Genomic DNA, 69,049 nt, shown 5'->3' with positions numbered 1-69,049 from the left:
GTCTAAATGTGTATATATATTTACCTACACGATATGACGCTATTACTTTTATGTACATATTATACCTATATGATATGACACTATTAACTTTAATTACACATTATTACACGATTGACATGATAAAAACACCATAAACGGATGGTTTGTATAAACAAATTTAGATAATTTTAGTGTACTTTCTTCTATAAATTGATACAATATGTGAAACAAATTTATTAACAAGGTAACACATAATATAAACGTGTCTAACCGTGTCTAAACGGATTATAAAGGTTGAACCCGTTTAAACACGATTATTTATCGTGTCTAAACGAGTTTGACATATTTAAACACGAAATAAATTTAGTCTTAATCCAAACCCACTTAACTCCGTGTCGTATTCATGTCGTGTTATCGTGCCGTGTTAAATACTGTCGATCCTAACTCCAAATATGTTAGTAGGGGCAAAGATGTAATTAAAGAGAAGGTGGAGGACATTTTATAAACGAGATACAATTGCAGGATTTCGGAGGCAAAGAGATATTGAGGAAACATCATTTTCCTTTTACTTTTCGGGTAAATTACACTGATGGTCCAAAAAGTTTTAATAATGTATCATGTTAGTCCAAAAAGTTTTATTTGCTACTTGATGGTACAAAATGTTTCAAAGTTGTAACATGATAGTATAAACCGTTATATCACCATTAACGTCGTCAAGCGAAGCTGCATGGCCGAAACGTGACTGACACGTGACTCTGATATGTTTTTAAGAGTTGGTGAAACGTTACATGATGATTCAAACTCTTTTGAAATTGTCACTTAATGATCCAAAATGTTTTACAGATGTAACATCGTGGCACAAAATGTTTACTTAAAGGTCCACCCATGTCAATGGCGAGACGACGGCGTCAATGGCGAGATAACGGTTTGTACTATCATGTTATAACTTTGAAACATTTTATACCATCAAATTGCAAATTTTTTTTAATTAATATGATATATTATTAAAATTTTTTAGATCACCGATGTAATCTACTATTTACTTTTCTTCTTTTTCTAGCAAGAAAGGGAAAGAATAACAAAAGAAGAAAGAAAAGAAATGTACTTTCTTCTCGTTCAAAAACAATCCTCTGCTTTGCAAATGTCTTTTTTCACGTGATTAATCTTTTTACGACCTTTTATTTGTCGAATCCGAATGAAATGAGATTTTCAGGGGTAGTGGTCGTATGAGAATGGGACGAATATTAATTTTCTCTCTCTTTTTTAAAAAAAAAAGAAAATTGCAAACTATTTATATAAATTCATTACTTAATATTTTTATGAGCAAATTCATTATTTATTTGTGTGTGTATATATATATATATATATATATATGTAAAGTACGGGAACTCAATTAGAGTAAGCGATTGGTTCCTCTGCTTCAACGACGGATAACAATGGCGGATCCTTCCTCTCCTCCTCCGTCGTCTCCCTTCCCTCTTCTCTTATCCTCCGTCACGCCATTCCTTCTCCATGCAAGAGCTTCCGCCAACTCCTTCCTCTCTCAGTACGAGCCCCTGGCTCTGCTCGTCGGACCTCTGCTCGCTCTCATCGTGGCCCGGACTCTCCGGTCGCTTATCGGCGTTGTGCAGGAGCAAGGACTCAAAGCCACTCTCCTTGGCATCTTCATGAGCTGTATCAAGTAAACCTACTGCTCACACACTGATCATTTCTTGTTAATCTGCTTATTCCTCCACTTGCTCCGATTTCATCGGTCGTAAATTTGATTGGATTGGTCCGCTGTTGGATTTCATTTACTGTTGGTACCAGGTTGGTGCCTGCCGTGAAGCGTCACATCGATGCAGAGAAACAGAAGGTGAGCCGTCTTTGCTTCCGATTAGGTGGCATTTCAGTATGGTTCTTGCATTTAATGCCTTCTTCGCTGCAACTGGTCCCCTGACTATATTAAGCCAAAGAACGATTGCTTCTTGTGGTTGTTGTTGAATCAGGCCGTTGACGTCTTAGTTAAAGAAGTTAGGACTTCGTTCAATACTACGGCGAAGGGAGCTATTCGATAGTAGGAAATTACGAATCGACTAGACTGATCAAATGGGACTCTCTGTGGTGTTAAATGTTTAGGGTCCGTTTGTTTTGGGAGTTAAAATGACTTTGATTTTTAAACTTTTAACTCAACACACTGCACAACCAAAAAACACTTTCCCAAGTCAAATTTATAATCCCAAATCATTTGTCATTTTCCACAATCAAAATCAAAATTACTTTAACTCTTAATCCAAACGCACCGTAATACTTTATAAGAAATGAGATAACATACAACATAGCAGCTCTTGTCAGTAGCATTGTTCCGTCCATCTCGTTTCTGTCTCGCTTTTCCCCTCAATAACGTTCATTTTGTTAGGAAACTTTACTCTGAAAGTTATGCGGATGGTTCCTTGTAGGTGGTGGATAAGATGCAATCTGGCGGTAAATCTAAGAGAGAAGGCTGGCGAACCATGTTGCCCGCGCTAGGCTTAGGAAACGGCGTCATTGACTTATTGAAAGAAGAGAAAAGAAATGATGTGGCATGGCAAGGCAAATGTTCTGGTACAGTGTATGTTTACTGTTAATAAACAACATGGGTTGATTTTCTTCATCATAATATTTGGCTGAGCTTTATTGACTCGGGAATTTTTGGCAGGTACATCGGAGGAAATGAATGTGAAGGACACTTTTCATTGATAAATGAGGCATGCTCAATGTTAGTGACATCTAAGCTTTATCTTCCCTCCAAAGATTCTTCTGCCCATTGTTTCTTTGCAATGTCAACGTCTAGTGACTTGCTGGGAGCATTATTGCTATAGAATGTAGTGACTTGCTGCTTCGCTCACCCTATTAGTACAGTTGACATTGCTGGGAGCATTATTGCTATAAAGCGATATTTTTGCAGTCTGTTGTCTATGTGTGCAACCTGGTCGTACATATGAGACCAAAGTGTCATTCCATTGACTTCTTCATTTAATAGATCCCAGCTCCATCTTACCCCAGTCTTTCTTTTGAAATCTTCTCCATGGAGTAGCTGAAGATACTCTAATTTAAAATTTGCCTCGATATGTAGTTAGCGGGAAGTTCCTCTCTGCTTCAACTCTTAATATCAGCTGTGTCTCCAGGTTTTCACACACCAACCCCTTGCATTTGGATGTCTTCCAGAGTGTTGTTAGATTTGAGGCAGAGGTTGTTGCAATGACTGCCGCTTTATTGGGCAGCCAAGAAAAAGCTTCGGGAGGACAGGTTTGTGGGAACATGACATCTGGAGGAACAGAGAGTATATTATTAGCAGTAAAAACATCACGTGATTATATGAAAGCTACAAAGGGGATTACCTCACCCGAAATGTAAGCTAGGTGTAATTTTGCCTTTGCCAGGACTTCCGTGCTTCCTTTTTTTTTTTTTTTTAAATATTAATATTCTAAATACATGTCTCCAATTCTCCAAGTGCAGGATAATACCAGTCTCTGCACATTCAGCATATGATAAAGCTGCACAGTATTTTAACATAAAGCTATGGCGTGTTCCTGTGAATAAAGATTTCCAAGCCGATGTAAAAGCAATCAGACGGCATATTAACAGAAACACTATTCTGGTAAAGATGACATATCATGTCCACTTACTCATTTTTTGTGTGTGGGTTTTTGTTTTTGTTTTTTAAGGATCCTGTATATTGAGGTTGTACGGGCATTTGAAGCAAATCTTCTTTTGGCTAAATTCTCATAACGAGATCCTTATGAGATATGTGTTTTAGTTGAAGGAGCTGACCCTTAAATTTTATACAGATTGTTGGATCTGCACCTGGTTTTCCTCATGGAATTATTGATCCCATCGAGGTGCGTGCCCTTCTAGATATGCATCATTAGAGGCTCATGACCACTAGTTATTTTGTGGTTAATCTTGACAATTTTAACTCGGTGGTCATGCAGGAGCTTGGTGCATTGGCTTCTAGTTACAACATCTGTTTTCATGTTGACCTTTGCCTTGGTGGATTCGTATTACCTTTTGCTTGTAAACTTGGGTATGTTTGAATTGATTCTTATAGCAACTGTTGATTCAAATGTAATTTTCTCATGCTGCTTGGGTTTTTGCTATTGCATGCTACTTCAAAGCTGTCTCTTAGGTACTGCATCTCTGTCACAATTACCGAATGCATTCTTTTCTCAGATAAGAAGAAAAAAAACAAAAGGAAGGATTTGTTGTGTGGTGGACTGTTTGTATTCCAAGGCCAAGAACTTGGTTCAAATCACTTTGATTACACTTGCCTCCTTATTTTCTTTTTAGAAGCAAATTTATCTTCTCATATGTTTCATATTTTTACCCTCAAATATTTCTTTGTGATAATATTATTTCCTTACTTATTATTTCATAATAAATAAAACATGTGCTTTAAATATAAAATAACTTTTTTTGGCTCTGTGTATTTATGCTCAATTATGCCATTGTAGGCATCTGTTTCAATTGATTATGTTCTTTTGGAAGTTAACAGGACCTTTTTTGTTTTTCCAGGTATCCGATTCCTACTTTTGATTTTTCTGTCAAAGGAGTAACCTCCATATCAGTAGATGTGCATAAATATGGATTGGCTCCTAAAGGAACCAGTATAGTCCTGTACAGGAATCATGATATTAGGAAGGTAATTTTCCATGTTGCTCATATGCTGCTTGGCTATCTTTCTGCTTTAGTTCCAAGCAAGTTTCTTCTGCAATAATGCCAATTCAATTCATGCTTTCTAATTCATATTTCATGCGATTCTTGTCTGTGCAATCTAACTACTTGCATGCTGGAACGTTGGGTGCTCTCCGACAGCATCAATTTGTTGCTGGTAAGTGATCCTTATATGGATATTCGCTACTATGTCTGCCATTCTTGAAACTTACTAGATTCCTTGTATGAAGAGTTAATTACCCGTTCAATTTTGTAGACTTCTCATCCTGGGTTCAATGATTTGAACGTGTATGGGAATCCTGATATCTCTGTTGTTTCAAATCAGTGTTTGCTCTCTGAGCATCTGACTTTGACATAGAAAGAGAATGAAAGGAGGATTAGACAGTCATTTCTAGAGTAAAAAAGTTATGTTGGGTTCTTATCAGGGAAATGATAGAGAATGTGTTCACAAAGAACTTTTCAACGCTGATTAGTTTTCTTGAATTTTTGAGGAGTACGTCAAACACATTAAATAATATGCCAAATGGTGCAAAATTTACATGTACTACTCCAAACAACCTTTTATTATGTACAAATACAACTCTTGTCAATATACGGAGTTTGAGATTGCCTGCATATGGTTGCAGTCACTGAGTGGTCTGGAGGGCTATATGTTTCTCCCACTGTAGCTGGGAGCAGACCCGGAGGTCTGATTGCTGGGGCATGGGCAGCAATGATGTCTCTAGGGCAAGAAGGTGATGCCACAGGCTTGTCAAATTTTTGAATGTAAACTGTACTTTTCATTTTTTCTGATGGTGACAGTCTCGTGAATCTTTGGGTTTTTGACTCTCTTTACTGCCCGTCTCTGGCAACTTCACAGGGTACTTGCAGAACACAAAAGAGATAATGGAAGCATCAAAGAAAATCCAGAGAGGGTATTTGTTAATTCATGAAATGAGGTTCTTTAAATTCCTTGAAAGTCTTTCGACTGACTGTGAGATTGAATTTCCTGTCCAGAGTCGAAGAAATTCAAGAGTTATTCGTGGTGGGGAAGCCAGACATGACGCTTGTAGCCTTCGGATCTGATTTTCTTGACATATTTGAAGTTAATGATGTCATGTCATCCAAAGGCTGGCATTTGAATGCATTGCAGAGACCCAACAGGTGAGGTTTACTTTTCTGAGTTGCAATTACATACAATAGAGAAATGACTATTCTTGCAAATGATCAAAATTCCAACTTATTTACAAAAAGTTTCTCCTTTGTGTAGTTACTTGTTCTCCAAGTCCCGATAAAAAATGAGTATTCAAGCGAACAATCAAAGTAATTTCTAGTATAAAAACTTAATTGTTTCTCAAATTTCTTATTCTCCAAGCCCTCTGAAGTGAGCACTGATCAAGGACATAACGGAACTGACCTAATTTCTCGACCATGTTTCCTTGATACAGCATTCATATTTGTGTGACCCTGCAACACGTTCCAGTCGTTGACAACTTCATCAAGGATTTATGGGAATCAGTACAGACTGTAAGATGGCTCATTTATCTAAACCTTGCCCTGTTTTAGCAAGTAACTCTGTTTGGCACCAAAGAAAACGATTTGTTCTTTAGTTACCTTGGAGCCTGAGTGTCTTAGATGAAGGGGATCTTCTCCCAAGGACGTCCCACCATCTGAATATTTAACGAATATAGGTCAGAATTTTACTACTAAAGAGTGCTATTGTAGTTACATTAACGATGGTTGATATTTCAGGTAAAAGCAAACCCGGGTCCAATAAGCGGAGGGCTTGCTCCCATCTATGGGGCTGCGGGAAGGATGCCAGACAGGGGCATGGTCAATGAACTGCTCGTGAGTTACATGGACAGTGCTTGCTAGAGGCTCTAAGCTTGGGGCAGTGCCCTAACTATCTGTGAATTCATATTTATGTCTGACTTGATGAATTGATTTGTGACGAGAAGAACTATCTAAAATAATTAACTTAATCGCTAGATGTGCTTCAGCTCGTAATGATGTTCTTCTGCCGAAAATAACTGTATACTGTTCCGTACAAGCCAAGGTATGGCTCCAGAGATCTGCTTGTTTCTCACAATAAGATTTAACTTGATGATATACATTTCATATCTCAGAATACTAATTTGAAATTTCAGAAATTCATCGTAACCACCATGCACGTACATGAATTTGTATAACTGCGTGATAAGCTGAAAGTTGTGACAACATACCTTTGATCTGATTAATACAGCCATGGACTCCCTCCTTTATTTTGTTGTAATTATAATACGATAATATGATATTTTTAAAAGAAATATTGATAAGGGGTTTTACTTAAAATGATCTATAGTTTAACCGTTTTGTCAAATCTATCCTATATTTTTTTGTTGTCAAATCTATCTCATGGTTTATTTTTTGCATTAAATCTATTCCGACGTTATCTTTTTCGTCGACATCTAACGACCGTGTTAATGTGGCAAGTGGAGGGATAGTGGGCCACACTTGACATGTGGGCGCCACGTCAACTTGGCCGTTCGCCCACATCAACTTGGCCGTTAGATGTCGACAGAAAAGATAACGCCGGGATAGAATTGATACAAAAAGTAAACCATGGGATATATTTGACCAAAAAAAAAGCATATAATAAATTTGACAAAACGGTTAAATTATGAGTCATTTTAGGTAAATTCTCCGATCGATAATAATACGATGAGGTTGTGGAAACGTAGTTGTGCTGCTTCCTGGGCTTTCACAGCTCCAATACCAGATCTGCAGTAAACCCAATAAATCCCAATCAGTTACATGTGATGGTTTTTTCGAAGTTACATCAATGCTTTGCGCGTATCATGAAGTAACAAGACATCGCAGATACCGGCAATCATCAATCCTCCGTTCTATCAGGTTTCCGAGTCAAATGCTTGATTAGTATTATTAGTTACTACTACTCTTTGGCAAAGAAGCCATGTTCAATCCCAGTTTCTGGTGTATTCGATAGATACTTACAGTCGGCGTCAGTCTTGATCCAACACTCACGGTTCCCGCTCGGCCCACTCTCTGCAGAGTTCAGTCGGCTGGGTTTCTGCTGGTTCCTAGAGCGTCGCGACTGTTCCATTGGAAGGTCTCCTCCTTGAGGATACATCATGATGTCCTGATCGGGAGGCAGCTGGTTTCCGCTATTGTTGCAGCTTCCACTCTTTACTGGTTTACTTTTGCTACCATTTTTCCGTCGCTTAACCGACTTCTTTGCGGTGTTTGAATTCTCAGGGTGGACTTTCTTGTGGAACATATGAAGGATCTATGACCGAAATATGACCTTGTGAAAACCTCATCGTCCGATTAGCTATATTCATATCGAGATCGAAACAGACAAGATTCGGGTTGGGAAATGGAGTTTACCTTGTGCAATGTAGTCGCTTCTGAGTTTGGATCAGTCTTCACTCCAGCAGTTACATTGGAGCCCTTGAGGAGCTTTTTCTTTAGCTTGTTCTTCACGAGACTCACCGTGGACTTGTCGACTTCCTTCTCTATTTGGTTCTCCTCGGGCTCGCATTTCATTGCACAGCAATCCTCGGCTGTCTTGCTCCTCTGAAACAACTCCCCGAGCGACGTCCTATGTTCCTTTTTTGCTACTGCTGTCGTTTCCGGCAGTTCTATGGCTGACCCGAACAGGAACTCCTGGAGTGGACACACATTAGTGCTCCCCCTCGCGCTGCTCTCTTGGCCTTCCATCGGTTTCCCGCTGAGTGTTATGGTGCTTCCGTGGCTGCTTCTTCCATTGCTGACATGGCTGTTCCTCCCCGACGAAGTGTTGCACCAGTCTTCATTAGCTTCAGCCACGAGGACCTTCTCCAGCTCATCATTGATCATCTTCAGTTCATTCTCTGTAACTTCAGCGTCCTTGTCAGTAATATTCTCGACATAGTTAGGGAATGTCGGGGTTGCTGGGTCAGAAAACCCGGGTTCCGAGCCCAGGGTACCGATAGCGAGAAAGCCATGGAAGGGCTCGGATGCTCCAGCTGGTGGGACTTCTTCAGCTTCTCCTGTTGCTGCTTGTAAACCTGCAAATGACTTTCGAAGGTGGTGGTCTGCCTGCCCTTGCTTAAAGACTTTGCTTCCACAGCTCAGGTTCTGGTGGTTGCATTGGTCATCAAGCATCGGCTGGCCCGAAAGGCAATTACACGCATGCCCTGACATAGGGTGGTAAAGCAAATGGGGGAAACAAAGGGTCACCTTTTTCCAATATTGATAGTTTCGAGAAGTTCATGCGCTTTATTGAGGCTAAAAGCCAGTGTCTCGTATTTACTCGGAATGGTGAAGCTAACAAAGTAGATCTCTTTCAACGAGGTGTAGATAGAAGTTACATGACTTGCAAGAAATGGAAAACACCAGAACTTCATGCAATCATAGATCCATATTTGAGGTAACAAAGACAAACAAGGAACGTGCCAATGAGAATAATCTCACCTATGACAAAATCCTTGAGTTGTTCATTACTACCTTGGCGGAACTTCCGGTGCATCCAACCCAGTAACTGCTGCAGGGATCAAGCTTTAGAAGCTGCAAACGTTTTATGTTTAATTTCATACAAGTTCGACAATCTACAGCAGGCTGTACCTTCATTTTGCTTCTACTGACTGCGTCGCCAGGACAAGGTAACACAGGAACTTCTTTCCTGGGTTGCGTCTCACCGTTATAAGATCACAAGATATAGATGGCCCAAGAGAGAAATTTGTGAGAAGCAAGACAAGCAGATGTTCACAAATTTGGGTTGCCTTTTCTTTATCGAACCAAATGATATGATCTGATAGATGGGTCCAAGAAAAGACCCAATTGCCGATTCTGTTAGATTCATCTATCTGCTTCAACGACGATTTAATCTATATCATGTCCTTTTTTGTGTGTTTCTCTGTTGGTTTGGTTTGAGGTCACTTCTATTAGATGTAACTACTGCAGCATCAGTTGTATCTCGTCTACAAATCTCTTGATCGATGACGTGATTATAACACGGGGCTATTTTGTGACAGAACGCTTTATGAAGCATAGTCGTTTCGTTTGGATAATATATGCCAACCATATGTCTCCTTGTTGACAGAACTAGGTAGACCGACAGTTTTTGTCTAGATACGTTAGTGTTCAACCGAGGATTACGAGTTTTTGCTGAATGCTGATAACATCGCTGCAAGATTTTAGCCAACGAAACGAAGATAACCCATATAGGATTTCCTCAGATTATATTCTACATCGGATTCCTGTGATTTGGACATTGGGTTTGGTAGAGTAAGATAAATGGTTAATGGTTTTGGCGAGAAATTCTGTTATAAATTCTCGATCGCATGATTAGATAGCAGTGAGCCTTGTGAACTTACATCTCCAATACGAACGAGTTACGTATAGATTGGCATGTCTCTTCTGAAGCAGTCATATGCAAAAGAAATATCAAGTGTCGTAGGGCCAGTGAGTGCTGGTCCGGCCATCGATCAGAATCCAACCAGAAACTAAGGTACAAGCAGATCGAGGGGTTCCCCGCTACTGACACTTGAATTAGCATCTTAGCAAAGGGTAGTTCCTTCTCGATGAATCCTTTTCATCATTCTGTCCCATGCCTTTTACAGTGCAGTTTCCTCGACTTGACATTTTATAGAAGACGGGGCCAGTTGTCTTCACTTTTAGTCGATTAAAGGACTGGCAACTGACCCTACGATAACGAGACAAAGAAGAATGGCTAACAGATTAGTTTTCATAAGCAATCACAGATCAAAAGTGACAGTATAATTATTGGAACATACGAGTTTTCACTAGCAGTGTCGTTTTCGTTTGATTGCTTAGATTGTGAGTCGAAATGAAAATTAGATTTTCACTGCATCGCAACATGCAAGCATCGTATATCTTTTCGAAATTTCGCGAGGTGAAGTGAGCCTGGAGTTACGCAATTACGTATGGACAGCTCGAGATAAATTCAAGCAGTTCAAACCAATAATAGTTCACCTGCTAGGTCGGGAAACGTTACTGACCACTTCTAGCTGTTATAGCTTGACAGGTAAGTGCTACCGATAAGCACAGACAATGAAAGATGTACCATGCTCCTTTTCACTTTTCTTTCGCAGACATGTCCCTTCTCTCTGATCTTCTTCGGGCAACAGTCAGTCCCCCTTCTATAGTCGACTTGAACTGTCGACCTGAACATTCACTGAGAATTTGCACTTCCGTTTCGTGCCAAGGGAAAACACATGTAGCATCATAGCATGTATTTTTTTTTTAACGATCCGGTGAATCACAACCTTCTACTGCTTCTGCTACCATATCGGTATCAGCAATGATAAGCTGTTGTGACTGAATGATTGATCCGGGATGAAGGAATCTTTCGGTGCTTCATTATTTACGCCAGGCCGGGCTGGACCACTTGAAGGATTAGATTTCTCACAGGTTCCAGCCTCAGACCCGATCGTCTGAGCTTTTTGTCATGAACAGTCTGAACGAATAGGAGCAGTACAAAGCAAGATAAGGTTTTTCTTCGACTGGGCAACCCTGGAATGGCTTTAATAGTTAGACATAGTTAACTCGATATATCTAGGAGGCCGTCGATTGCCTAAGTTTGCGTGCATTGGCGATGATCGTATGGATGAGGTTGAAACTTCAATTACTCCCGGGGATCTCAATATGGTGATTGTTTGGTTCATATAGCAGGGCGCCGTTCAGTTTCTTAGACATGGTCTGAGCTAAAACCAAAGAAAACACACCCGGTCGGCCTAAAAGAATCGCAACCGTCACCGAAAATGAAACAAGATCTTTCATCCTTGCATAAAAATTTCATAGATTCTTAGTAATAGAGAACCGGTTATATCTTCTTTCTGTAGTGGTTGCCTGCAGAAGCTACTGAAGTGAAAATTTAAACCGATTTAGATTCAGTCAACTCAGAAATTCAAAATGCAGCAAGATTATTTCTCTAAAAATCTGATAATTCCTTTTTTTTTTATCTTTTTCTATGGTCATCCTGAAGCGATACAGATATCATTCGATGAAAGGTCTATACGCCCCGACAAGGGACAACAGTACGAGGATCGATCTTCATCTTTTGGTCTTTGGAAGTTTACACGATGGCATGCTACCTAGTGGGTGACGATGGTAATAATGATAATGATCCATCGTTCTATCTTTAAAATTGTCTGCTGATTTTGATTTGGCGATGAAATAAAAATGGTGGGCAAAACTTTCATCAGTTTGAGTTGGTCCCACTTTCATTTATTATTATTATTATTTTTTTTCGAGAAGAACCACTTCATTTGGATCTCCAAAATAATACTGTTCCATTGGGACATCCACGAGAACACTCTCCATGCCCATAATTTGGAGGCCATCGCGACACGAGAGTGGAAACGTACTTCTGTTTCTGCTCATCTCGTTTCGAGCAGTTCGTTTCTCGTGGGAAGGACACAAGCCTATTAATTGCTCTTTATGTTTTTCTTCCTTAGTTTCGGCTCGTTTCGGAAAGAGTTGTTTTATCATGGACATCACAATCACGAACATGATTCAGCCAGTTGGAGCCGATCCAACCAAGATTATAGGGGGCGGTCCAGTCGATTCAGATTGGCCATTGTCCTACCAAAACTCGGGTCCGATGACAAAGCTAGATCGACCCTCGGGTGATGGAATCCGATATCGGAGTTTAGGATCGGAGGAACTAGAAGACTGGACCGACCAACCCTCGGATGGATGTCATTAGGTCAGTGGCCGCACTAACTAATTCTCATAAAACAGAGAGATATTATAGCTCGAAAATATCTCTTTTTCTGTTTTCCTTCGTTAACGGAAAAAGAAAAAGGAAAAAATTGGTAATTTGTTAAATTATTTTTATAATTTAATTTTTCAATTTTGCTCTGAGTTGAGTTCAGCTGCTCTGAGGCATACACGATACACTACACGCTCGGACTCCAAAGCTTCCAAAAACGGGAATTCAGCAGCCCCACCACGTCCGGCAGCATCTTCCTTATCAGCCCCCTGCGCTCCTCCCCGCCCCTCGCCGGCGCCGCCTCCTCATTTGTACAACCGTCATCCTCCGCCGCCACCTGCTCACCCTGAAGCTCCTCGCTTAGCTCAACCACCACCAAGTCGTCGTCGTCCTCCTCCTCCTCCCTTCTCTCCGGCAGGGCAGCTCCGTCCTTCCCTTGGGACAAAGCAGGGCTCTTTTGGTCGTCCGGCATTTGAGGTGGACCCCCGTGGACGCTTTGGGGTTGAACTGACTTCTCCTTCCGCTGCTTGCCGCCTCTCTCCTGCCGCTCTGCGGAGGCCAGGTGGTCCTCGAAGGCTTCGATGGCCTGGTGGATGAGCTCGCGGCCGGGGGAGGAGTCCCACCGAAGCCAGTAGGCGGTATAGCAGTCGAAGCAGTCGCAATGGAAAATGGGTGGCCTGTGCGCTACGCCGCCGCCAGCCGGCTTTCTGAATGCCTTCTTCTTGCCTGTAGGAGTGTCCGTCGCTGAAGCTGAAGTAGTAGCGGCGGCGGCGGCAGGTGTTTTCATAAAGTGGGTGATCATGTAAGCGAGGACTTCTTGGTCTTCGAGGGAGAGGACCAATGCCAGTGCCAGAACGGCAGAGGGGAGGAGATTGAGAACGGGGAGGACATATTTTCCCTCTGCGGCCGCCGGAGGAGGTGGAGGAGGAGGCGGCGCTGACGCTGCTGATGGAGATGGGTGGATTTTGCCTTTGTTTTTTCTCTTCATGTTCCTTGGGTAGAGAGAGAGAGTAGTGGTGAGAAAGCTCTGTTTGCCCTTTCGCCCTTTTATATGAAAGCACCGTTTGCACTTTCGACCTTTTATACGAAAGACGGGGAATAACCCACCTATACTCTTTCAAACCGTTCGACGTTTATTTTTAAGATTTCGAGTTTGAATCTTTATGAATGTAAAAAATTCATATTATAAGAATTTTATCTCTTAATGGATCGACCCGATTTAATTAGATTAGTTGACTCTCAATTAAGATTTCGAATACAATAAATTACACCGAAAAAAAAAAAAGATGGAAAACGATGACTTAAGGGTAGAATTGTCTTTTGATGGGGCGAGCCCAGATAAAGCTTTTATTTGATTCTTCATCGGCATAAGGTTTGAGCATAAATCCCCTTTATGCTTTGGAACACATCCTTTTCAATTGGCCACGTCCTTCACCTATTTGGGAGTCGGCGATTGGTCATTGACACCCTGTCAGTTCTAGAGATGACCCTCTGAAAGTTTTTTGTTTGACCATAGTCAACCAAGGTCTCCGAGCGTCTCCGTTTCTCAATAGTAGGGGGTACAATGGTGGTCTCTGCACCACTCATCGATCTGCTTATTTTGGTATTTTCATAAATACAGAATCTGAAATGTATATAATAAATACTTTCCATTTTAGAACAATGTGGAACGGCGACACGTGGAGAGTTTTTGCCTTTGAATCGTGAAATCCGGCTATTGACATCTATTCATTTTTAAAATTACGCATATACCCATCTATTTGAGATGAATATGAATAAGTAACTTTAAAAAGAGTGTATGACGTAGTGTCGTACGCTTTCGTTTGGTGACTAAAAAGTTTCATATTTAATATTTATCGTGTGACTACCTGTGTCTTTATTGATCAAGATTTTTAATTCATTATATTAGATTTATAGGTCTCACAGTTCATAACCAAAAAAAGAATAAATAACTTGTTCTCAACAAAAAAAAAATGTTAAGTGCACTTTTAAAAAAAATAATCTCGAGTAGGCTAAGGGGAGATAGGGCAAGGGAAAAAAAATAAGGATATGAGAGTCTTGTTTAACTGGCTCGAAACCTTTTAGTTTTAAGTTGAGGATGTTACTATATCATATCACATTTCTAAGTAGAAATGTTTCTATTTTAAGGTAAGAAACTAAAATCTTCACCACAGTAATTCTTGCTATCACTCTTTTTAGTGACTTCCAGCTCTAGAAAGAAAATGGTCCTAAATACACCTTCATTTAATAACATTTTAACTTTTGAACAATTTTGACTCACAATTAATAAGTTATATTTATTTTAGTCCTTTATATGGTTATTTTTAACTCGAGACCTAATCCTCGGTCTGACAAATTATCAGACTTCAAAGTTCAAAATCAAATTTTCAGAAAAAGTGAGGGAAGAACAACAAATAGACCAATAAATACTGTGAGTGAGAGATCAGAAATGCGGAAACTCTATTTGCTCTTTTGGCCATTCTATGCGACATAAAGGATATACTTAGAGGTAGAATCATCTTGTAATAGAGATTCACGGGTAGAATCATCTTGTAATAGAGATTCACGGGTAGAATCTTTTTATTTGATTCTCTCTCTCGATACATAGAGGCTAGTGAAAAAAAAAAATCGACTCTTATTCATAACATATATTGTCTTCGGGTTATGCTGCTGCGTACTTGGAGGCATGCGATGATTACGTTATATATATATATATATATATATATCTCCCCGTCTAAAAGAGATGAAATCGATCCATCAATTTATGGAATGAAAAACATGAATGTGTGGAGGCTCATGTAGAGTTCTTTATGCTAAACCTTTTTTAGTCTTAACATCTCACCGTTTGAAATAACTCCAACTATGAAAATAATGATTCTAAATATAGACAAGGTGGAAATAATCAAGTCAAGGTATGAAAAACAAACTACTACTTAACTACCTCTGTTGCTAGATCTATGCTTCCTTATATTGATTACATGATTTAATTAACGATTTAACGAAGAAACGAAATTTTTTCTTTCCAAAACATAAGAAAGGCGAGTGACATTAACGGGTAACAGCTACGGTCGATGAATCTTGAGGGCGTCCTGGTGTTATTAACTTTTAACCATCTACTGTTGTCGATAACAAAATTTGCAGGAGACCTTTCAACCATCTTCCATCATTGACTGCAAAATTTGCAGCAGATCTCATTTCGTCGTATTTTTCTTTTTAGGAGGGATAATAGATTTTTTATATTTGCACAATGCCCCCAAACTCCTTAGAGAAATAAGCATGCCATTTAATTTAAAAACAAATCCTAAAATAACAAATTTATTCGACGCTTACAGGGAGTGAGTTTGTTTTCAATGGTGTTGACTTCGTCGCCGGTCACCACCATCAAGAAGAGGTCCCCTTAAGCACGAATGGAGCCAGGAAATTTTTTAGCGAGGCAATCTTATTATGTAAATTTAAATTCAGAATATAAAAATGTCACGATAAATCAGAATTCATTATACTTAGAAGGAATATCTACGCACATTGTCGATGAATTTTATAAGGGAGAGTTTCTATTTAATAGAAAAAGGTGTATTCATTGAGGGTGATTCTACGATGGAACGCTGACTAGGTTCCATGGTAGAATATTAATTTCAGCCATTAGATTCTATTAACTTTTAATCACATCCGTCCATTACTTATATATTTTTCCTATAGTATTTCTGATCTTTTATAGTTTCATTTTACAATTTTCGCCTAGAATACCATACCATTGATCTCGAATCTGTCTGCCACCTTGTACCAATCACACCCGACCATGTTGCCCATTATCGCCACATCACCAACTCCGCCACATCACATGGACATCTCATCACAGAGTGTTGAATAGAATGTATATATGTTAATTAATAATCTGACGAGGTTTTTATTTATGCGCCTTGAAAGTCATGGCGCATGAGTGGTTTCAAAGCAAATGTTTCTCAAATTTTATAAATTATCAATAATTAATGACTAATATTAAATTAAAAAACCAAAAACAAAAAGAAAATTCCAATTTTCCTCTCTCTGCGAAGAAAAAGAAACCACCTTCTTTTTCCACTTCCACGAGAGAGAGAGAGAGAGAGAGAGAGAGAGAGAGAGAGAGAGAGAGAGAGAGAGAGAGAGAGAGAGAGAGAGAGAGAGAGAGAGAGAGAGAGAGAGAGAGAGAGAGAGAGAGAGAGAGAGAGAGAGGGGGGCGGAGAAGCTGCCGGCTATGCTGCTCTCGAATTCGTGAAGCGGGGGGTCTCCTCCAGCGAGCTCTGCATCATCTCCAACGAATCCGTTTGAATCGGTTCTATGAACCATTCTATTAAATCGTAAATCGAAATGAGAACGGAATGTTGCAAAAGTAAACCGACCCCGTATAAATCGATTTTTTCATCTAAACCGGTCCACAACAATCTTGCCAAATCATCGACACTTCATCCACATGTCCACGTCATAGCTCTGGATACATGAAATCACAATTTGAATTTTTTTTTTAATTGTTCAGTTCAGTTTGAGTCTCGATAGTTTTGAACTTAAGGTTCACCGAAAAAGTATGATGAACTTATGAAGCACCTCCACTCCGACTTTTTAGGCGCATAATATGCACATCCAACTAACCGAAGTTTAGTCCGTTAGGTAAGTGCAAGGTGTGGAAACAAAAGTACTACGTACGTGGCATTTGATTCTCTGGAATAGAATCGAGGAGAATAAAATTAAATAAAGCTCGAATTTAAATGATGAGAATCTATTATAGGTATAAATGACAACAAAATCTCCAATTATCCCTCCTTTGTATTTCCAATATATTTAATCATGTACTTAATTTTTTAATTAAAAACTGTATTTCCAATATATTCATTCTGACTCCATTTCATTTTGTCTCTCTCACCAGGAAATGCATCGAAGACGAGATGAGGAAGTTCGCCTTTATTTAGGTTATGGAGTTGTTCGATCAGTCCGTCGTAATTGAGCTTTCTTTCTCGATTTCTTGCTGTAATTTCGGTTCTTTCTATCTCATTTATTTTCATGGATTGCTTGGGCTAGAATTATTTTATTCTATTGGTTGGGGAACGAAATTTTGTCAATTTTTAGGAGGGTTAAGGTTATCCTGATTGCATCCGAGCCATGCTTTTTAGGATAATTTCTTTTAAATCTAAACAACTCAATTCTTTTAATTTTAAAAACAATATAAATTTCATTCGACGGGTCATTCGTTTGTCCTCCTTCAAATTTCCATAAACGGATATATGCATATGATTTTCCTATGACAAATATCACTTTCAAAAAATATATCATTTGACTTGTCTACTATAACGAAAATTTAAGTTCTCTAATATCTTGCTAAAATCTCCCCACAGATGACGATATTTTCCTAAGGGTCTTACCTGATTCTAATCGTCCATTATCTTTGATTTGTTGAGTTATTAAGGACGTGAAATTTTAAATGAAAATTATGGAATAACCATTACGTTCTTTGGCAAGAAGCAATTATTAGAACTGGTTAAAGGGGACACTGGAATTTTATGTTGAAGGGTCTTGCTTTGCAATGACTGAGTTAAAGCATGAAAGTGATGTCTATCAAGTTTCAGTTGATGAACTTTCTCTTGCTATACCCTGAATTATTGTCGAACAAAAAATTGTCTCATGCTTTTATCTTTGTTTGATTCATTCATGTCCGAGGTATCGAAATAGTCGGGGCTTACAAATTTGCAATTCCATAATTGGAGAGTTTGTAGTAAACACCTTCTCCAGGTAGGCTAAATATTTCAAGAAATTTCTTCTTCATACGCAATTTTGTTTTGGATATTTTGCACCATTCCTGACTCCTCAAAATTGAGTAGATAATTATCACTCTTAGGGTCATAGACTCGTCTAATTTTCTTTTTCATATTCAATTTTATTTTGAATCGACTCAGTAAACTTTGCATACCGGAGAAAACATCCCTCTGATTGGGATAATTTTTTCATAATTTTTTTAGTACAATTATTCCGTTTAATAATTGACTCTCCCCTTTCAATTTAAATTAATAAATATTAATTCGACGCATGTCAAATATAGTACTCTTATCATGAGAGCATTCTGCAGTTGCATATATATCGTATTGACTGATTTACACATCTCATGCTTTTCCATTATGATATAATGATATAACGTAATCTCTCACTCTCTTTGTTTTGTTAAAACACTTTTATTCTGTTGAATTGCGAAGTCTAAAAAAGAGTTTGTTATTGTTGATCGGTTGACGAGTAATAAAGAATTTTTTTTTTATAAAATTCAAAAATTATATTTTACAAAATTCAAGCTGAAAACATAGCTTGGATGCCCGCGTAGTTGAATTTCTAATTCAAATACTTATTTTGTTTAAACTTCTGAATTAGTATGGAATAAAAATAACAAAGAAATTAAAAAATACAAAAATGTCCCTGATTTATAAATAAAAAATAAAAAAATTACCCAACTTCTCACTTACCTAGCTACCGCCGCCCACCCCCCGCCGGGGTCGATCTCGGCTTCTAGACCTTCGATTGAACTCACCGGGCCGGTCTCGGCACAATGGGGCCAAATCTGGCCTTGCTATGGCCATATATCACCGGCACAATGAGATTTTGTTGTCGGGAGGCTCGTGGAGCCTCCCCAACAGCTTGTGGGGCTCACCCTGGCCTTGTGAGCTCAGGGCAACCTCGCCTCGAGGTCATCTAGGCTCGCGGCAAGGGTCACTGAGGCTTGACGACCCTCACGGAGGCTCTGCGATTGCTGAAAAAACAAATCGCTTATAGGATAATTAAGTGATTTAATTAATTATTTAAGGACAGACTGTAAAAACGGTTTCGCTCCTAGAGTAAGCAATGGTTAGTGAGATTAACAAGTAACAACCGTGAATTGCAATGGATGATGAATCATAAGGACGTCGTGGTGGTGCTACGTACACACCTATTAATTAATTATCTTCTATTTTTCTACAACAAAATTTGCAGTCAAGATACTGCCATCTTTTAACCAGTAGTCCTTATCGACAACAGAATCATCACCGCCGAAATGCACCTGTTTTTTAGAAGCGCAAAATGGCCTGATTCGACCAATTTAGTTCGAGCTCGGTTAGCCTTTTAAGAGATAGAACTCTCCTTGCGTATATTTGTCATTTACAATATTCGAATGTGAGACCTTATTTAAGATAAGTAAGTACCGAATCACTTAGATTGACCCATGTTGATGATGAATAATTTTTCACCTATGAAATATTTTCATTTTTATATTTTCCACTGAATAGACTCACATCAAACTTCAAATGAACAAAAACTTTGGAGAGATTAGATGTGCTTGTTTGAATCTAAGTTTAAGCATTTTATAATTAAATGTTCAAAATTTAATTAATTAAATGTCAAAAATTTAATCACTTAAAATTATTCATCCCAAAATAATAAATACTTATATTAGTTAAATCAAAATTATATGGTAAAATAGGTGGTCAAAATTTAAAGTTCTTTCATAATATATTTATTTCTAAGCCCAATACTTTACTTATTCTTATATTTGACCCCATTTTTTATATTTTGTTATTTTAAATTTCTAAAAAATAAAAAAATTTAAAAAGATCATCGACCTAGTCTAAGTAGGTGATTGGCACATGCAAATGTGAGTTGGTTCAAACGGTTTGACGCGCATTTCTCTTAAGTAAGATCTCGAATTAGAGTTTTATAAACAAAGAAAATTTACACCGAGAAAACTTTACCCTTTAGTGATTCGATACGACTCGACCGAATTAGTCATAGGCCCATTGAGTTCTCGAATATCATGATATACACCGAACAAAAAGAAGGTGATTAACACAATATTTTCTTAAATCTATTACGTGTTAAAGTCGATTCTTTCTCTTTTTCTTTTTATCAAATAAGCTAAAACTTTTAACAATTTTTTTTAATCAAATAAGCTAAAACTTTTTTAAGTTTGAAAATCTAATTTCAACACTTCATTCTTTTCTTGGCTGGGGAAGGGGCAAAAGTCCAAACAGAAAATTAAAGCATACAAAAGCGGGATATGAAAGCCCCAATGATATCATCTAACATGAGATATTCAAGGCAGTTAGGAAGAATCAAGGTAATGTACTCCAAGTGAAAAAGAAGAAACTCTTCGTGCAAGCTACTCCGCATAGCTATTACCCTCCCGATAGGTGTGAATAATCTATTTCTCAGCTTCTCTCAATGAACTCTCTAATTTCAGCAAGAATAGATTGAACATTTGGAGCTCCAGCCCCAAACCCAAAATAAGAAGGTATACAGTAGAAACACGCTGATACGACCATATTACTTGGTCCATATTACTTGTTGAGAGTAAAGAATTTCTCGCGGAAAAATTAAGAAGAATCTAATAGGTTCATAAGAGATTGAGTACAACAATCTATTAGTTCGAATGGGTTTTAGATAGGCTCAATCGCTTATAGACTTAGTCGATATTTTACATAGTATCAGAGTGGGTAATACTTACGCGCGCACGTGTGTTGACTCACATCACACCATTTGAAATGTCTTTTTATTGATAGGCAACCGAAGTGTGCCCATATTTGACCCGAGTGTGGCCTCATTGTCAATTGTTGTCCCCTCTTCTCTCGTGCCCATATTTGACCCGAGTGTGGCCTCATTGTCAATTGTTGTCCCCTCTTCTCTCGAGCACTGAAGTCCAGTCCCAACTCACAGTTAGCTCTTGAAAAAAGTTCTAGTCCACTTAGCATGTATAGATGAATGTCCAAGCCACCCGCTGTCACGTGATGACAGATGTTGAGAGTAAAAAATCACACATGAAAAAACTAAAAAGAATCAAATGAATTTATAAAAGATTAGGTACCATGATCTAAACTCGAACTTTCAGATTATAGATGGGTCTAATCGCTGATAGGTTCGGTGAATATTTTACATTACCACCTCCAGCACTCTTGGTGCTATTACCAATAGTGTTCAAATGATCCATCGATTCCAAATCGAAAATTTTATGTCAATCACCTTGCATAAAGAAACAACTACAATGGGCAGTACCGGAGTGCTTACATCGAATCTCCCTCAGAAAACAAAGAACAAAAATTAGCAGAAGCTTCTACTGGTGCAAGTAGAAGGAGGTTCAAAATCATAGGAGAAAAGGAATTCATCATCCTTATAAATACAAGGCATCCATCGCGCCAGTTCAGTCGGCCTTCTTGTCTAATGGTGGCTGGGACTTCTTCACAGGCTCGGTGTGCTTAGGATCCTCTGCCATCTTCGCGTAAGTCTCGTCCGTTTCCTGGAAGTACCTCTCGAAGGCTCGGGGCAGTAACCGAGGGATCAAGAAACCAAACAGGTTGATCGAGAAGTACGCAAGATTCAAGACCGCTAGGCCTCTCCCGAACCAGAACCACACATCATCCTAACCCAACAAGGATAAGACATAAATTCACTCATGATACGCGTAAATGACGAATATCAGTGTGTAAAACATAGGATTCAACGTCAACTTACACGGCTTTACGCCACTCCATTTCCATTAAAATCATACTTATGCTTACGAAATCAGTCATTGGTGGTGCCCTGTTTTATATGGTGCTGATAAACTAGATGACATTAAACCAAGAAATGCTACTTTGTCCGACTCAATCGTGCCGACAAATTCTCCGTAAACAAATATAATGATGCTGTCCGTGGATTACGTGATGTGATATCCCTCTAGCATTTGCCACATTGGATCAGCATTTTTTTCGGGTATAAAGAAGAGTTATCGTTGTATAATTAATTAATCGTACCTTGAGAGGGGAATTCGGAGGAAGATCTTTGTTGAACCACACATCGGCCATCCAATCAATGATCACGAAGATGCGCCGGACCGTGTAAAGTACGGGGACCAACGCCCTCACCGGAGAAGAAAACAGAGACAGTCCGCTGATTATATTCTCAGTGAGTATCTGAAAGGATAGCAGGAACAAATGCGGCGTAGCGGATCGGACTGCATGGTCGTCCCCCCTCGCGAACCCACCCAAGACATAGGCCAGCGGCAAGAAGAGGCCAACCACGGTCCCCATCATCACGTAGAACCGGAAGAACCTCCCGGCCTGGAAGATCTCCGCCGACGTGGCCGTCCTGGAACGGGTGGGGAAGGCCAGGCGGGAAAGGGCCAGGATATAGGCTGACGCGAAGGCCGGGAAGATGAGGTCGAGGAGCGGGACGAGCCCACTCGCCGAGAAGACCATAATGAAGGCCACAAGCTGTAGCTCGACCACCCGCAGCGAGCTCATCAGCCCGCCCATCGTCGACCGCTGCTGCTGCTGCGCGAGTCCAGGCTTCTGTGGGGCCTTGGTGGATGTGGTCTGGTCTGGGTCGGACCGCGGTGCCATGGCGAGCGAAACACCTGACATTTCTTCCACTTACACGGATCCAAATTCAGTAAATTCACAACGCTAGGTAACCCCTGTATCCTGCATGTGGCAAAAGACTGTCACGATGGACACGGCACGGTCGACATTCGGCTTCGACGACAGTTAACAATGGATAGAACCGAAAACAGAGCAAGTAACCGAGAACATTCGAGAGGGCAAGAGGGCTTACTCGAAACGGAGAGGAACACGATCGATTGAAGAGCCGAGGATTCAAAGGGGTGAGGAGGATGAAGAAGATGGGGGACATGACATGAGCAGAGAGAACAGAAGAGAGAAAATAGTGGAGAGCTTGGAGCAACCGAAGGCCGGTTCAACGTGTAGCTTAAGGCCCCTAGACGCGTGGGACAGGCTCCACGTGGGAGCCCCAGAGAGATGACACGTGGTGCTTGTATGATTGACCAGCCAATCGGTAGTTCAGAGTGCAGAGGCCTATCCGCTTGGCTGTAAATCATCGAATTAACATGAAGTGATTCGGAGCTCATTATGTCGAATCGTAACTGCAAGCCACAAGTTCGTTAAGGTGACTGGAAAAGCTCTCTTGATTCGACTATATACCCGTCTTCTCTATATATAGTAGTTCGCACGAGCCTTTGGGCCAATGTATTGTGCCATGGACAATGTGAGTCGGATTGCTCTATGGATGCAAGTGGATTTAGATGACTAAAAAGTTTCTGGAGGCGAACCAACTCGAATGTCTACGTTCCAAATTATATTCTATGAGGTTTTGAGCAATAATCTATATATAATACTAAAAGTCGAGACGACGCATCGAGAAGTGTCATGTAGAACGGAGAATGCTTTTCCTTGCATGACCATTCGCGAGATCGCCAGTGGCGCTGTCACAAGTGATATAATATTGTGATGATACCTTACTTTCATAACTGAATTAACTTGTAATGGATGATCAAAAGACTAACTCATAAAAGAGCTATGTGAAAGATTTATCATATTTCCGATTGCATTTGCAGCTATTATGATAGTCATAACATGCTTTGATGAATTATATGGATGAAACAATTGAGGATGCCAACATTCAGATGAATGCAATACTATCCTCACATTTTACTTGAGACGCTTTTTAGCAATTGAAATCACTTGCTTATAATATTTTGATTGAGACGCTTCTCAGAAGTTAGAGTCACTTCTCATTTGCTTCAATTTTTTTTGCCAAGTTGAAAGTAGAAGCTATTCTGCATATCGGAATCACAACATAATTTTAATTTTAGAGTGGGATAAATTTTTCATGACTATGTTGCATTGATATTGAAATCTTCAAACTTAGTGTACCACCAGCTCCTTAATTAAAATTATAATAAATTAACATCATAAAAAGGTTTCCCCTTCATTCTTAATATTCCTTATATAAATCATTTACATGTATTTCTCCATTAAGGATATTAATCAGCTGTGTTTCACATTTGCATGTTTAAATAATGTTAAAAAAAAGAAAATGAATAGGCCCAATAATTCTACCCCGCGCATATGCGCGGCCATCGTCTAGTAATAGCAATAATAATAACAACTACTACCAACGAGGAGTTGGACCTGCTGGTAAGCTGACAACAAGCAGTATGTCAGGTTCAGGGTTCGATTCTCTCGGGGGGTCAACATTTGAGGTTTAATTGGCGGGTCCCAGGCCATACAATACACCGTCCGGTGGACTAGTCAGTTGCTACGGCGCCGGACACCATTTATAGCAAAAATAAATAAATAAATAATAATAATAATAATAACAACTACTACTATTTAGGAGGTGCTCGGTCAGGACTATTAGACCAGGGACTGACTATATCACGATTGGTGTTCAGTTGGGCCTGAATAACCGGCCCAAATGGGTATGGACATAAATAGTGGGCTCGGAAATATGAGAATAGCCCAGCTCACTTCATCCCCGAAAGGAAAGTTGTACGAGCCCAATCAAAGCCCAATAAGAAAGGGAGGGGGAAAAGTTTCTACAGCAAACGGTTCATATTTGAGTTGAAATGTGAGGAAACAATTAAAAAAAAATGCTAGTTTCGGGTTAGGATATATCTTTAACTTTTGCAGTTCCCAATCCCTATTTGAGAAATCATGAGTTTTTTGAAGAATGCATCTTCTATTGATGGTGATGCAGATTATCAAAAATGAGTCGTATGTTTCAAATAGTCTAATATGACCAATTTCTTTCGAAAGGTACATTTTGTAAAAAGCAAACGACCAATCAAAATAGATCGTACCTCCCAGACAAGTCTTTCCACATTTGGCACTTTAGGTTAATATATAACCAATGAAACTCCCCGCACTTTGCAGCGGGAGATGATTTATTTTTATTATATACAATATCAACTCCTCAATAATGACTAAAAAAAGTTAGCTCGTGATATATAAATATCTATCAATATGTTACTCAACAATTGAATCTAAAACGCTAGTTAACTAAGTTTTAGAGAAATTAATGTAAATTAAAATATCACGTTACTTAGAGAATGTTGTTTCTCCTCGCGCTTCGCAACGGAATTCGCAACGGAAAATGATTTCTTTTGATTATATACAATATCAACTCCTCAATAATGACAAAAAAAAGTTAGCAAATGATATAGATTAAATATCAACTGACACGTTACTGAACAATTAAATCTGAAATGATAGTTAGCAAAGTTATAGAGAAATTAATATAATTTGAAATATTATGTTATTTAGAGAATGTTGTTTGAATCATTGTTTCAAATATCCTAATTTAGAAATTGGCAAAAAAATCCTACTTTAGATACATTTATATATTAATAAAAAATTAAATTACTATCCTTAATACGGTTATTAATGTGATTGAATCTATGAGAAATTAAATGTTACTAAATTTATTGTGTAATATGAAATTCTCTTAATAAAAATCTAAAAAGTGGTATTAATTAAAAAGGTAACTTATTTGAAATTAAAACTAATTAAAAAAATTAAACAAACAGGTCCTAAATTAGATTACATTTTGATATAATAAATTATTAAAATCCACCACCTAATCCTTATTTTTAATATATATATATATATATATATATATATATAATACTTCCTTTTTTCAAATAAATTAATAAATATATGTTCTTTTAATTCTATGAATGACATGTGGAGGTTTAAGAAAGTTTTGGCACTCTCCTTTAGCTTAATATATATAGATATAGATATAGATTTTTTTATGGTATTAAAAGATAAAATGTTACTTAAAAAGCGTCTCCTGGAGGAATCCGGTCTTTACAAATCTCTTGGGTGTTAAGCATACCCGAAGAAACAGCAACATGACTACCCTGGTCAGACCCAATGTCGATCAATCGTACATGATGAGGAGTAGACACTCCCAATAGATCAGCAAAAAGGATATCACAACCATTTTTAACCCGTCTCTCAGGGCCCAACATTCAGCTAGGATACTATTAGCAATCTATATAGATATAGATATATATGAGTCGACCTTGCTGTCTCACGGCTCGGCTGTAGATTAGATTATAGAAAAGTTCAGCCCATCTCAAGATTTGCCCCACACAAAAGGTGCATGAATTGCTTAGCGTGGGCTGGGCTTTACAATAACAACTGGGCCTTCATATTTATACCCGAAAAGGGGAGTCAACTCTAACGACGAGCCAGACAAGGCCACGTCATTCATCCGACCGTTAAAGATGCGACTCTACCCTGAGACCGTCTGCACCGAATAAGAACCCCACTTGAAGTGTCAGGAAAGGACAGCGTTTCCTCCATTCTGCATTAGTCAAACGTGGGTGTGGGCCCCACGCCGGCCATTTCCTACTACAGCTGGCGTGGACTCTCCTGATTGGTTCTCCGACCGGCACGACCCCGACCGAGGCATATGCTGATGTGTGTAAATTAAATTTAATTTGAAAAAATAAATATAAAAATAATTTTAAAAAGTACGTGAGAGAATTTGATTAAAAAATAAAATATAATTATTATTTTATTGAATTGAGGAAAAATATTGAATAATGATTATGTTATTGAATTGAAGAAAAAATAAAATTAAGATATTTTAAATAAAGTTTGATTTTATTATGATACCATACCATAGATATTCTTCAAAAGCATATGCCAATTTGGCAACCAATGACGTCTGGCTGTTGAATATTATACTATTATTACAAAACAAATTAAAACAAAAAATTGCACATGAACTATGAAGAGTTGTAATTAACCGGATTACGCATGCACTATAAACATTCGAAATACATTAAAAGCACCTTATGGTCAGTTAGGGTCAAGTCGGTATTCAAGAACACACCGTGTGAACCGTGGACCTACGGAAAAATGATAAAGTTCTTATTAAAAAAAAAAAGAGAAATTTAAAATGAAAATGAAATTTCATGGTTAAGGTTCCGCGGTCCACACCCGGCGCAGGTTAGCATCGGGGTCCATCAGTCTCCGTAAGCGCCACTAGATATTGCACACGTGTCGCTTTGTTCTCCCGCGTACCGCATCTATCCGTTAACCCCACTCTCTCTCTCTCTCTCTCTCTCTCTTCTCCCCTTTCTCTCTCCTTTGTTTCTCTCTCCTCCCTGGAACTCTCCGACGAAGAACGAAGAGAAGGGGAGAAGGGAAGGCAAATTCGAAAATAAGTTAGGAATTTCTGCATTTAATTGGGGGATTAATCGAGAAAATTCAAGGGAGAAGAAGATTCTGATGGGTAAGCTTCTCTGCGACTCGTCGGCGGTGGCGGAGACGCTGCCGATGCACGCGCCGGCCGTCGCTTGGAGGGAACCGAATGGGGAGGGGACGGACCCTATTGGAGTAGCCGTTGATCCGGCCGGGGACGGGGGCGTGACGCTGTGGGAGGACGTCGCCGGGCTCGAGGACCAGCAGCGGAAGTGCCTCCAGCGGCTGCAGTCGAAGGGCGTCCTGTGGCGGCACCCCCGGGACAAGGACGCGCCGCCGGTGGTGTTCCACCTGTCGCACGGGGGGGATGTCTCTTCCGACGGAAACTGCCTGTTCACTGCGTCGGGTAAGGCGATGGGCGGCGCGGCGCGTGGGGCCAACGCGCGGGAGCTCAGGCGGCGGACGGTTCAGAGGTTCACGGTGGACATCGGATCTGCGAGCCCCGAGGAGCGGGAGTTGGTGGAGGAGGCGATTAGGCACATGTACTCCCCGGATCTGAAGATCGGGTGGGGAGTCCATGTCGTTCAGGAGGTCAAGCTCTTGGCCAAGAAATCGGATCGGATCGGGCTGGACTCCGCCATCGACGAGCTCGTTCAGCTCGGCATGCAGAGGTATTGCACTAAACCTAGAAATGGATCTTTCTGAGATCTTGATGAATTCTTGGCCCAGAAATGATAATTAGGGTTTTGCCTTGTTTTGAATTCTTTGCGTCGTTATGTCGGAACCGATTAGCGCGATGATGAATGAAACTCGGATTTAGGATTTTGCTTTGTGTGATGTATTGCGTATTTCTGATTGAAGAGAAATGGCGGCGGAATCGATTTACAAAGAGAGATGCATTCCCGTGAACGATGGCCCGAGCTGGGCCAAGTACATGTCCATCTCCGGTTCACCTGACGATGAGCATGATATAATCACCTTGCAGTATACCGAAGAGGGCCTGCTATCTGTAGACGAGAACCGAGCAGGGCATGCCGCTGCCTTTGGAGACGATATTGCGATCGAGTGCCTGGCCACCGAGTTTAAGCGCGAGATCTTTGTGGTAAGTCGGAAACTGATTCTTGCTTTACTTGTGTCCCATTGGCTCGCTTTTAGGTGATGTTTGTTTTCTCATATTTGGTTGTGCAAATTGAACAACGTTTTTGGTCATTTGAATCCATTGAAATGCCAGCCGACCTGAAGCCTCTGCTACCTCCTCTGATGGTGACACCGATTCTGGTCTTACCTATAGCTGTAACCTTCATAAGTAGCTTTCGGGATGGTATAGCTTATAGGTGATATAAATCTATTTTCCTTGTGAGGATTTCGTGAACAGAACACTATAAAGTGCGGAGAAGACTCGTGTGAGAAGCCAATTACACGAACCAAATGGAGCATTTAATGTATAATCCCGTCTTTCATCTCTTGTAGTTGTTCCTTAGCCTTCTGGATCTTGCGTCATGACTAGCCGTCAAATCTGCCTGCTTACACTTTTTCGCTTGCAATTAGCTGAAAAGCTTTTTGAAAGATGAAATTGGCTTCTGAGGCTGCGAGTGTGACGCGCATTTACAGGTGCAAGCACATGGATCCGATGCGATGGTCGACGAAGAAAATTGCTTATTCTTCCTCCCTCATCGTCCCCGAGCCGAAATATGTGAACCCCCATTCTTCCTCTTCATGAAAGGAACAGGTAATAAAAGTCTCCAGAGTGAACCGCAGAAGAAAAGCAGTGATTCCTCAAATTGCCACTGATCTTCGATACCTTCTCTAACTATGCAGGATGGTGCGGAGCTGGAGCAGATCACTACGAGCCCTTAATCGCTCATCCTTCTTCCCTTGTATCCCCGGAGAAAGTTGCTGCAGTACTCTGAGGCCTCTCGGCATTTTTGAGGCATAGAGAATTAGAAGGAAGTAGAGAAGAGCCCATTCTTTTTCCCCTCCATTACATTTCAAGTCCGATTCGTAGCTCTCCTTTCCAATTCTTACATCCAGTCTCGAGGAGAATCTCATTGCGAAGCAGCCATTGTTTTTGGTCCGTACCGAGTAGCAGATTTTAGAGCCGAATTTTACTTCAATTAGCTTGTCTGCACCAGAGCAGCCAAGATTCTATAGTTCTTGCGAGTGTAATGGTATCTTTCCCCCTTACCGGCTATTCAATATCGTGATTGAGTTTTCCGTAGCTAGATTAGTCAGTTCACACCCCCCACTGCCCCGCCCTCTCCTGGTACCTCATAATGTCTTGAATCTTCGATTATTCAATGATGGAAGAAAGAGTTTTCTGATCAACTCTCTTCTTGTTTACGATATCTTTCAATATGGGCTAGTTGATTGATGTCTTTCATCTTTTTCATGCCTGGCTCGAACTGCAGTACCGTTCAGGTGGTGCTTGATAACAACTTACAGATCAAGTGCTCAATATCCTCGATGTTTTCGGCCTGACCCGAGCTGTGGTCAGTCCTTTGGAGCTGATTGCAGGAATTGTCTCACCAGTCTGAGCAATAGCCAATAAGATGGTCGAAGTTTCTATTTCGAAAATTATGAAGCCTACTGATTCAAAAGAAGAGAATGATTAGTGAAAAGGGGAAAACGATTCTCTCTCTCTCTCTTTTTCTTTTTTTTTTTCCCTGGATAAGTGAGAACATTTCCCTATCTTTAAGGAAAACCAATTTCCAAACTGGAGAGGAGATTCCATTCCATGTGTTTCTCCTGACATTGTATTTGCAAATTTGGCCTTTGAGGTCCCCTGCGAGCTGAACTTCGCTGGATGACCTTAAAACTCACGCAACCGTTAAAATCATTCTTTCAATTATTCAATACTATAATTTGGGTATCGAGAAATCATTTTAAGGTCATATATAGAGCATGGAATCGGAGGGGCACGAACCGGATAGATAAGTATCTTACGGGTTTTTTTTTTTATCCGAGTGAGAAAATGCTTTTTACTTGAATATATAAACTTAGAGGAATAACAGCACTTGCTCCTAATCTCCCTCACCAAAATTCGAAATTTTCTTTGAAGAAAGATACCTTTGTTTGTTTTTTTTAAGTAATAACATAATTTTATCCAACTCAACTCTATTCTTTTTCGTATTTAACAATATAATAATTACTGTTTTATCTATTTTTTATTTAATAATAATAATTTCTCACTCGTAATTTTTTCTAATTATTTTTTAATTAATTTTTTAATAATAAATTCATAACACAAGCTAATATCCTACAAGTCATTAAAAATTAAATGGAAAAATGGTGTTTGGTTTCCCCCTTAATTGAACATAAAGAAAAAAGGAAAAGAAAACAAAGGAAAACATTTTTACGAAGAAAGCAGCCTTTCGGAGATCTCAAGGGCCTAACCCCTCGGAGTCCCCGAAGCTCCCTTCCCTTCCCTTCCCTTTCCTTTCCTTCCCCGTTAACCTCTCTCTTCCTTCTTCTCTTTCTTCTTCTTCTTCTTCTTCTTCTTCTTCTTCGTATAATCAATCCTTATTAAGTTGCAGCAATTCACCATTTTCCCACTCAGAGGTCTTCTTCTTCTTCCACCATTTTTAAGGGGCAGCCATAACTGAACTGAGCTGACCTGACCTGACTTCAAAGTTGCCCGGAAATGGCGACCCTCTCTTCATCAAGCTGCCGCTCTTACGCTACCTCGCTGTCGTCGTCCTCCTCATCGTCATCCTCTTCTCAGGCTCCGATTTGCGGACACAATCAGCGGATAACCTTATCCTCGATCCCACATAGGTTTCTCTCTGCTAAGATTTCCTGTCAATTGAGCCGGAGGGGCTCCCGCGGAAACGCCGTTCGCATGCAAGATGGTTAGCTCCTCTCTCTCCTTTCTTGGTCTTTGGATATGAAGTGTGTGGTTGGTGCAACTGTAATGAGTTGTCCGCTCGATTGACCGTCGAAATTGGTTTCATTATTTACGAAATTGTCAGTATATGATTATTCTCAATTCACAAGTACATCTCGGATTTTGTTGAGGGGAAAGAAATTGAATGTCAAGAACTATCTTAAAGATGGAATTTTTGGAAGATTTCATAGTGACTTGAGGAAGATAGCTATGATTCTGATTGCAATATGAGGGGACTCTTCTTGTCTCACTGTCTTCGGTTTTTCGGATTTAGGTGCAGTAGCTCCTGCAATAACCCCAGTTGAGAATGACTCTCCATTTAAAAAACCGAAGGAGAATTTACCTCCGATCTCGCCGCCAGTAGAAACCAAAGAAGCTCCTGGGTTCGATGTACATCAAAACGAGTCCACTGTCACCATAACTATTGTTGGGGCCTCCGGGGACCTCGCCAAGAAAAAGATATTCCCGGCCCTTTTCGCCCTGTATTATGAAGACTGTCTTCCAAAGGTTCAAGCCTCCCTGAGCTTGTTCTCTCAATTTGACTGATCTCAAGTGACTTATTTACAGGCTTTTAGCTTATCGTCTAGTTGGGTTTCTTTGTCGTTGCAGCATTTCACGATTTTCGGTTATGCCCGTACTAAGATGACTGACGCCGAACTTCGGACCATGATTAGCAAAACCTTGACTTGCCGAATTGATAAGAGGTAACATAGATGAGGATAATGGATAATGGATAATGGATAGTTCTGATCCTTGCAGTCTTGTCAAAAATTTCTCCTCGTATCCGTGAGTCTTATCCATTTTGGGATGTTCAGGGAGAACTGCGGTGAGAAGATGGATCAGTTTCTTGAGAGATGCTTCTATCACTCTGGGCAATACGATTCCCAGGAGAACTTTGCAGAGCTAGACAGAAAGCTGAAGGAACACGAGGTGGATTGAGAAAAAAAACTGTGCTTTATAATGTTTTTTTGAATTTAAATGTCTCGCCTTTTCTTTGACAAGAAATTTCAATAATTGGTGATTTTAGGCGGGGAGGGTCTCTAATCGTCTCTTCTATCTCTCAATTCCTCCGAACATCTTCATCGAAGCAGTGAAATGTGCAAGCTTATCAGCTTCCTCTGGTAATGGCTGGACTAGGGTCATTGTAGAGAAACCTTTTGGTCGGGATTCAGAGTCGTCTGCTGCTTTAACAAAAGCTCTCAAGCAGTACTTACAGGAAGATCAGATTTTCAGGTAGGATTGCAGCTAGAACATTTTTCACCAGGGAAGAATCTTGACCATGAGATAACAATATGTCCCATTGATACAGAATTGATCACTATTTGGGAAAGGAGCTCGTTGAGAATTTGTCAGTTCTACGCTTCTCTAATCTCATTTTCGAACCGCTGTGGTCAAGACAGTATATAAGGAACGTACAACTGATATTTTCAGAAGATTTTGGCACTGAAGGACGTGGAGGGTACTTTTGCTTATTCCCCCTTCTGCATAGACATTTTAATTTACAATTGGCAGCAAAGCTTTTAGTTGGTTTCATTTTCTGACATGGCTTTATTCTGAAGGTACTTTGACAACTACGGCATCATAAGAGATATTATTCAGAACCATCTTCTTCAAATACTGGCACTTTTCGCCATGGAAACCCCAGTTAGTTTGGATGCAGAGGATATCAGGAATGAAAAGGTTCGTATTGGAATCCTTCTTACATGGCCCTTCCGACCTTAGCTTCAAAGAAGTGGTACTTTCCAGTTTTTCATTTTTCATTTTCTGACTCATGAAGAGATTGAGGGAAATATATGCTGGAAAGGTGCATCTTGTTTATGAATCACCATGCCATCTAAAGTTCATTTCTCTATGCGTATCCCTAATTTTTCTAGGAAGAGAAAAATGAAATTGTAGGTTTTTACCTTACTCTTCATAACCAAACAGAGCTGTTTCTTACCTCTTTTTAACATGGTTCTCTAATATAGATTCTTTGATGTGTCTATCAGGTCAAAGTTTTAAGGTCGATGAGGCCTTTAAGTCTCGAAGATGTTGTCATTGGACAGTACAAGAGCCACACCAAAGGAGGCATTACTTATCCAGGCTATATTGATGACAAAACTGTTCCTAAAGACAGCCTTACCCCAACTTTTGCTGCAGCTGCCCTTTTCATTGACAACGCGAGATGGGACGGAGTTCCATTTCTGATGAAAGCGGGAAAGGCATTGCACAATAAGATGTAAGTTGGTTATTTGGATCTGCTAAAAATCACATTGTTACTGTTTTGTGAACTGAACCTCTGCAAGTTTGCTGGCTGGTCCAATTCTAAGAACATCAGCAAAGGTCAGTTTATTTATGACTCATTTTATCCTATGGCTTTTCTGCAGAGCGGAGATAAGAGTGCAATTCAGGCACGTCCCAGGTAATTTGTACAATCGAAATTTTGGGACCGATCTTGATCAGGCAACAAACGAGCTAGTCATTAGAGTGCAGCCTGATGAAGCTATTTACTTGAAGATCAATAACAAGGTTCCTGGGTTGGGAATGAGATTGGACCGAAGTAACTTAAACCTTCACTATGCCGCAAGGTATCCTTTTTTCTTCCTTTTTATTGCTTGAATATCAGTTATAACATCTCATGAATTTTTTCCATCTGCTAGAAACAACAATTGACCTGTGTCCTTCTTTGCAGATACTCGAAGGAAATTCCGGATGCTTACGAGAGGCTTTTGCTCGACGCCATTGAAGGGGAGAGGAGGCTCTTCATTCGGAGTGACGAGCTCGATGCTGCTTGGTCTCTCTTCACGCCTGTGCTGAAGGAGTTGGAGGAGAAGAAGATCATCCCTGAATACTACCCTTACGGGAGCCGGGGCCCAGTGGGTGCACACTATCTTGCTGCAAGATATAATGTCCGGTGGGGCGACCTCGGGTCTGAGCAATGATATGATTCAGACCAAATGTTATGAATTCATCGTTGTAGAAAATAGGAGAAAGGTCCATCATTGGTTTGTCGATTTACACAGTCGGCTGACTTAGTTGAAATTTGTCTGGATTTTGTTCTTGTTATTCTTCCCAGCCTTTGCGCCCGAGTACGTTAAGGAAGGAAACTCGGGGCTTTTTTTGCATTGTCCTTGTTCATTGTATTTTAATGAATTTCGGGAAGTGAAAGAGGAAGAAGTAATGTATTCTGTACATTCATACTCCTGGAAGAGAATACAAAATAATTGGAGGAAAGCACAAATTGACTGTATTTTTTCTGGTTAAAGATGTAGTAAATTACAAATTCGATGCGTGGAAATTCTGCGGTATCTTCAGGGCATGATAGTTGTACCCGCATCCTTTCATGTCATTTGATCGTCACGGCAGGTAGGGGTGTAGGCGAGACGAGCTAACTCATGAGTTACTGGAGATCGACTCGATGATAACTTGAACTTGACACCACCTCGCCGAGCTCAAGTCGAGGTTTTTTGTTTTCTTCTTTCAAGCGAGCCGAGTCGACAGAGGTAATGTTCGATTCGTTTAGCTCGCAAGCCTAATTGAATTTCTACATAAAAATACATATCTCCTTTTATTAGTGGACTTGGGCCCCCAAGCCCAAATTCATGGATTGAGCTGGACTTTCCTATTATTTTCTTAAGCTCAAATTCTTAAAATAAAATAATAAATAAAATATAGTTTTGTTATGATTCCCCATATAAATGTAATTTTTTTGAATTGCTAAGAGCTCAAACCGAGCATATTCGAGTTAAATCAAGCTCATCTAGGTTAGAAAGATCGATCTTGAGTCAAGGTCAATAGAGCTCATCTTGGTTTTGAGCCCGTAGCAAATAAATGAGCTCGAGCTACTCGAATGTCACTCGAGCTCGAGCTCGAGCTCGAGCCTCCATATTGAAGCTTAACCAAGCTCGAGCTTGAGTACAGCTGGAGCATTTTTTCAATGAGCTGAGTCGAGTTTGCTTATACTTGAGCTCGACTCGGCTCATTTACACCCCTAACCGCAGGGAGGACATTGGTACGGTGCTGTAAAAAAAGAGCTTCTGTTAAAAAAACCAAAAAAAAAAAAACACAGAGAGAGAGAGAAGAATTTGTTTTGCGGGCTGTCACCCGGGAGGGGCAGATCGTCTTGGGCCACTTTACTCGGCAGGTGTCGGGTGTCGTGTGATCGAAGATGCCTCCGGCAACCTAGCATGGAGGGTGGTGGGCGGTCCGGGAGGCCCCATTTGGCCACCGCCGATCTCCAGCAACCTCGCATGAGGGTAGTTGATATTTGGATTAACCATCTACTTTTTCTCATTATTTTTTTAATATTGAAGCTATTTTTTCTGGACATTTTTAAGCCATCTTTCGAGAAAGGTTGATTGTCAGACTAAATAGACAAACTAATCAATATTTGTGGATGAATTTGATGGCTCTGAAATTTCCGGGAGAAGTTGATGGCTAATCCAAATATTAGGGACGAAAAAGACAGTTAATTCAAAAGAGAACATATATTATATATATGCTAACATATGTTGTAACTATGTTGACGTGTGAATATGCTGACATGTACAAGTGATTAAGGTTAGTTGTAATCAAATAGTAGAGATTTGAAATTTCGAGGACAATCCGGCTCGCAACACCCCAGGGGGATCGAGCCAGGTTTGTCCTTGAACATTTTGACTACGTATTATTAAGCTGCTTTTGGTGTCTTCCATATTAGTATCGATTAGAGTATTATTCTGCGCGATGCCGCAAATCTAAAAATCTTTTTATTAATTTTTTTGCTTTATCGTGATAGTTTGCGCTATAACCAATATATATAGTAAAATTGAAACTAATGATAAAACTATTTATGTGTAACTGTTATGAACTCACAATTGATACTAAATTATTCAAATTTTTCAAAAGAATGTACTAGTTGGTATTTCATGTATGAAAGCTAATATTTATCTATGTCAATCTTAAATTGAATTTTCAATGTTTCTAATTAGACATCACAATATAATAAGCCTTGAGTGGTTTACTAATTTTAAGTATACAAACTTTATTTGTTGTAGGGGATCGATATTCATTAAAATCATTTTGTAATCAGTGTATTTCACTAAAAAATAAGGATATTTCTCGGGCTACGGTCTTATTATATAAAAAAAAGACAAGATAAGGACATGTCCAAAATTCAACGTTAAATAATAATAATAAAAGATTACTCAAATTAGTGATAAATTGAATATAATTTTTATTAATGGGTTAGTTTTAGGTGATTCGATATTTATGTCCCTAAAGCGAGGTCTAGAGTGAGAGTTTTGTGATTGGAAAAGATCCACTATGACAGAGTTTTTTTCCTTGAATGGACCGACCTTGCTTGAACTTAGATTAATCGGAATGATATGTTTATTACAATAGAAAATATGTATTAGCTATATGATGGCAGAGTATAATTAATGCGTCTTTGATAACATATCTTAATTAAGTGAAAGAACATTTTAATTTATTGTTTCTTGTTTCTTCTTTTTTTCCATTTAGTTCTATTCATGATTACATGAAATTGATCAAACTTGCAAATGAAGTTTGTACATAATAGAACTTACCCAACTCACTCCTTATGATCTGAAGAAATCATAACTAAAAAGGACATTCATAAACTAATATGAGTTGATTCAAATAGTTCGGTAATTTTTATCTTTAAATGAAGTCTCGAATTCGAGTCTTATAAATAAATAAAAAAATTATGATAGGAGAGTTTTACGCTCTTAGTATACTAACCTGACTCGAACTGAATTAGTTGGGATTCCATTGGATTTCCGGATATCCAAGTGAAAAAAAAAATCCGCCCATTTGTCTAATCCCTTCCTTTTCAAATGCAAAGAGTATTTTTCAATAAGAGAGAGTAAGGAACAAATTCAATTGGATAAGCTATAAATTTAAGAAAACTCCGCATTCCAATCTGCGTTTGTTTGTTTTGAAGTCAAATAAATTGTTATTATTCACCGACAAAACCTATTGTGCCCCGTTTGGTTTCAGAAATTTTTTTAACTCTACCCCACTTATATTCAATTTAATAACAAAATTATTACTTTTTCCTTTTTCTTTAATTTTTTAACCATTCAATTCAATTTTTAATACTAATTTCTCTTAACTATTTATTACTTTTTTCACAATTCAACAACACAATCATTACTTTCTCTCAACTATTCATTACTTTTTCGCATTTTTTCTCATAATTCAACAACACAATTATTATAAACCAAAACTCAACTCAACTCTAATACTAAACACATCACAATAATTATAAACCCATTAAAACTAAAACTCAATTCTACTCGACTCTAGAACCAAACAGTGTGTTTAGTATTAGAGTTGAGTTGAGTTTTGGTTTATAATAATTGTGTTGTTGAATTATGAGAAAAAATGTGAAAAAGTGTGAAAAATTAATGAATAGTTGAGATAAAGTAATGATTAAGTAATGGTTCCCCCACCTTGGACAATTTACAGATGGTGATGGAAGGCATACCCATGCCTTTAAACTTGTTGAATTGTGAAAAAAATAATGAATAATTGAGAGAATTTAATATTAAAAATTGAATTGAATTGTAAAAAAAAAAGTAATAATTGTGATGATGAATTGAAGATAAGTGGAGTTGAGTTAAAAAAAATTCTAAATCCAAACACACAATTAATTTTTTGAATTTATTTTCTCACTTTCTCCAAAAAAAAAACAAAACCTTTTTTTTCGTAAAGGCAATCCAAAAACATATATCCTAAGGGAAAAAAAAAAGAGAAAGATTTGCGTACTATCTTACCAGCGTCACTCATCAAATTTGAAATCATAAAAATCCAAAAGAAAAATATGCCCAGTTTTGGAACAATTCAGCGAATATTTTTCCACTCAAAAATCAACGGATGCTTCCCTCCAAAGTGTCGCTCTGACGGTGGCTTGTCTTTGCTCAAAATAGTCTTCTTTCTGAAAGTATTTCCTCTAATAGTCTTCTCGACAAACTATTCCCCATAATAGTCTTACACTATCTTTCATTTGTTTTTTAGTCCCTAAAATTTGCACTATTTTATTTTAAGCCCCTTTACGAAGCTTATGATATAAAAGATGGAAAAAAAAATATAAAAAAAGAAAGACAGGGTAGAATTACAATGGCAGGGGTGGTGGGTGGCCATAGGGTCGGGCATGCCGCGGTTTGGTTCGGAAATCATGCTGGAAAAAAGCAAAATGCTTCAATTTTTTGGCCTAAAAAATGCTTTAATATGGTTCGAGGTTACAAGTTCAAACCATAACCACTTTATGAGAAAAATCAAATCAAATATAACCCCCTTTTTTTTTTTATTCTGTTAACTGAATTTTTTCTTAAAAAATATATATTAAATTAGAAATAAATAATTGGGTTCAGTTCCATTGGACACAATTGTTATGAGTCAAACCGTAAATAAAATTGATTTTAGTTCAATATTTTTCTTATTTCATCTTTCAGTTTATTGAGTTATTTTACTTATCTTAGTGTATTTTTAGTTATTTTAGTATTTTTCTGGAAAATAAATTTAATTAATAGGTTAAGTGGACCATAATTAATCGGATTAAATACAATAAATTTTTATTGAATTTTTTTGGTTAAAAATCGCATTAAATTAGAATCTGTTTGAGAGATTCGATTCTTGTTTGTTAGATTCGATTGGACTGGCAGCTTAATTGGATTTTTTTTATTACAAAGTGATTAAGAATCGAATTTATACTCGAACTGAATCATTTTTTCTTTTAGTTTGACAAGAGCAAACACAAGCGAACCATGCCCACCTCCAAGGCCCCCACACTACCCCATTCTCCCTATTTTATATCCCATTGCTTTTTTTTTTTGTGTGTTTTTCTTTTTATTTTTCAATTTATAAGTGTATGAAAGGGACCTCAAATAAAATAGTAAAAGAGTTTCAGGGACTTTTTTTCGATAATAGAGTTTCAGGGGCCAAAAAAATGAAAAATGTTTTATAAGGCTACTGTGGGAAATATTTGTTAGGAAAGATTATTATGGAAAATAGTTTTAAAAATAATACTATATTAGGCAGATACTCGTGGACAAGAGCCTCAAAGAACCGTCCATTAATTGGACTAGAGAATTTCCCAAATACATAAACATCCTTATGTAATACACAAATACATACATATCCACGTACAATAAATATAATTATAACCACTACTTTGAGGATATGTTAGAATAATGTCTTCATTGCTCTATCAAATACTATATGGCATGATCACAGATAATTACATCAATCCAACTATATGTCATTAAAAGGTTTAGTGGGAGAGTGAAGATTGAACCCAAATGATTTGATGGCTCTTTTTTTTTTTTGATAAGTAAAGTTTATGGCTCTTTAGAAGAACATTCTTCGCAGTTACAAAAGCCAAAAAGAGAGACAGAGAGAGAGAGAGAGAGAGAGAGTGTAAATATAAATAGATGTGTATATATCTTTATTCACACGAGTTTTTTGAATTTAGGTAACATTTTGGTTGATACGTCGAAAGGACAATAAATGGGAAGGGGACCCATTTGTTGTCCTCCATTGTGGACGATTATATATTCCACCCACCACCCATATATAATATATATGTATATATATATATATATAAATGATATCTTGATATCATATCATAATATCATGATTTGTAGTCCCTTTAAAAAGTGTAATATTATTTTAAAAAGTATAGCACTTTTTTTGAAATGGTCAATGAATTTTAAAAGTATTATATTTTTCAAAAGAAGTAAGAATACCGATCATGTTACCACGACATGATATAATGATATCCCTTCTCATATCTTTTACATTCTTTTCTCAAATTTTCCCCGTTGAATTGTTATTTTCCTTCCCTCTCTTAAATCGGAGTGTCTCATTCCACTGCCCATTTTGAAGCTCAAATTGTTGACTAATCCAACCATTGAAATGCATTGGTAGGTCAAGCAATTAATGTTGATCTAACGAAATCATTCTCCTGTTCCAACTATTAATTAATGAAAGACATGCAATTAGGTGAGTGAACATGCTAGAGAAGCATGCACACATGAGAAGGAAACAAAGAATTACACATGTATATACTTCTCTTAAGAGCATTAATCGGCGATATATAGCGGTCTAACATGACCTGATAGTAATACAATGAAATAAAAAATCTAATAATTAATAGAGGTGCATGGGTAGTTCAACAATGAATATCGAATATGAAATAACTTGATTACCGAACAAAATCATATACTCTTTGATCTCAAATTAATGAATTTAATTACACCTTTGGAATATTATTTCGGCCAACTATTTTATCTTGACCATAATTATGGTTGTCCTAGTTTCGTCCGTGAGATCTAAGAGGCTAGCTACCCCTAAAAGCTAAACCACAGGAGTGCTTTACGTGTATTTTCTTTGTCGGGGATGAAGTTTCTTTAGAAATTAAACTAACATGCTACTGTGTAAACAAACAATTTCAAATCATAGTGATTGGATTTGGGAAGGAAAACGTATTTTCAAATACTTATGTCATAGTCTCTTGAAATAGTATATTATGAATCTTTTTCTTTTTTTTGGGTTTGTTTGAAGAGATTAATGTTGAAAAGCTGTATGAGGTAGGACCAACAAACAAACAGATAAATGACCCAGTCCTAATGTGAAGAGTCCCATATGATAACCACTAAGATGGTACCTCCTTATTTAGAGCAACAACTCCATATTGCAATTTCGAGGCAAGGGAAAGTATCTATTTCAATCATTTTAGAATAACCTTGTCTCTAGACAAATGTTAAGACGAGTTGTTTCAGATAAATCAGTAAAAGAATATTAAATAATCTTACCTCACGATAATGTGATGAGGAAAAATTAATGAAATTATTTTGCAATTAGCAAAGATTATGGTAACTAGACAAACATTTGCATAAGCGTGGGTTAGAATTGTTGCGATAATTTACAACATTACTATTATATGTTCCTCTTTTATAACCTTATAAAGATGATTTTTGTTTATTCTCACACAAATCAAGGATAAATTATACTGATGGTCCAAAAAGTTTTACAAATATTTCAACATGATACAAAATATTTTTTTTGCTACTTGATGGTACAAAATGTTTCAAAGTTATTTCAGTATAGTACAAACCGTCATCTCGCCATTGACGCAGTCAAGCCGATGCTGATGGTGCAAATCCAGTTTTTGTGGGACGTTACATGATGGTACAAAATGTTTTGAAGTTGTAACTTAATAGTACAAAATATTTTACGTAAGTTATATAGTGGTGTAAAATTTACAATCTTGTAAAGGACGGCTTGACGGCGTCAATGACAAGATGACGATTTGTTTACTGAAACAACGTTGAAACATTTTGCACCATTAAGTAGCAAACACAATTTTTTATATTATATCGAAACATTTATAAAATTTTTTGAACCACCAATATAATTTACCCACAAATCAATAACATTTCATTGATGCAATCTCTCACCTTGAGATGATGACGATGTTAGGACACAAGTTATTGTGAGAATAGACAATCACCCATTATATTTTCCATTCAAAATATCTCTCATTGGATACATCCAAAGAATGAAAAACAGAAAAAAGAAAAAACAACAATAAACAAATACTAGATTCCATGTATTACATGTTTGTATCTATCCATCAACAATAGGGAGTTCATTAGCTGTCCGAGCAAAATCCTTGGTCTCTAGTTAACGTACAATTATTTCCTTCTAATTTGTTTACAAATATAATTTTGCAGTTCCAAAATTATACCTTTGTACTTTTTATGCAGGACTATAGATGAAAAAAAATTTATGCTCAAGCTTCACTTCCTATCAGAGACGATAAAGCCGAAAATGGATCCCTTGAAAATAGAGCATTCCATTAAGCTCAAAATAATCAAATTCAATATATTATAAATGTAATCATAAATATACTATATTACATGTATGACTTTCTATGAATTTTAGCCTTTTTGGCTTCTAGAATTGTGTTGGCATAGCGTGATATATATTGAGCCAATTGTCACATCCTCGATGGTGATGATTTAAAAGATCTCACATTCAAGGATATATTTCGTCATGCATCACGTTCCGAAATGCCGCCTGTGTTTTCATATATGATATATATATATATATATATATAGACTGACCATATGATTAATACTCATGTATTGTTTTAATGCATTTTTATTTGTTATTCCTCATGTTAAGTGAGGAAACAAGGTCTTGTTTCTCTTACCATATAAAGCACCACAAGTAGGATGACAATTGAAGGATGCAAATTAAGGAAAATTATTTGGTGTTTGTGAGAACACAAATTGATTAAAAAAAGAACCTACGACACAAATAAATGGGAATTAATAAGTTATATCGAACCAGAAGAGATAAATTTTTGATCTCTTGGATCATTCTTGAATAATAATAATAATAATAATAATAATAAAGGGAAAGGATAGAAGAATTAACAACTGAATTTATTGCATGGGTTGGTCCTTGAACTTGAAGTGTCCTGTCGGAGACCATCAACCCTTTGCATTCGTAACTCCCCTCCCCTCCACTATCTCAACACCCATTTTCTTCTTGTCTTTTTTAATAAAAAGATCACCTCTATTCTTTATCGCCCGTTGTAATTTCGTGAATCAATCATCCTAGCTCATGGTAAACTATCAATTCAGGCGACGAAAACATACTATTTAGTACTCGGGAACAACTTTTACGCATCGAACTGTCCAAAGTAGTCGATACTATAACGTGCCAGCTCTGGAAGGTTTGTTCCAAGGAACCTCGATCACAATCCGCTTCCTGATAATTAGCACAATTACATAGAGAGCTGGAAATGATAATTGTCGATACTCGACAAATAAACAGAAAGTCAAAATAAATTATTATTTTACTAGGTTTACGGGCCATTAATTACCACTAAAAATAAATAAAGCAATAGTATAAAAGAGACAAGAATTCGAAAAGCATATGAACCAAGTGACAGTCAAATGAGAGAGTGAAGCAAAATTGTTGTTCAATTTTAATTGATGAACCTTAGAGATTTGCTTTTTTGTTCATCAAATCGAGCTTAGTTTAACAAAATTTTACTCTTTTTTTAAAAAAAATTTAATAATATAATAATTATTTTTTTAAAAAAATTTCTCAAGTATTTTTTTTTATCTATTGTTATAATAAATTTTAATACTAAATTCTCTTAATTATTCAATAATTTTTCTTCAATTCAACAACACAATCATCAAATTCTTTCAACTATCCAATATTTTTTTTCCCTAATCTAACAATATAATCATTTTTTTTCAATTACTTTTTTCTTTATTTTCTCAAATTAAATTACATCAAATTTAATTTTCTCTGTCGTCGTCTTCTCTCTCTCTCTCTTTCTCTCTCCTTGTTCGTTCCATCGTCGTCTCCTCCTCTCCTCTCCTCTACTCTACTCTATTCTTCTCCTCTACACAATTTGACCAAAAAAAAAAAGACACTGAATGGCCGTAAGAAAAGTCTAGGGCTTTCCTTTCAGGGCTCTATCACCCCATTCACCCTTCTTTCACCTCAATTATTGCTGCCCTTCATCCCCTCCTCCTGATGGAACCCAATGGCCTGAGCTCAGCCCCAGCTGCAACCATGGCTTCCGCAGAGACCAACACCACCACCAAGAACAAGCCCTCTGAGATCAAGGACTTTCAGATTGTCATCTCGGCCAGCAAGGGTTTTGACGATCAGAACAGCGCCGGCAGGAAGCAGCTGTCGGCCCCGCCCAAGAGGAGCTCCAACAAGGACCGGCACAAGAAGGTCGACGGCCGGGGGAGGAGGATACGGATGCCTGCCCTCTGCGCGGCCAGGATCTTCCAGCTGACCCGGGAATTGGGCCACAAGACCGACGGCGAGACGATTCAGTGGCTGCTCCACCAGGCGGAGCCCGCGATTCTTGCCGCCACGGGGTCGGGGACCGTCCCCGCCTCTGCCCTATCGGCCGCGGGTTCCTCTGTTTCCGAGCAGGGGAACCCAAATCCCATTAACCTGGGAGGGAAAATGGAAGGGTTGGGGCAGAATCTAATCGGGTTTGCGGGGTTGAGTAGGCCCGCCTTGCCAATTATAGGCAGTGGATTCGGGATTGGGAAATCTCAGGCAGGTGGGGTCCTGTGGCCCTCTGCGGGCGGAGCTGGCCCCGGGTTTGTTCCCTACCCGGATCAGCCCGGTTCAAGCTTCGGGCTCCACGGGGTGGACTTCCCCAACGTGAACATGGGATTGGTGAACTTCCAGGCATTCTTCGCGGGATCGAACCATCAAGTCCCGGGCTTGGAGCTCGGGTTGTCCCAGGACAGTAATAATAACAGTGTTACTGCTGCTATGAGCTCTCAGGCTCTGAGCCAAATGTATCTGCAGCATCAGCATGTGGGGCAGGTTCGAGACAGTGGGACCACGGGCCCAGTGTCGACTCAGAAGCAGCGGACAGCAGTTGAGGAGGATAATTCCCGAGGATCGGGAGACTGAGATTCCGGGGAAAAAGTTCGACAACAAGAGTTATTGCTGAGAAACAGGTCTGGTTGAACCTGAAACCGAGTTAGCTTGATGGAACCTGACTTTAAGTCTGTCCGTCTTGCGGGTGGAAACCGAACCAGGCGGACAAGGACTACTAATGACTAGAGCAGCTCAAGAGTCGGGAAAGTCGATCTTTTGTGGCTTGGATTGAACCAACCCAGTTGGGTTACTGGAATTCTGCTTTCTATCAGTAATGATGGAACGTTTGCCAAATCGAGCTCGAATCCCTTTCAGCCTCAACTCCAAACTGTGCTCACTCAGTATGCAGGAAGAAGCTACTAAAGGCCGAAAGGGTTCCTTCGGGATCGAACTGACTTTGTTGTCGCTTGTCGAGTCTTTACGTGGGTCTCGATAGTTGCTGAAGTGTTAGATCTATAAGTTAGTATATTCTGGAGTCAGTGCTTAAAGCTTGGTCGTGGGTCGATAGTTGCTGAAGTGTTAGATCTATAAGTTAGTATATTCTGGAGTCAGTGCTTATAGCTTGGTCTTGAGTTCCGTCGACAACGGACTTCCAGGAAATTTATATTGCTGGCAAGCTTAAGAGTTGGATGCTTGTGCTTGCATAGATGCAATGTTGATTTACAGGGAGGGAATTTTTGTTCCATTTCTTGGGATTTAATGTAGATTTTGCCTTAAATAGGCCTCTGAAGAATTCCTGCATGATGGTTACTCTTACTAGTTACTCCTTTTGCTTTCACATGACTTCCCCCCACATGAACAAATAGAATACTTTACAGTCCAAGGCCGGACTGGCCGTGGGAGCCAGGGCCGGGGGGACAGCCCCTATTCCGACAGTTCCGGGCTTGGACGGTCCGGCCTCAGGTCCATAGGTTCCCATGAAAAAAAGAGACGAGACATCAAGAAGCTGCACACTGCAACATGGTTCGATCTGTCAAGTTTGCTTGCCATTGATCTGCTTGAGGGCAAAAGGCTTCGGTCCGCCAATCATAATTACAAGGTTTACTATCGTATGAGCTCATTGAATGGCTCCGGATTGGCTCCGAGGCTTCTGGATCGAGAATGCAACTACTCGTGTGCGAATCAATTCGTTAATCTAGAAGGGCTATACTAACGTCTCCCATCGATTATGATCTAACTGCTTCTTAATAAATGCAGAAGGCAGGATTTCTTGCATTGCAGGGAATACCCGATCCACCACCTCTTTTTTTTTTTCACCGAATAAATATTGAATAATATTATTACCGGACATTGTTATAAGGATAAACTCAAACATACAAGAAGAAAGAAAATTTGATCTAATACCAAATTGGCATAGATCATGCCAACCAAAAACAAATTCCAAATTCAAATTCAAATTCAAATTCACCGCCTTAGTATTTCTAAACTTACTCTCATGGTTTGCCAACCAAAATTCTATATTCAAATTGCCTCTATACATTTGTCAAAAACTTTTTACTTTTAGGCTTGGGCTTACACCGACTTTTATGAATTGTACTATGCCTTTGGTTGTACAACGTTGACAGAGTTAGTCGTTAACGCTGATTGTTTAGTTCGTCTGATATGTTCGCGGGCTTATCATTTTATACTATGAAGAAATGATTATCCGATCCGGCCCGATAACATTTGAACCGACAAGAGATAATGAGAGAATTTGATGTTTATAAACGAGCCCTCCATTTTATCAGGTAATTCTATCCACGTCCTCCTCGAGCAAATGCCAAATTGCCAATGGCCCTGAAGCTGAAGCCTCTATTCTCAGTCCCATCTTCAGCTCTCCCCTTCATTTCCCGGCGACCCACCTCTGCAATACACCGCAGGCTACCATCCACAGCCTCGGCGGCGAAGATGGCTGCTTCTGGGACTGTGAAGGATTCATCTCCGGGCACCAAAGTGATCGACTCGCACCTGCACGTGTGGGCCTCCCCAGAAGAGGTAACTGTGACTCCGACCCCCCAAATTCTTGGAAGCTGGGGTTCCGATTGATTGCCTTGTGGTTATGGAGTTTTAGGGCTCAAGTTTGTTCCATTTTGTCCACAGGCTGCGGAGAAATATCCCTACTTTCCTGGGCAGGAACCTACGTTACCTGGGCATGTCGATTTTCTTCTGCAGGTATTGATTGTATGCTCTTTAGTTATTAATATCTTGATTATAGTTGTTCTCGGGTCCTTTTGGAAGTTCTGTAAGAGACACCTCGTCCAACCTCCCAAGGACCAATTCCGTGTCTAGGAATGTTGCGTAGTGTTCCATTCGAGTGCTAGCCCTGTTATCGAGCTTTGCTAGTGTAGTATAGGTCTGTGGCATTTGATTGCACGGACTTCTTTAATTCCTTGACTAGTGATATTTCGATTCAAAACTCTTGATTTGTGCAGTGCATGGAAGAAGCGGTTGTAGATGGAGCCCTCATTGTTCAACCTATTAATCACAAGTTCGACCATTCTCTAGTGACGAGGTCCGTTAAACTATGCGTGCCTATGTTTCCTCTTTAGCTTAAGGAGCCAGAAATTTGATGAGGTAGATTGAGTAACACCTCGCAAAGTGATATAGTCAGGACTAAGATTCCTTAGATTGGCATTGATCAAATGACTGAAACTTTTTATCAATTGATCGGTCTTATACGTCATCAACCTTTAGTCTTCTGATATGGCCTAACTGTAGTGTCTTGAGCAAGTATCCAACCAAATTTGTCGGTTGTTGCCTTGCAAATCCTGCTGATGATGGAACCGGTATTACCGAGTTGGAACGACTTGTTCTAAAGGTTAGAACGCATGCTCATTTGGCATGTAAAGTGATGATGTTCTGAAGACACCTACTCCTCTTGACTTCATTTTCTAATGTGACAGGATGGTTATAGCGCCGTGCGATTCAACCCATATCTCTGGCCTAACAATCAAAAGGTATGATCTGTCTCCAGTATTTGTTTACTCTTAATTCGTAAGTTATAGTCTCTAATGTTTTTCCCTTGTTTTATTATGACTTTGTAGATGACCAATGAAGTTGGAAAGGCATTGTTCGCTAAGGCAGGGGAACTTGGAGTCCCAGTGGGCTTCATGTGCATGAAAGTATGCTGCATTTCCAATTCCTCTGAATTTTGGGGCTATTCGATACACGGAGTTAATGACAAGAGTTAATATCTTGCAGGGTCTGAATTTGCATATTTCAGAAATTGAGCAGTTATGCACCGAATTCCCTTCTACAGTTGTGCTGCTCGATCATGTAGCTTTCTGCAAACCACCACTGTGAGCACTTTTGCAGTTAAAAGTTCCACTTCAAGGAAGGTCCTTACCATGCCTATCTATGTATATATGACGGTTCCTTTTCCTGCCATATTTCAGAAACAATGAGGAAAGTCGAACTTTTGCGAGTCTTTTAAACCTATCGGGGTTCCCACAGGTAGATTCCCCTGCTCACACTTCAATTAATCTGTTGATATAAAGATGGCAGCTCAGTTCTTCAGATGCAATTGTTGTTTGTTCTTCTATCAGTCAGCTGGAATTTACAATTGAGAGGTCCAACTTTTCCCATGGACAGGTTTATGTGAAGTTTAGCGCTCTCTTCAGGGTGTCAAGGATGCCATTCCCTTACCAAGACTTATCCGACACTCTCGCAAAAGTTGTGTCAAGCTTCGGTGCCAGTCGGGTCATGTGGGGCAGGTAATCCATTTTTGGCTTTCAACTCGGTCCTGGCAGGTGAAAAAGAAAAGGCCAATATATTACATGATGATGAATGCGAGAGTAACCGCATTCGTAATGGTAAGCTAACAATATGCACATGCAGCGACTTCCCATTTGTTGTCCCCGAATGCGGCTACAAAGGAGCAAAGGAAGCTGTCGCCCTCATTGCCGAGCAGGCATCCTTGTCGTCCGCAGATCTGGACTGGATCATGGGTGGGACAATTCTGAAACTCTTCCCAGGCCGTTGGCAATAGAGATTGAAAATTAGAGGACAGTTCGATATTCCCACAACTTACATTAGGCATTACATCAAGGGAGCGTTGTATATATGAGAGTGATTCTATATAAGAAAAATAAAGTTAGCAAATCACTGAATGCATCACTTGCTTTAAAATCATTATTCTGTGATTGCTCCGATGATCAGAATAAAAACCGCTGCCGTATGTAGAGAATACAATCATTGAGATCACGTCAAGGATTTCCAGCAACAGCTGAGTGAACAAAAGGAACCCCTTATTCATCTATTTTTTCTGGATAAAACTATGGGCTAAACTACAAAAAACTCTGCTTCACGCTACTAATTTCTACGAAGCCTCTTTCAACGACTGTGCGAAGAATTGTGTACTCTGATTTCTCGGGAACACTGTACACGAGAGAGAAGGTTCTATGCAGGACATATACATCTCCCTAATTTCTGTACAAAGATTTTACATCCTACAACTAGTCGTCTATACCTTGAATCTCACCCATCATGATCCGATTGCTCGTTACTTTGAACCCGAGGAGGGCCGGGTCAATCTGCCTTCCTTTCTTCCCTTTCTTCTTCCCACTGCGTCCCGTCTGGGTCCCATCTGAGGGCTCAACTGCTCCTCCCGCAGCAGAATGAATGGTGGGATCCACTGGGATGGTCTTCTTTGTGCTCTTGAGCATGTCAATGAAGGATGTCTCTGAAACATCAGCATCGTTGCAGGATGCCGTCCGCCTGAAACGCACCTCTTTCTTCCCAGCAGTTGCTTCCTCGGAAGAAGCCTGTGATGGGTTCCCTCCTTGATCAGGTCTCACTCCTGAAAGAATTTGCAAATGTTAACTACCCATCGATAATAAATATTCGCAGTGCGGGCATTGTTTCTCAGCATGTACCTTCAGGAATGCCACTGAAAGAACTCTTCCGCCTCACGGCTGGATCAGAAACCAGCTCGGACAATCCTTCACGAGATGAGGAAGTGTGTGGAACGGATGGAGCTCTGAGCAGTATATTATTGTCTTGACCTTTTGATAAGATAACCGGCACTCTGGCAAAACAGGACAAAATGAAACCAACGACAAAAGAGAAAAACATTTTAACATGTGCAATAGACAAAAGGGTGAAGTAAATATCAATTCAGAATGCTCAAATTACGACGAGGTAACGAATAGTTTGGTCAAAAAAAAAAAAGAGGAAAAGAGGCAATGAATGAAAGGATGCAAGCGAGATCAATCTCCCTCCTCTCTCCGACCCGAAATAAAAGGAAGAAGAAAGACGAGATCAATCTCCTTCCTCCGACCCAACAAAGAAAGAACAAAACTGGCTTATATACTTTTCAATAATCGGATACTTACTGTTCCTTTGCAAACGGCTCAGCAAATGCATTTCGTGATGCAATAGCATCATCATAGAATCCCACATCCTCACCTGCAAGAAATTTCATACAGTCCCAATTACTCATACAACAAACATAGAAAGAGAAACAGCAGATAACAATAAAATGTGTCCAGAAGAATTACCTAGTGAACTATGCCTGCTGAAGACATTAGCAGCTAATTCACTATGTTCGACGGCAGCAGCCAAACCTGCTTGCTTAGCACTGCTATCTTGAATCTCAAATAGCGAACCTTTCCTTTCACTTTTTGATAGGTCTTTGTTTAGAGGCCGTTTACCAGCCACACTAGGATTTCCATAAATTCCATGAGCAGAATCATGAACACCCGATAAGAACTGCTCTCCGCCAATCAATGCCCCTGAGTCCGACCCAAATGGCAATTTATCCCTGCTTTCCAAGCCTCCGGCGCGTTCATCACCAAAGTAATGTGGTGGTTCCGATGAGCTGGATCCATAGGAACCCACTGCAAATGTGTTATTCATACCAGATTCTCTATCCAGAATGAGACTGGATGTACGATCTGAAGAGCTTAAACCGCTGTATAATCCAGAAGGTGGTCTCCTCTCTGCCTCATCATTGGCATCTAATCGATGCCCTGATTTCTGATTCAGTAACTCCATCAACAAGCGCTTTGACTTGTCATCATTTTGTGAGTCAGACATCCACGAACTTTGATCCTCCGAGACCATTTTGACCTCTGCTTCTCTTTTCTGCCGCTCAGCATTTATATGCAGCTGTTGAATTCGAGATTCGAGCCAGTCATTCTGTAATGGGTGGTTGTTGTCTGGCCAGTAACCCTCCATTGCTTCAGGACGCGAAACATGATATTGGTTCTGCAGCGAAGGGTGGTGAGGGTTATGAGCATGCAACTCTGTCGGAAAAGCTCCCGGTTGACCGACAGAATTCGTTCTCAAGCTTGAATCCTGCATATCCATGCCATGAAACCGAGCCATAGCATTTGCCATGTCAAGATTCACCCCTGGATTAGCTGCAGGTAATGACATTGAGCGCTCAAATGGCAGCTGACCAGGCTCATAAAGTCCCTGTCTAAGACGCTCCTGCACGGATTGGTTCCGCTCGAAGTAGCTCATCTGGTCTTCACGGGATGGCCCTGATTGCCTCTGAAAAACATCTAGAGGGCTAAGCCCCGAAGCATGAGCTTGATGAGCACCATGTCCCCTGAGGAACTGGGCAGCTTCATCTCCTGGCCAAATGGAACCCATTCGCCTTTCCTCTTCCAAATTGTTTTGCAGACCTAAACCCGCTGAAAATTGTCTTGCTTGAAGCTGCTCTTTAAGTAGCTGATGCTCCAAGGACTGTATAGGTCCTTGCTGAGCACGAGAAAGAAGCAGTTCTCTTTGAAGCTCATGTTGTGGTACACGACCAAATTTCGCTTGGATCAGCTGCTCAATAGATGGATCAATGTTCCTTGAAGGATGATGAGAATGTTGCTGTAGTTCATGCAGAAGCTGTTGCTCCAACAAAACCTGGTCCAGGACACTATTTGCTCTGATAGGATCATGTGACTGTACAAGAGCAGGATCGTGCATTCGATTTTGCAGCATTCTCTCCAGAAGGACCTGCTGAACTTGGGAGTGCTGCTGCTCCTGCAGAAGCTTCTGCTGCTGCTCCTGCAGAAGCTTCTGCTGCTGCTCCTGCAGAAGCTTCTGCTGTTGCTCCTGCAGAAGCTTCTGCTGCTGGTGAAAGTGCTGCTGCTGTTGTAACTGACGTTGCTGCAGCTGATGCTGCCGCTGCCGCTGCTGCTGCTGCTGCTGCTGCTGTTGCTGCTGCTGTAGCTGAAGCGTCATGATGCGTTCCAGCTCTGACGCGGGATGATTGGCTAGCTGCTGCTGGAGTGCAAGATTTTCATTCTGTATATGTTCCAGACTGGGATGACCCAATTGTGCACGTAAAGACAAAAGATTCTGCTGCTGCTGCTGCTGCTGCTGTTGCAGATGGTGCTGCTGCAGCTGCCTTGACAGAAGCTGCTCTGATAAGTCAAAATGGTTAGGTTCTTGTTCCATGCGGGCAAAATGACGAGAAGCCACAGCATCCTGATAGAGGTTGGGTTGGTCAGAGGTTGCATTCCTCCTAAAAGAATCAGACCATGTCTCTGAAAGAAGAGCTGGATCTGCAACTCCACCAAATGCAGCAGGCCCACCAGCAGAGGGAGGTAATTTGGATGCTGGGGTTTGTCTTGTGTGGGTGCCTTCAAGCTCAGACCACAACAAACCAAAAGGATGCAACTTATTATCATTCTGACTTTGCATGTTGGGCTCTGCCGCGCTTTGAAAAGAGTGACTCATGGAAATCATAGGTGCTTCACTGATGCCCCCCGCAGATTTACCAATAGGATGCCCACTACTTCCAGGCCGGCCAGGGAACACTATTTCTGAAAAGTGTATAAATAATCCATTCAGAAGTACAGTTTGTTTACCTTTCTATATATGTAAAAATTCAACGTATTGACTCAGATACGTAAGAAATATATATAAGCCAGATTTTGTAAGGTAACTAACCTTCATCTTGTGCAGGAAAATCATGAAAGCCAGCTTCCAGATGAGGTAACTGTTGAGGAACGCCAGGGTCAGATATTCTAGATAGAACATGTTGAGCCGAGAGACTGCTAAGCTCCGATGGCGGCCTGCTCACACCATTCACCATGGATATATCGTCAATTATTGTATTAGGAGCAGAAGAAGACAAACCAGTCTCCACCGTTCCTCCCAAAGCACTGGATTCTTCTAGTTGACCAAAGCCATCTATGCCTTTCAAATGGGGCATTATAAGATCAAGTTCTTGAAAAGGCATTCCTTCAGGAGCATCTGCCAGGCGTACAGGTAAATCAGTCCCGAAAAAGCCCTGTTCAAACCACGAAATGATGTCAAGACCAAGAAAAGGCCCCTGTATCTCCCCTTGAGGATCCAGGTAGAACAAACTCAGCTCCTCAGCTGGGATACTCCTCTCTAAGTCTTTTCTTTCTGCATTGCCACTCAAATTTTGAGATGCAGAGCTCATAGCCAGTAAAGAACTCGAATCATCAGGAAGCTTGGATTGAATCTCCAAAGCAGCAGCAGAACCTGCCATGGTTCTCTTATCAGCAACACTCGGCACAGAAGAGTTAGGGCCATCACCCTCTCTCATGACTTGAGCATCACCAATATTTGAGACCCTAGAGTCCAAACTAATGATCCCAGAAGTATCTTTTTCTTGGCCTTTTGAATTGGGACCCTTGCCTGAAACAAAGAGTTAACGAACCATCTCAGATTCCACAGTAAAACAATATATTGGCAAGCTCTAAATGACTGAATAAATACTAGGTAATAAAACAAACTGGAAAGACCCTCACCACCAGGAACATTCATCTGAGCACCACAGTCCCAAGAGGACACATCACACTCAGTTTGATATGCATCACTGTGAGAATTTTCTTGGGATTCTGGCTGAACCAAGGGAAGGATGCCCTGTTTCCCTTCAGCAAGTTCAACATCGCTGAGACCTACACATGAATGAACAAAGACTCAGTCAGCAGATATTAGCACATAGAGGAACCTGAGGCCACGAAGACAAAACATACCTGCAATATTTTCAGTTGATTTCCCCTTTCTAGAAGAGTTATATACAGCTCCACTGCCTGTGATCTTCCCTCTCCATATTTCACTGAGGATGGCCTGTTTTTCAAAAGTTCAGACACCACACAGGTCATTCAATATCTACTTCGAAAAGATACTCAACATGAAAAATTACACTAAAATATTCACTCATTACCTCCTCCTCAGCATCTGGGGGCACAAAAGCCAGTGGTTCCATAATTCCTACTTGAGTTATTGGGGATACTTCCTCCATATTATCAGGCATCGAAGCAAAAGCCGGGTTAAGTTTTTGCAGACGATAAATGTCAAGAAGCTTGGCCCTTGGGTAGCAAAAAGAACCATTCATAGCAATAGGTTTTCCAGGGGCACTTCCAAACTTTTCAGTAACAGCCAACCCAATTGGGCCTGAAGATCTACCAGTTGCATTTCCACGTCCTCGTCCAACAGTAAATCCCACAGTTGAACCCTCCGCTCGTCCCCTTTCAAGACCAAATCCAGGAGCAGCACGGTAAGGAGTTGAACTGCTGGAATGAACCTCCATTCTGTGGCGAGGCCTCCACTTGTCGCGTGACTCTGCTGCTTCGCGCTCTGGAGCTGCACGATTGCCACCTAAAACTGATTGATTTTCACTCTGTCCATCTTCCTTCTCTACATCTGCCTTCTTTTCAGCTCGAGCTTCTTTCTCCTTTACCTCAGGTCCCCATCTAGATGACCACTTGCTGTCTCTCCGTGCTTCAAACCCACTGTTGCGAGTGCTACCATCATGCCACCTATCCGAGGTAGCCAAAGCTCTAGTGTCATTGCTTTCTTTGACAGAAGTGCTGTCAACGCGGCGATCTGATTTCCTGCGATCCCTCCTAGTGCCAAGCAATCCAGTTTCTCTTTCTTCCTCACGCCAGCGCCGAGTATTTTCATTGTCTGCAGCCACCTTCCTCCAATCCTTCTTATCCTCAGCTCCATCCAAACGCCAATTCTCCTTTTGGTTTGGATCAGCTGGATTTCCATGAGACACCACAGATGGGCCACGAATTTCCTGTGGTGAAGGGCAATAGAAAGTAATGAGGATGATCAAACATTCTAAGAGCTCATTCACAACACTGTTGTACATTTTAGGCATAAAAAGGCTGTAGAATAAAAATGGAAGATAATTTGGTGACTGCAAGTGCAGAAACGTTTAACATACTGGCTTTGTCTCACTAGGTTTTGAATAGAGCCACTGGGGAGATAATGGGATACTGCTCTCAGATGCCAGTTGATCTGCAACAATCATTGAGTAAATTAAAACAGTAGAAAACTTATAATGAATGTGAAGATACTGTGAATCAAATCACATATCCTTGACAATGTATTGCAAATCAATCTTATAAGATAGACCAAAAGCTACCTTTTGGATCATCATGTGATCCCATATGCACCTTTTCTTCATAATGTCCCCCAGAAACATCCACTGCAAACAATAACACAAGTTAGGCAAATCTAGTACTGCTTGAAGTATAATCAATGATTAACCACTCAAACGTTAAAAACAAAAAAAGCAAATATCCAGCAATACAAAAAAGGAAGAAACTTCTGATTCCTGGAAGTGCATATAGAACTTCCAAATCAGATTGTCAACCATACAAAGCCAGATCCATATGGTCCACAGGGAGCAAACTGCTTAACCACAGTCCACTCTTTAATGATCCAAAATACAAGGTAATACGTGATTTGACATCCATACAAAACTCAAATAATGATACCTGACGACTTTTTTTTTGGGGGGGGGGATTTTTTGGGGGGTGGGGTTTTACTTCTAATTCTTTCAATAAAAAGGAATTAAATAAATCTTAAGCTAAACACCCTAACCCAATTTGATTTCGAAATGCTTCAAACTAAAGTTAAGAAGATATAAATCTACATCGCCGTCTCAACAGCAAATACAAATACTGAGTGAAGAAAAAATAGATGGAATGGAAACCATGAAAACTTTACACCCACAAAAACAAACCCAAATATTCAATTCCAAAAATCTATAAACTGAAAGAAACAGAAACTGGATCAGAAGTTGTAATGACGAAATATTGATAAAATTGAAAACCTAAAGCAAACACTGAAGTAGATTTACATAAGTTCACAAACCAACTAAATTTGTGCCAAGGTACACAAACAGTTAACTGTACAGCAGCAGCAATGCTTGATCTGACACTAGATGATGCGGATGAACCACGAATGCAATAACGAAAACCTAAAAATTCAAAGAACACCAAATTTACAAACACAAGCTGCGCATAAATTTCAGATTGGACGAGCTCGCGACAGTGGCCGATGCTTCAGATCGCACAGAAGCAACACTCGCATTAGCTCCGAGCCAATCGAGACGGTCAATTGAACTTCAACCAAATAAGGAAACATACAAAGATTCGATCAGAGCAAGAGATTAGCAGGAACGAGGATTAAGAAAACCACAAGAGAGATAGAGAGAGAGAGAGAGCAGAGTACGTTTGGAGCGATCGGACGGCTGCGAGGTCAGGAGATCGTCCGGTAGGTTGAACTTGCCGTCGGCCATCGAACAGTTGGTGGAATTCGCTGTGGGGAGGGGCGAGAGAGAGAGAGTGCTCGGCGTTGTACCGAGGGCAGGAGAATCCGACGAATGCGAGATGCCGCGGAGCAGAGATCGATCGGAAAATCTAGGGTTTCGGAGGGCAGAGAGAAGGAGAGAGGACAGGGCTCACTTACACAGAGAGAGAGAGAGAGAGAGAGACGGGCGGGGACCGGGGAAAGAGAGAGAGAGAGAGATCAGAGAGGCAAAGGGTAAGGGTTTGGGTGGTCAGACAGAACAGCCAAATCATTTGATTTTCAAGTTTCATTGGAAAATATATAAAATAAGAAAAAAAATCAAATTAAACAATTTTTTGGTAATTCAAAATCAGATTTAGATTACTATAAATTATATAGAATACAAGTCCGTCAGGTCAACCTTGGAAAAACAAGATTGGGATGGGAAATTTGTCCCTAATATTTACTAATTTTGTATGAGATGTGAATTAATAACCCGATATTTTGAATTTTCAAATTTTAATAATTGATGAAAGGTTCTGAAGTATATGTATTTTAATTTTTATAGCAAAATTACACCGATGATCATTGTCTTTGGTTTATTTTGAAATAAATTTTCTAATTAATTTCATATATGAACAATTCTTGAACGAATGTTAAGAACAGAACTTTAAGTTTGAGTATGATATATATATATACATGATAAATCTAGCCTCGAACTAGATTTTTTTCAACGTAAACCTTAATATCCAAAAACCCAATTGAGTCTCGACTAATCCGGTCGAGCCAAGTCGATCCACTAAGAGAGCCTTTGGTGTATTACTAGTAATTTAATTACTGGTAATGCACATTTCCACTAAGGTGAGAATCCACATTTCTACCCCTCTCAATGGTAATCTACATTACCACTCAAATAAGAATGTAAACGTAGGAAAGCAAATTACCATGTTCAAACCAAACATGGGAATCACTCAAGTAAGAATGCGAGAGTGGGAATGTAGATTATCATGTCCAAACCAAACATGAGAATCATGTGGACTCATAAAATTTAAATCAACTTTTAGGGGAATCAATATAGATTCTCAAGTACCAAATACTACTTAAGGGGTAAAGCTCTCTGATCGGGAACTGGATTATGTGACAAGTAAGAATAGCAATCATGATGCAATTATATATTTGAAGTTTACCATGTTATAAAATTGGGTAAGATTACTGTAGTACGATCCACAACATAAAATTCTCTCTTTTTTTCTGAAACATAAAATTATCCTAAGAAGATTTGTGAAAATCAAAATGACTAAATTGTCAAAAAGAGATTTATTGAAAAAAAAATTATCAAAAGGAGACAAGGAAAAGGAAATTTATAAGGCTCCGATTATTTTTTGAATAATAATCTTATTCAACTCAATTCAACTTTATTTTTCCCTCTATTTAACAATACAATCATTACTTTTTATATATTTTTTCTAATTTAATTTTATGTATTTTCTAATCATTTTTATAATTAATTTTTTAATAATAAATTTCACATATACTTTCACAACTATATATAAATATTATTTTTTAATAATAAATTTCTTATTTACTTCACATCAATATATACATATATATATCATCTCACATCAATATATTTGTCTACACTTACAATCATTGCACAAAATTAAATTGAATTGAATCATTATCTCACTCGAAAACCAATCGCAAACTAAAATGGGCTCTCTTTCACCCCTTCACTTTATTCACTATGAATGAATGACATCATTTCCTACATACATCTTCTTAAGCTGTTTACATGGATATGGCCCATTGGGCTTTTGTATGGGCTCCTACTATAAAAACAAGGCCAAAGGGCCCATTTGAGTCTATTCATAGGCTTAAAAGTAGCATGAACTAATCCATTAGAACCTGAATTCTCGGTTTCCTTTGTACAGAAAGCCCGTACATAAACCTGACACGCAGGAAATTATCGCCCTTCTCGGGCGTAATAGTAGGCTCACCCATAGCCAGTTGCCCGATTTTGTGGTTGAGTAAAGATACAATAAACCTTATATGAGATCTACAACGCTAAAAAACGTGTTGATGAACTGATATGTTAAGACCGTTTCTAGTTGCTTTGAGAAAAAGGGCTCTACTATCGATCGTTGCTGGAGCTGGCAAGGTCTGATCAGTGATAAGTAGGTCCACACGGACCGTTATACAGTCGGTGATGCGAGTGATTTCAACAAAGTCACAGGCGAACTTAGTCGGACAAAACCACCATGGCGCTGAGGGGAGTCACTAGCTAGTTAGACGGGGTAATGATACAGTGAACTTTGTAAATCATTTTCTCCAAAATCATAACTGATTTTTCTAGAAATTAAAAAGTGTGCATTTCTTAATTCCGTCCAATAAAACGTAGGTGTATTTTTTCATAAAATTAAGGGTATATTGCACCATATATCCTAACGTTGACAGATATTCTTAGATATATCCCAACGTCGTTCTTTTACCTGAAGTATCTCAACGTTGCTAGTTTGATGTCACCATCTATCCACAGGGGATAGTTGGTAAAATAAAAATAGCAACATTGGGATAAATCTAAGAATATATGTCAATATTAGACTATATAGTGTAATAAACCCTAAAATTAATGTATGTCATAATTTATTATCTATTATCTTCTACTATAATAAAGAGAAAACCTCTCCTAGCTCAAAGTAAAATTATAAGAATATCCTTAATATAATTTTAAGAAATCAAATATAAAAAAGAAATCCAAAGTTTGAACTAAAAAACCAGAAATAGGAAAAGTTTTTCCAAAAAATTGGCCAAGGAAAAACCACCCACATCCTCTTAAACTACCCGCGTTCTCAGCATGTATTTTGACATGATATGGATAAATATCGATATGGAGGTAAACTTCAATTCATATACCATTCTGTCCATAATTTTATAGAAATCTCGATTGGACAATAAAGGCCTAAGAAAGCTTGTAGATCCATTATCAAGGCCCCATCCATCCCATATATTTTACACACATCATCTCCATTCCTCTATATAAGAAAATTCTAAAGGAACTTGAAACTCTCTCTCTCGAATACTCTCTGAAAATACTCTCTAATTTTAGTGTCGGAGTGAGCTCTCCGGCACAAGCTCGAGAGCCCTTCTTACAAGTCACAGGAGCGGTCGGACTCGAAGGAAGACTCAAGGATCCTTCGTGATGGGGAGTGGATTCCAACCCGGATATTTTTCCCACATCAGATATTAAAAAAATAATCAAATGAAAGAGTTACGAATAGACAGTGTGCATTTACAAATTGCATGGATCATCCATTTAGGGGAAAACAGCAGTGAATAATTCTTTTTTGTCTTTTGGATATGTAATTTCGATGCATAGCGCAGGTGTAGCCTCTGGTGTGATTGATAGGATTTTCTCTCAATGGACCTTTTGTTTTATTTTTTTTGCTAGGTTTCTTTCTTTCTTTTTTTTTTGCTAGGTACTTTATGTTTTATTTTGGAAAAATTACATGTTGCCTACAAACTATTGGCTCTAGGCATTTATGCTCCCTAAACTATTATTTGGGAAAATTTGTTCCCCTCGAGTATTTGGAGGGAAAATGGATCCCTAGTCATCATAAAATCCGTCAAAATAGATGAAAGGGTTACGTGCAGTGCAAGTGAAACTAGGAAAAATCGTAAAAAAAAAAAAGACAGGGGCTAACAGAGAGGTTCAAGGGGTTGTCATTGGCCATCACGTGGGGACAGGTGGTGACTAGCACCAACTCCTACCGAGAGGAGAGAAAAGAGTGAGACTGCGAAAGGAGAGAGAGAAGAGTGAGATTGCGAGAGAGAGAGGGAGAAAGAGATTTAAGGGTTGGGGATTCGCAGTGTTCGCGTGGTCAACCATGTTGGAGGTAGTGGTGGTCGCTAGCGACCCCCCGATACCTTGGATTGAAAGGAAAGAACAAAGAGACGAAGTGCGAGATCTCTCTCTCTTCTCGGAGTCTCTCTCGACTATAACCTCTTAATATAAGGGGCAGGGATTGCCTCCGGCTCTCTGTTGCCCTTATGTTATTCTTTGTCTATTTTTTAAATTCAATTTTCTTTTTATATTTTTTATGGATTCCGTGCGCTGCACGTGACCTTTGTATGTTATGACAAATTTTATGATGGTGGGGGCACATTTCCACTCCACAGTGCTTGAGGGGGCAAATGTGCTTAAATAATAATTTGAGGGTAAAAGGGCCTGAGTCAATAGTTTAGGGGGCAAAGGTAATTTACCCCTTTTGTATTTTTTGGTATGCACCTCGTATACAAAAACTCAATAAGTCCCAACTAATTTAGACTCGAGTTGGGTCGATCCATAAGGGATTAAGTTTTACGAATTGTAAATTCTTTTATTTACAAGACTTGAACCCCATGAGATCTTATTAGAAGAGAATAAACACCGAAACACCTAAATCAATCATGTTGGTAAACTTTCTATTTTTTAGTCTATTATATAATTTATCCGGCTCGAAAGCTATGGATCCGTTCTATTTTTAATTTAATAATATTTTTCGATTATAAGAGAAGCTCGTGACCACAATGTCAGCACCCAATTTTGGTTCACCGGCTCCAGAGAGGCAAAATTGTCATTTTGCCACCCGTGATGGAAGTATTTCTGATTAATTACTTGAGTATTCACGACTTTTTGAAAATAGCAAATTTTCTTAATTTAACTCCAATTTTATGATTTTTTCAAAAAGAAAACCATTTGGGACGTTTTCGAATTTCGTGTACATCGACGTCAATTTTCAAAATCCGGGACAAAATTCGAGATTGAAAATAATTTTATCACGTAAAATCGATCGACGAATTTTTCTAAGCACGATGGCGGTCTCGAATTATTTTTCCGACGTCCAATCAAGAAGATGGAATTTTTAATTTGTACGCGCGTCGAATTCGAAAAAAAATAAATTCGGTCAGGGCTGCTGACCGCTGCCCGACTTCCTGCCCGGCCGCACTGTTCTTCTTCCTCCAAGCTCCTAGGGCAGCAAAAAAAAAAAAAACCAGAAAAGGGAAAATCGTAAAAAAACCGAAGGGATGGGGGGGAACGAAAAACCCTAGCCGCAATTCGGAAAGGGAGGGAGATCAAAAACCCTAGACTCTCTCGCTCGCTTTCACTCTGGGACGCTCTCGAAAAATCCAAAAAAAAAAGGCAGCGATTTCGCGGCGATTCCCGGAAACTCTCGGACGCCGGCTCGCAACAAAAGGGCCCGGAACTCTCAGCTCTCCCGAACCCCCAGCTCACCCGCAACCCTCGGCTCCCACATTGAAATTTCCCTCAGCTCTTTCTCGCCCATCTCCCGATCCCGCAGCTCCCATTCCCCCTCAGCTCCCACGAACCGGGACTCCTCAGCTCACGACTCTCTCGGAGCTCGCAATTTTCTCCCAAAAAAAAACGCAGCTCGAACTCTAAAAAAAATCGGAGCTCGCCCATCTCCCAGCAGCCATCCGGCCCAGTTCAAACTCTAGCGGCCCATTCGGCCCAGTCCGAATTCCAGCGGCCCAATCCAGCTTAGACCGGCCCGGTCCAACTCGCCCAGCAGATCTTTGACTTTTTTTCTAATTTTTTTTATTTACAGAATCACCCCTCAACTTCCCGAACTAGGTAAATCCTCTACTTAGTGGCATGTTTAGGGCTCCATTTCTGAATGTTTGCTTGGATGAATATGATGTGAAATGAGTGTTATTGGGCTGTGTAGGTGATCGGATTTGTGTCGAACTCGATTTTACGAACTTTTCATTTTGTTTCATTTCAGTACAGAGGATGCATTTTTATTTTTTTCAGATTTGCCCCGAATTTTAAAATTATTTTCAGTTAAGTCTCGGCCATTTTTAATATTTCTTAGTCAGTCATTGAATTTTTCAGAATTTTCCAAACGTCCCAAGGAACTTTTCAAGTTGTTTCAGTTTAGTCCCAGAACCATTTTTCCCCCTTTTTCATATCTGCCCCAACTTTTAAAATTCCTTTAAGTCAAGTCCCAGTCATTTTAATATTTTCCAATCAGTCCTTGGATTTTCCAGAATTTTCTAACCGTTCCTAGGAACTTTTCAAGTCGTTTCAGTTGAGTCCCGGGGCTGTTTTTGCCTTTTTCAGATCTGTCCCGAATTTTAAAATTATTTTCAGTCAAGTCCCGATCATTTTAATATCTCCAGATCAGTCCTCGAAAATTTTCAGAATCTTCTAAATCAGTTCCGGAACTTTTCGTGTCATTTCAGTTCAGTCCTTGGGAAATTTTTTTTTTTCACTTTTCAGATCAGCCTGAACTTTCAAATTCGTTCCAAAGGAGTCCTGGGACATTTTCAGTAATTTTTGCAAAGTCTTGAATTTTTCCAAAATTTTTAAATCAATTCCTGAACTTTTCGAAATTTTCAAATCAGTCCCTGGACAATTTTTTTTAAAAGATACCCAACCCTTTCCTACTTGGATTCCCGACCGACAACGCATGTGCCTCGTTTAAATATTTTTGTTTATGTAATTATATGTATGCAACATGATAATACGTGCTCTTTGCATGATTTTTCCGTTTTTCCATGAATCGGTGCCGTTTTATTGATTTCATTAATATTATGTTTGTGTATGTTTGTATGTGTTCATCACGATCATGGCGGCACCGATTGTGTAAAATTTGTATGTTTGTCGTGTTTTACGTGATAATGTGCTCTTGATCCGTGTTTAAGTGCTTTTATTTTCTCGTTTAATTCGAAACCTCACACGAATCAGTCTAATAATGTAAACTCGGCCTAAAATCAAAATTTTAATTTCAAGACCGTTGGAAATTAGAGTTTATCGGGCGGCCCACTAATGGCCATTCCGATAGCTCGAAATCCGTAGACTAAAAGCATTCGGTAAAATTCCAATTAACCTAAAAGATTCCACACACGGGGTAATTAGGACGATGAATTTGGCTAAGTTAAAATCATTTGACCTCTTTTAAGTGAATTGCACGAATCGGTTAATAATCTATAATCGCGTTGACAGTTCAAAAACTGTAGTCATGCTCTTTTAAAATTCACAATTTCAAAAGCACCGAGATACGTATCACATAATCTCGACTTTCCATACACACACATATTTTTCGGTTCAAGGGCATGATTACCGGTTCTTGATCTGTCATCACCCTAGGGTAGGTTTGTGCTTAGAATGGGTCAAAACACGGAAAAATAAAAATTAATCACAAAATTGGCTTAATTAAACATGGGCAAATAGTTGAGCAAAAGGGCTAGGTTTCGGGTTTTAGACAAAAAGAACACTCCTAATCTGTAAAGGCCACACTGTCACAATACAGGAAATTCTAAAAACAACACACACATCCGAGACTCGATTACAAACATTGTGTTTGTCGGGTTCACAAAAATAATGCCGAATGCTACATCCTTTCTCTATCATCCTGTTTGTTTGTTTTAGGGTAGGATTTGTATGCCAAGATACCCCGGTTAATAATCGTTTAATTCACGTAAATTCGGCAATAACAAAACCCCATTGTTTGTTTATTTGTGCTTGCTTGTTACATTCTCGCACTTGTTTGTTATGCGGATCGAGCCCGATCCTTAGGATACGATTTACACGGGTCCAACGCCCCTAACAGTCGATCACGGGGTTCAATGCTCTCATACACCGAGTGCGCATCCTAATTTAATTTTCAGTCTTTTCCAAACCACACGGTGAGCACGAGTGGAATAATGACCGAACGCGAACCGATCGAGATTCAGTCGTTGTAATATGTATTTTTATTTGAGAGAACAATGTGAGGGTTCTATGTTGTACATTTATTCATGTAAGAGTCCCGATCGGATAGCGGATGGTCGGAGAGTTTCTTCGAATTTACGGTGTCAAAACGCGCAAAATGAGTGGAACTTAATTAAGCGGTAATTAAATAAAAATGGCAAGCCTAGACAAGCTAGAGTACCGATAGGGCATGCGAGATATAGGCTCGCATGTAACAGAACCCCCGAATTCGGAACCTCGGGTTTCGTAGACCATATGCCTTAGCAATTAGGTGTACCCTGTACCCCTAGACCCGGGTAACTTGCTGGCCCTCGACCTTCGGGTCGTAAAATGGTAAGTGGGGACTCCTACTCACGTGCGTCCGTCGCGCGTCCCCAGGAAGGTGGACACTCCCAAGCCGCGTTGAATCAGGCGCGCGCGCGCGTGCCCCGACAAGATGAAAATTCGGGTGCGCACAGCTTGGCGACTCCACCGGGGACACTTAGAGGGTTCGGGCTCGTTCCCGTTTGCTTTGTTTGCTTGTTTATTTATCGCTTTCCGCAATTTTTCGCTTATCTACTTTACGCATTTTTATTTCCCGCACACGCATTGCATATCATACTAGCTTATAGGTACCTATGGGTCGCGTCCCAGGACCGGTAATAGGAGCATAGGTTAGATAGGGGTTCGAAGTATGGGTACGGCGCGCAGTTCGACTGCCACTTAGGCTTTGAAAAGAATCCCGCTCGGTTTCAAGGAATTGACACCCTTGAGTCGGGAGCCCCCATCCTTACATAGCACGGTCCCTGTAGCACTAAAACCATGCATTCTGCAGGAGCTCCATGCCATCCTCCAACCCGGTTTCGACGAACAGTCCATCGAGTTGGCCTGTGTGCCACTTGAGTCTTTTCTGTTTTAAGAGCGATGTACCTTGTAATTTGTACTAAGCCGTATGCATTTATTTTTTTCGCACACATGCATCATCTGTTTTACAAAATTAGGGTGTCATTCATATGGACGAGTGCTAAGTCGATCTTCCTTTCGTCTTGGTAAGAGACGCTTCACTCGGCCTCTTGCTCGCACCTCGATAAAGCCCGCTAATCTACGAGGACCTCACCGACTCGCCACAGGATGCATGCCACACATCTCCCAGGACACCCTTTCCTTCGAGCACAACCACTATGATCGACATCACCAACACTAGGACCGATCATTGAGAGATTGCTGAGAAATGAGGAATTCGTCGACCAACCACAACTTCAGAAGGAGCCCGCACGAGTGAACGCCGTCCTGGAGAGGTCTAGGAAGAGGGCTCGTAAAGACCCACACATGCGCTCTATGATAGATGTCTCCGCAAGGCCCTCGCTTAGAACCGGTGCTTTCCAATGCCGCGCTCGCTCAAACTTCAAGTGTGGTGGAAGATCGGCTTAGGGCTTTATTTTACAAAATTTACATTGTACTTTGAACTTTTTGGGTCAATGTGAATGACAGCATTAGTTTTGGAAAACTCATGCATCGCATGCATCCTACTCATTTACTGTTTTGCATAACAACTAACATCTCACCATACAAAGTGGGTAAAAACCTCCTTCGCAGGTAGACTAACCGCGACCTTCACCCTCCTTCCACGGCAAGGCGAGCCGTGGCCCAAGGACCGATGCACCTTCCTTGGCAAAGCTAGCTTCTCTCTAAACCCATGCAACCAAGCGTCATCGCGTGATCGCACACGTTTCTTCGCGCAACTGAGCACATCCACCAGTACAACCGAGTGCGTCCTTCCGCGTCGTGCGAGCATGCCTCCACCTTATCCAGGCACACACCCCCGACACGCTCGCACGACGCCTACCAGGCTAGTTCGACCCCCTATGCCCTTGCGTGAAAATTGCGAACATAGTTTGCTCCTTCATCTTTCCCCTTTTCCCATTGCAGGAAATAACCGACAAGAAGACAATCTGAATCCCAAACGACCACAATTGAGACAAGAAACACTTCTCTGCTACCTCCTTGGACTCCAAACACTGAAGACCGACCCTCCCTCCATGAAAGATCACAGGCGACAGCTCCAACGAATATAGCATGTCTCAGCCCACCCACCACCGGGCTTCCAGCACGATCATGTTGCTGATCGAAGAATGTGCCCAACCCACCCTCCGCTATGGCCAACGACTTGCTACCGGGGCAACGCACACTCTCATTCAAATGCTCTTTTACATTTATTCGCATTTCCAAACAAGCTCTTGGCATGAATAAACTATTCAAAGGGCACTTGAACAGTCTCAAAGACGCCCTATTGGTTCTATCGGACCTGTCCGACTCGCATGTCCCAATAGGACTTGGCTCCTCGAGCTCTCCCTAGGACGGCAGCGCAGACCAACCCGCAATCGGGGAAAGTACGACAATGCGGTTCCCAGTCACAGTCTAACCACTCCAGCGTGGCGATGACCGGACTCCCGAAATTGAGTGTCCCCCACGCACGGCACCCCATGGGTCGCGCACTGGATGAGGGAACTTCCCATGGGTGCACATTACATTTCTTACCACATATTTTACCGTATAATCACCTAACACATCATCTTCTTTGTCATCCTTCACAGGGGCACGCCGACTACAGGCGAAAAGTGATACGCGGGTTCACACCTCCACGAGAACTCTTATCGGGTCTCTCTCCCTATACTTCAACAGGAAAGAGGCTTGATGTGGAAGTACCCCCCTTTTAACGAAGCCGAAGACAAAAACAACTGAGTGAGCCACATGCTGTCAACCCAACCATCTCAATCGATAGCAAGCATGGCCCCGAAGCAAAGCACGTACGTCGACTTCAAGAGCACCTATCCTCCTAGGGGCACCCTCCACGGGAGCGACAAGACACGGTCAGGAACGACGTCCAACGTTGACCCCCCGCATTCAATTTTCATGTCGAGGCAACCTCGGTCACCTGCACCCCAGGACAAATCTTGTTTTCTTTTTAGACAATAGGGGAAATCATTTGTAAAGTTTGCAAGGACGAGCAGCGCGAAGTTCGGCTTCCGAATATTCTGAAGCCAAATCTCCATGAAGGGTCGATCCTCACGAAATAGGGCAAGGCACACCAAAGCGACCACGCAATGCAAAGTCGAGGAGTTTCCAACAAATACACGGGGAACAAAACAAACCCCAGCTGCAAGAAAAAGACAAAAAAAAAACAAAAACAGAGCGAAAAGAAGCGGGAAAAACCCGCCAATGAAGAGAGAGAGAAAAGACGAGGGAAAAATCCGCCAATTAACAAAACAAAGCACCGCCGAGATATAAAACTCCGGCACCGCCAATTCAAAGAAGAAATCAAAAAACCCCGACAAAAAGGGGAGCAGCAGACGCAACTCCTCGACGGAGACAGAACACAATGCACTCGGAGGTCGAATCCTTCGACCCTTCGCCCTTGCAAACTCGAGAGACAAAATAATCGAGCCCGCTAGGTCGAAAACCCCTCGGGGCGACCTAGGCAAAAGCTAGGGCAAGGAGAGGCGCGACTGAAAATCCCGAGGCGGGCAGTCGTGGCAAAAGGAGAGCTAATCCCCTTTAGGTTGAGAGGTACGGCCCCGAGGTGGGTAACCGTAGCAAAAGGAGAGTAAAAAGAGAGATAAACAAAACAATCACTCTAGGCTCTCGCACACTGCGCAGACTAAGGATACCCAAGGGAAATAGCTAGGTTATCTACTTCAACACGATTCCCGATCGGTTCTCCTGCACGACTCAACTGTCCAAGGAGGATTCTTCCTCAAGCACAACAGGCGACCAAGCACGCAATTCAATCAGTTCAAGACAACCAACACCAATCGGAGGATGAAAGAGAAAGGGGGGTACATCTCACTGATGGCGTGAATCCGTGTATCCTTTTAGCTTGGGGCAACGTGCTCCCTATGCTTTCTTTTTTCTCTCGGCTCATAAATGACTCTAAGTGGGTCATAGCCACCCTACAATCGACTACCACAAAGCCAAAATCCAAGACACTCATCTCCGGGAGTCAAGTCATAACACTTTGGAAATGAATAGACTGAGGTCTGACCAAATTTGTACAAAAATCCTCACGCGGGTCACAAGCGCAGCCGCCCTACGGTACCTTGACGAGAAGGGTCCCAAGCCGACGGGCGCGTCGAATAATCGACAGAGCCGCTAGGGCAACATTAAGAATGTCTCGATATGCTCGTACATTGCCAATAGGAGCCTTGGAGGCCTCGCATTGAGGCCTTCGAAAATGGGATCTCATTCGTATCCCCAAAGCAAAAACTCTCCACGGGTCGCCCAAGCGACCCGAAACTGAAGAACATGCGTCGCGAACACATCCTTTTACCTGTGCTTATAAATTGCTAGTAATCCCATGACTTACTAATGATGACAGAATCAAAGGTACAACAAACGCAAGAACTACGGCAGACTCTGATCTCCGGTCCAAGAGGGTACGTAGGCGCTCTCAGAGCTCGAGTCCCGTATCGCTAGACGCCGGTCCCTAGCAAATGAACAACCGCCCAACCAACAACGAGCAACCGCCTCGCAAGCAAAAATCCCATAGGCGAGACCAGGACATTCCCAGCAAGCAATCGCTTCAGCGGCGAGACCAGCTGCCAGCAAGAGTAACAAACAATTGATCCAATAACAGGGTCGACTTTTGGCGGATCAGACGCACAACCGCCCAAGGGGCAAAACGGGCCTCCAACAAAGCACAACTATCCCGGCAGCAATGCAAGCCACGCCTACCATTACACTATCCCAACAAAGCCACGACTTAATGCCAAGCGCCCCTCTTCGGCGCCCCACGCCATTCCCTAACACTAGTCGCTGCTTCTACATTCCCCGCATTTTCGCAACATGCCCACCTTTACTGCTTTCTGGACTTCGTGTCCATCTTTATTGCTTTTCGGATTTCGCGTCCATCTTTACTGCTTTTGGGACTTCGCGTCCAGGACTTCGTGTCCATTTAACTGCTTTTCGGACTTCGCGTCCAGGACTTCGTGTCCATCTTTACCGCTTTCCGGGACTACGCGTCCAGGACTTCGTGTCCATCTTTACCGCTTTTCGGACTTCGCGTCCATTTTTACCGCTTTTCGGACTTCGCTTCCAGGACTTCGTGTCCATCTTTATCGCTTTTCGGACTTCGCGTCCAGGACTTCGTGTCCATCTTTACCGCTTTTCGGACTTCGCGTCCAGGACTTCGTGTC

General features: G+C 40.2%; 9 protein-coding genes across 11 annotated transcripts; 5 read left to right on the top strand and 4 right to left on the bottom strand.

Annotated features, from left to right (window-relative positions):
• The first annotated feature begins 1,354 nt into the window (after positions 1–1,354).
• LOC116201052 (sphingosine-1-phosphate lyase) lies at positions 1,355–6,761 on the top strand. 2 transcript variants are annotated; one of them, XM_031532124.1, is made up of 15 exons: positions 1,355–1,660; positions 1,789–1,834; positions 2,418–2,569; positions 2,657–2,716; positions 3,126–3,350; positions 3,457–3,598; positions 3,789–3,839; positions 3,933–4,024; positions 4,513–4,639; positions 4,813–4,828; positions 5,298–5,405; positions 5,531–5,585; positions 5,668–5,814; positions 5,921–5,973; positions 6,099–6,183. In XM_031532124.1, exons 1-14 carry the CDS (start codon positions 1,416–1,418, stop codon positions 5,943–5,945), a joined length of 1,491 nt encoding a protein of 496 aa, XP_031387984.1. In that variant the 5' UTR covers positions 1,355–1,415; the 3' UTR covers positions 5,946–5,973; positions 6,099–6,183. The 2 variants fall into 2 exon arrangements, with proteins under 2 accessions (XP_031387984.1, XP_031387983.1); XM_031532123.1 differs by lacking the exon at positions 5,921–5,973 and adding an exon at positions 6,403–6,761 and having other exon boundaries at positions 1,356–1,660; positions 6,099–6,177.
• A 337-nt stretch (positions 6,762–7,098) lies between these two features.
• On the bottom strand, positions 7,099–9,390 carry LOC116201053 (protein LAZY 1-like). 2 transcript variants are annotated; one of them, XM_031532126.1, is made up of 5 exons: positions 9,256–9,390; positions 9,106–9,172; positions 8,038–8,828; positions 7,645–7,936; positions 7,099–7,410 (listed from the first exon to the last, which is right to left on the bottom strand). In XM_031532126.1, exons 1-5 carry the CDS (start codon positions 9,259–9,261, stop codon positions 7,391–7,393), a joined length of 1,176 nt encoding a protein of 391 aa, XP_031387986.1. In that variant the 5' UTR covers positions 9,262–9,390; the 3' UTR covers positions 7,099–7,390. The 2 variants fall into 2 exon arrangements, with proteins under 2 accessions (XP_031387986.1, XP_031387985.1); XM_031532125.1 differs by having other exon boundaries at positions 9,106–9,175; positions 9,256–9,342.
• Positions 9,391–12,554: 3,164 nt separating this feature from the next.
• LOC116200576 lies at positions 12,555–13,355 on the bottom strand. Its single transcript, XM_031531410.1, has one exon. It carries the CDS (start codon positions 13,353–13,355, stop codon positions 12,555–12,557), a length of 801 nt encoding a protein of 266 aa, XP_031387270.1.
• A 7,864-nt stretch (positions 13,356–21,219) lies between these two features.
• Positions 21,220–23,081, bottom strand: LOC116198916. Its single transcript, XM_031529184.1, has 3 exons — positions 22,937–23,081; positions 22,138–22,806; positions 21,220–21,764 (listed from the first exon to the last, which is right to left on the bottom strand). Exons 2-3 carry the CDS (start codon positions 22,744–22,746, stop codon positions 21,546–21,548), a joined length of 828 nt encoding a protein of 275 aa, XP_031385044.1. The 5' UTR covers positions 22,747–22,806; positions 22,937–23,081; the 3' UTR covers positions 21,220–21,545.
• A 4,172-nt stretch (positions 23,082–27,253) lies between these two features.
• LOC116199633 lies at positions 27,254–29,664 on the top strand. Its single transcript, XM_031530079.1, has 4 exons — positions 27,254–28,010; positions 28,201–28,441; positions 28,951–29,068; positions 29,158–29,664. Exons 1-4 carry the CDS (start codon positions 27,427–27,429, stop codon positions 29,247–29,249), a joined length of 1,035 nt encoding a protein of 344 aa, XP_031385939.1. The 5' UTR covers positions 27,254–27,426; the 3' UTR covers positions 29,250–29,664.
• A 1,019-nt stretch (positions 29,665–30,683) lies between these two features.
• Positions 30,684–34,451, top strand: LOC116199632 (glucose-6-phosphate 1-dehydrogenase, chloroplastic-like). The gene is made up of 10 exons (XM_031530078.1): positions 30,684–31,187; positions 31,497–31,729; positions 31,832–31,926; positions 32,038–32,152; positions 32,250–32,455; positions 32,532–32,681; positions 32,782–32,902; positions 33,211–33,440; positions 33,589–33,789; positions 33,894–34,451. Exons 1-10 carry the CDS (start codon positions 30,980–30,982, stop codon positions 34,141–34,143), a joined length of 1,809 nt encoding a protein of 602 aa, XP_031385938.1. The 5' UTR covers positions 30,684–30,979; the 3' UTR covers positions 34,144–34,451.
• Positions 34,452–43,566: 9,115 nt separating this feature from the next.
• LOC116200794 (transcription factor TCP20-like) lies at positions 43,567–45,422 on the top strand. The gene has a single exon (XM_031531701.1). The coding sequence runs from the start codon at positions 43,769–43,771 to the stop codon at positions 44,675–44,677; it is 909 nt and encodes a 302-aa protein (XP_031387561.1). The 5' UTR covers positions 43,567–43,768; the 3' UTR covers positions 44,678–45,422.
• A 949-nt stretch (positions 45,423–46,371) lies between these two features.
• LOC116200793 lies at positions 46,372–48,754 on the top strand. Its single transcript, XM_031531700.1, has 10 exons — positions 46,372–46,618; positions 46,724–46,795; positions 47,056–47,135; positions 47,342–47,441; positions 47,527–47,580; positions 47,668–47,745; positions 47,825–47,922; positions 48,019–48,076; positions 48,215–48,336; positions 48,461–48,754. Exons 1-10 carry the CDS (start codon positions 46,415–46,417, stop codon positions 48,609–48,611), a joined length of 1,017 nt encoding a protein of 338 aa, XP_031387560.1. The 5' UTR covers positions 46,372–46,414; the 3' UTR covers positions 48,612–48,754.
• On the bottom strand, positions 48,741–56,402 carry LOC116200792 (protein ESSENTIAL FOR POTEXVIRUS ACCUMULATION 1-like). The gene is made up of 11 exons (XM_031531699.1): positions 56,069–56,402; positions 54,975–55,037; positions 54,774–54,847; positions 53,766–54,623; positions 53,575–53,668; positions 53,347–53,496; positions 52,517–53,233; positions 50,122–52,389; positions 49,957–50,029; positions 49,498–49,649; positions 48,741–49,421 (listed from the first exon to the last, which is right to left on the bottom strand). Exons 1-11 carry the CDS (start codon positions 56,133–56,135, stop codon positions 49,078–49,080), a joined length of 4,860 nt encoding a protein of 1,619 aa, XP_031387559.1. The 5' UTR covers positions 56,136–56,402; the 3' UTR covers positions 48,741–49,077.
• Between the last annotated feature and the right edge of the window lie 12,647 nt (positions 56,403–69,049).

Source organism: Punica granatum, chromosome 3 (genome assembly GCF_007655135.1).
Source record: "Punica granatum isolate Tunisia-2019 chromosome 3, ASM765513v2, whole genome shotgun sequence".
In the NCBI taxonomy this organism is placed as follows: domain Eukaryota; kingdom Viridiplantae; phylum Streptophyta; class Magnoliopsida; order Myrtales; family Lythraceae; genus Punica; species Punica granatum.
This window is presented reverse-complemented; position numbering and strand designations above follow the sequence as displayed.

Excerpts from the sequence above, each read along its gene's own strand:
- LOC116201052 (XM_031532123.1), top strand. The coding sequence starts at position 1,416 with ATGGCGGATCCTTCCTCTCCTCCTCCGTCGTCTCCCTTCCCTCTTCTC. Across the intron at positions 1,835-2,417 it reads TCGATGCAGAGAAACAGAAG|GTGGTGGATAAGATGCAATC; the intron begins GTGAGCCGTCTT and ends GGTTCCTTGTAG. Across the intron at positions 2,570-2,656 it reads GGCAAATGTTCTGGTACAGT|GTACATCGGAGGAAATGAAT; the intron begins GTATGTTTACTG and ends AATTTTTGGCAG.
- LOC116201053 (XM_031532125.1), bottom strand. Across the intron at positions 7,937-8,037 it reads AAGCGACTACATTGCACAAG|ATCCTTCATATGTTCCACAA; the intron begins GTAAACTCCATT and ends TTTCGGTCATAG. Across the intron at positions 7,411-7,644 it reads GATCAAGACTGACGCCGACT|ATCTGGTATTGGAGCTGTGA; the intron begins GTAAGTATCTAT and ends GGTTTACTGCAG.
- LOC116200576 (XM_031531410.1), bottom strand. The coding sequence starts at position 13,355 with ATGAAGAGAAAAAACAAAGGCAAAATCCACCCATCTCCATCAGCAGCG.
- LOC116198916 (XM_031529184.1), bottom strand. The coding sequence starts at position 22,746 with ATGTCAGGTGTTTCGCTCGCCATGGCACCGCGGTCCGACCCAGACCAG. Across the intron at positions 21,765-22,137 it reads CTCCGAATTCCCCTCTCAAG|GATGATGTGTGGTTCTGGTT; the intron begins GTACGATTAATT and ends TTGTTGGGTTAG.
- LOC116199633 (XM_031530079.1), top strand. The coding sequence starts at position 27,427 with ATGGGTAAGCTTCTCTGCGACTCGTCGGCGGTGGCGGAGACGCTGCCG. Across the intron at positions 28,011-28,200 it reads GTTCAGCTCGGCATGCAGAG|AGAAATGGCGGCGGAATCGA; the intron begins GTATTGCACTAA and ends TTCTGATTGAAG. Across the intron at positions 29,069-29,157 it reads CCTCTTCATGAAAGGAACAG|GATGGTGCGGAGCTGGAGCA; the intron begins GTAATAAAAGTC and ends CTAACTATGCAG.
- LOC116199632 (XM_031530078.1), top strand. The coding sequence starts at position 30,980 with ATGGCGACCCTCTCTTCATCAAGCTGCCGCTCTTACGCTACCTCGCTG. Across the intron at positions 32,682-32,781 it reads GGCACTGAAGGACGTGGAGG|GTACTTTGACAACTACGGCA; the intron begins GTACTTTTGCTT and ends TTTATTCTGAAG. Across the intron at positions 33,790-33,893 it reads AACCTTCACTATGCCGCAAG|ATACTCGAAGGAAATTCCGG; the intron begins GTATCCTTTTTT and ends CCTTCTTTGCAG.
- LOC116200794 (XM_031531701.1), top strand. The coding sequence starts at position 43,769 with ATGGAACCCAATGGCCTGAGCTCAGCCCCAGCTGCAACCATGGCTTCC.
- LOC116200793 (XM_031531700.1), top strand. The coding sequence starts at position 46,415 with ATGGCCCTGAAGCTGAAGCCTCTATTCTCAGTCCCATCTTCAGCTCTC. Across the intron at positions 46,796-47,055 it reads ATGTCGATTTTCTTCTGCAG|TGCATGGAAGAAGCGGTTGT; the intron begins GTATTGATTGTA and ends TGATTTGTGCAG. Across the intron at positions 47,136-47,341 it reads GACCATTCTCTAGTGACGAG|TGTCTTGAGCAAGTATCCAA; the intron begins GTCCGTTAAACT and ends GCCTAACTGTAG.
- LOC116200792 (XM_031531699.1), bottom strand. The coding sequence starts at position 56,135 with ATGGCCGACGGCAAGTTCAACCTACCGGACGATCTCCTGACCTCGCAG. Across the intron at positions 52,390-52,516 it reads TTTTCCTGCACAAGATGAAG|AAATAGTGTTCCCTGGCCGG; the intron begins GTTAGTTACCTT and ends TACACTTTTCAG. Across the intron at positions 50,030-50,121 it reads CAGCAGGCATAGTTCACTAG|GTGAGGATGTGGGATTCTAT; the intron begins GTAATTCTTCTG and ends AATTTCTTGCAG.